The 72089-nt window shown below is 40.6% G+C and overlaps 1 long non-coding RNA gene across 1 annotated transcript; it reads right to left on the minus strand.

Annotated features, from left to right (window-relative positions):
* Positions 1 to 11668: 11668 nt before the first annotated feature.
* LOC148149657 (uncharacterized) lies at positions 11669 to 56027 on the minus strand. Its single transcript, XR_015757542.1, has 6 exons — positions 55909 to 56027; positions 55613 to 55719; positions 34713 to 34813; positions 33385 to 33477; positions 31398 to 31498; positions 11669 to 12756 (listed from the first exon to the last, which is right to left on the minus strand). It is a non-coding gene; the product is annotated as an uncharacterized LOC148149657 (long non-coding RNA).
* Between the last annotated feature and the right edge of the window lie 16062 nt (positions 56028 to 72089).

Genomic DNA, 72089 nt, shown 5'->3' on the forward strand with positions numbered 1-72089 from the left:
TGAGTTGAAGGAGGCAACACTGAGGGCTGAAGATAACAAACCCATCAAAACGTTCTCCATGTTCAGATAAAAAGAAAATGTGGTGCAAATATACCAGAGTGTTTTAATGAAATAGTTGAATACTTTAAATTTTTGAGTATCGCATCAACAATGAAAGTAATCATACATAATGAAACAATAAAACTAAATGGAACAAAAATAGAAATTACTGGAAATGCTCAGCAAGTCTGACATCATTTGTGGAGAGAAATCAGAGTTAACATTTCGGATTGAGTGACCCTTGCTCAGAAAAAACTTGTCAGAAAGCTTCAAGAGCTGAAATAAAAGGTGATCACCAAAGTCAAAGCCTGCAGATTGGATACATTTCATCATGTGATACAGAAGTGAAATTGACAGCTAGGATTTTGCCTGAATCAGGACAATCTTCGCCAAGCAAGGAAATCAGTTCACTGCTTGCCAATTTTACCATTGGAAGTGATCACGCCAACGTTGACAGCAAGTTTAATACCAAAAATGAATCATGAATCTCAAAGAGGAATCTTCATTTTGGCAATATTAAACACATTAGTTTGGCCAATACAAATTCCTACGTCTACCTGGTTACTACTGTGTGTCAGTGGTGAAGGTTGAATGTCTGCCAATTAAGCAGGCTGCTTTGTCCTGGATGGTGTCAAGGTTCTTAAGTATTATTGAAGCTACACCCATCCAGGCAAGTGGAGAGTATTCCATCACATTCTTGACTGATATATCGTAGATGATAGGTATTGGATAGATAGGAAGGTATTCTCTGAGTAAATCCTAGCCTCTGACCTGCCCATGTCGTCAAAGCATTTATATTAGCTGTTCCAGTTCAGTTTCTATTGAAAGGTATTCCCTAGGAGGTTGACAGTGGAGAATTCAGGGATGGTAAATGTAGTTGAACGCATACCATTAAATGTTCCTTGTTTGCAGACACAGAGGCACTGACACTCATTCCATGAGCCTGAAATTCTCAATTACAGGCCTTGGACTGGACAAAATGTAACATGGACTCTTCATTTTCTTTCAAAAGAAACCTGAGACAAATGGCAAGGGAAAATGTCCACAAAGAAGGAGATCACCAACCATTAGACCATCATCCACACCTTGGTCGGCTCTTTCAAAACACCATCACAGTGAAGAAATCCACCACTCTGCTTGTGCATCTCACAGAGGCTGAGATTTTGAACCCTCCTACTGCCGGATCCAGATGCACTGCTCCTAAACCTACTGCTGCTTCTTTTAAAGATATTCACTCTTTTCTTGAAGAAGGCAAAAAGGCGGTAAAGTTGTCTCCTCTGTTTACAGAGTCTATGGAGAAGATGCAATGCGAGGAAGCCAGTTGGATGAGAAAGATCTCTTTGTGTAGAAAGGAATTGGGAACAAAAATATATAATTGTTGAAACACAAATCAAAGTAAATGAAGCTTCAAATAACTTTACTGCTAGCAAAGCCCCCAAGATATCTGAAATGTTTCAATTTATGTAATTAGAAAGAAATATTCAGTCTGTGGGAAAGTGGTCCTACATCATAGCTCTACTGTAAATTCAAGAATATTATAGCAGCAGGCAAAGTGGAGCTCTGTGTTGGTAGAAACTTGTTCTTCGATGTTTTAAGAGTGCAGAGAGCAGCAAACTCATCTTCATAGTAATAAGAAAAGCTTCAAGAAACAGCCCATAAAGAGGAAGTTCAGCAAATGTAAACACTCAAAATCAATCTATCCAGGGAACAGCATATGATATATCCAAAGTGGATCAATCTGGAGCTTCTAGAGCTGAAAATCATCTTGGAACAGCTTAAGTCAAGCTTCAAAAGGAGCTCAAATGTTGATGGCAACAAAGAGTTAGAGAGGTCCAACTACCATAAAGACAATGAACTGCAAGTCACAAAATAAGAGAGTGAAATGCAAAAAAGTAGATTTCTGAAAATCCTCCACAGAGGCAGATAATGTTATTGCACATCTACTGAGAGAAGTATCAAATCTTGAAGGATCACTGATATTAATAACTGAAAGCAATATTCTGCTACAATCAATGTGTGCTGATTTTAAACGTGAAAGAAAAAATCTTAACAGAGAACAAAAGCTTTGGTCACTTTTGCAGAAGACTATCTGACTGCAGGTGGTTTCCAACTTACAAATGTCTGACTTATGAACATTCGTACTTACATGCAAGATCCTATTTTACTATTAATCATAACATAGAACAGAGAACATAGAACATGTCTGCACAGTGCAGGCCCTTTGGCCCTCGATGTTGTGCCGACCTGTGAAACCAATTGAACCTAAACTATTCCATTATGATCCATAGGTTTATCCATTTAAATGCCTTTAAAGTTGGGAAGTCTAATCTATAAGGATCCAACATGTGGACTTCCGATTGTACCTTATGAACCGATAATTTATATTGTACTGTGGTGTGTTCCAACTTGCATACAAATTCATTTCTGAGCATACGCAGGCATGGAGCTTGCTCCTAACAAGGAGACTGTCTGTAATTAAGAACAGGTGCTTGATATGAATGGCGATCACCTGCAAAATGAGGTGACCTTTTGAAAAAATGTTTGGAAATACTTGATAGAGAAGAACAATTTTCCATCCAGTCTACAGACCAACAGGCTATGAAAGATCTTCTTCTAAATCCTGGTCCGGAAGTCTATTATTTCACAGACAATGTTGCACTTCTTCTTTCCAATGGATTTCCAGAAATATTCTTGGGTTAACAATACACTGAGATAACACATAAATTGAGTTCTGCTATTTGAGATTAGTGCCAAACATAATGTTTATTTTTGCATGTGCACAGCATCCCAATTTAACTGACTTTCAGGCCAAGGTTGATAAGAAAACACAGTCCAGATTTTTGTACTAAATGGGAATTATTATTTCTATATCTAATTAGAATTTAGCTACAAGTAAACAGATATTAAGCATTGGCATCTAACATGATTAATTCAAACTTTTATCCCCTAATAAACTCTCCCTTACACAGAACATGCACAAACGATTCAGGAGAATAGATTATTGGTGGAAGTAGAATAACTGGAAAGTTAGTTCAGTCATCTCTGTTTTCTGGTTCTGCTGGTGAGCTGGCTGGCCATGCCCATTGTTATGCAATGCCTTACATTTGATGTAATAAATACAGAGCAGCTGATTCACTTGGAAAATGTCTTTGATTTATCAATTCAGAAGTCACGGATCACAGCAACTGCTGCAGGAAAAGTAATTGGTTTCCGTCAAGTTTAAGCAGAGATTTTTTTAATGCAGAGAACGGGCAGCTTTTGCTGGGCAGAGCAATTATATATATTTTTCTGCATTTCTGTCTGTTTCTGTGTCTGTGGCTCTAACGTATTACCAATTCCAACCTGTTCACTTTGCTAAGAATCAAATCCCTTCACTAATAGAATCATAGAGTCTTAGTGTTTTACAGCATGGAAACAGACGCTTTGGTCCGACTTGTCCATGTCGACTAGATATCCTAAACTGACATACTCCCATATGCCAACTTTAGCCCCATATCCTCCAAACCTTCTTATTCATATACCCATGCAGATGTCTTTTAAATGTGGTAATAGTATCCACTTCCATCAGTTCCTCCATTAGCTCATTCCATATACGCATCACCCTCTGAATGAAAAAGGTGCTCCTCAGGGCCCTTTTAAAACTTTCCCTGCTCACTGTAAACCTATGCTGTTTAGGTTTCATCTCCCCTACCCTTGGAAAAAGACCTTGCCCATTCATCCTATCTGTACCCCTTAAGATTTTATAAACCACTAAACGGTCACTCTTCAACCTCCAATGCTTTTCAGAGAAAACAGCCCAGTCTATTCAGCCTTTCCCTACAGCTTATACCCTCCAATCCCAGCAACATCCTTAGAAATCTTTTCTGAACTCTTTAACAACATCTTTCCTATAGCAGGCAGGCAAGAATTGAACATAATATTCTAAAAGTGACCTCTCCAATGTCCTGTACAGCCACAAGACATACTCAATGCACTGACAAATAAAAGCAAGTATGCCAAATGCCTTCTTCACCTTGTGGGTGGCATTGTGGCACAGTGGTTAGCACTGCTGCCTCACAGTGCCAGAGACCCAGGTTCAATTCCCGCCTCAGGCAACTGTCTGTGTGGAGTTTGCACATTCTCCCCATGTCTGCGTGGGTTTCCTCCGGTTTCCTCCCACAGTCCAAAGATGTGCAGGTTAGGTGAATTGGCCATGCTACATTGCCCATAGTGTAAGGTGAAGGGGTAAATATAGGGGAATGGGTCTGGGTGGATTGCTCTTCGGAGGGTTGTTGTGGACTTGTTGGGCCGAAGGGCCTGTTTCCACACTGTAAGTAATCTAATCACCTGACTGTCCACTTTCAAGGAAATATACATCAATACCCCGAGTCTCTTTGTTGTAAACAATTCCTCAATACTTTATCATTTGTTCACTGCAGGAATTTACAACCACAAAAAGAGGATTCACAACAGGTATTGAGTTTCTTGCAATGAATTTGTGCAGACATCCTGATCAATCTTGATTAATAAAAATCAGAGTTCTATCTCCTTGCAGTCCACAGTTTTAAAATATGCAAACATAAGGTGGCCCAGTTTTTGTATTGCTTAAAGAGATGATTTCATCCCAACCCTTTATTTATTCTCCAAGATAAGGACAAGAGAGCCCATACATCTTTAGATTTGATTTGAGTTATTCAAGTCACAGGTACCTAAGTACAGTGAAAAGCTTTGTTCTGCGAGCAATATAGGCAGATCATAGCAAATAAGGAGACTGAGATCATTGGGTGCTTGGACAGAGTGAGGCACACAAGGTTTGAGCTGCATAGAAGGTGCACAAAGCAAGATCAGCATTAGCAAGGTCAACATTATTTGATGTTAGAGAGTCCACTCATCAGTCTAATAATGGCAGGGAAGAAGCTGTTCTTGAACCTGTTGGTGCGTATGGTCAAACTTCTGCCAATTGGAAGATGCTATAGGAGAACATTATCGGGATGGGATGGGTCATTGATGATGTTGGCAGCCTTTCAACAACAATGAGAAGTGTAAATGGAATCCATGGATGTGAGATTGGCTTCCATGATGGTCTGGGCTGTGCTCATAACCTTCTGTGGCTTCTTACAGTCCTGGGCCCAACAATTGCCATATCAAGCTGTTATGCACCTGGATAATTTGCTTTCTATGGTGCATCTATAAACATTGATGAGGGTCCTTATGTACATATCTAATTTCCTAAGCTGTCTGAGGAAGAAGAGAAATTGTTATGCTTTCTTGATGATCCCATCTACCTGGGTAATCCACAACAGATTGTCAGTAATTGTCCCTCTTTGAAACTTGACGCTGTCAAACGTCTCCACCTCAGCTCTGTTGATATAGATGGGGGTATGTGTCCTTCTTATTTCTTCCTGAAGTCAATGATCAGTTCTTTAGTTTTGCTGACATTGAGAGAGAGATTGTTATCATGGCACCACATCACCGATCCCTCAATACCTTTCCTTTGTTCTGATTCAACATTGTTTGATATCCATACTAACATGGTGGTGTTGTCAGCAAGCTTGTAGATGGCATTCATTTAGAAGTTAGCAACACAGTCATGAGTGTACAGGGAGTACAAGAGGGGGCTAAGAACACATCCTGGGAGGGGGGGGGGGGGGGGGGGGGGGGAGGCTCCAGTGTTGAGTGTTTCGTGGAGGAGGTGCGGTTGTCTATCTTCACTGATCGCAGTCTGTAGGTCAGGAAGCTGAGGATCCAGTTGCAGAAGGTGGAACTGGAGGGGATTATGATGTTGAAGGCAGAGCTGTAGTCGATGAGTAAGAGTTGGACATAGGCATCCTTGGGGTCCATTTGTTCCAGGGACATCGGTTGACAAATTGCAGAGGATCAAGGAAGGCTGGGAGGCTAAAGTTGATGTGGGCCATGACCAACCTCTCAAAGCACTTCATGATTGTGGAGGTCAGAGCCACTGGCCAGTAGTCATTCAGGCATATTGCATGTGTTTTCTTGATGCTGGGATGATGGTGATGTTCTTGAAGCAGTGGGGACCTCGCTTGTAGAAGGGAGAGGTTGAAGGTGTCAGTGAATATCTTCAGCAGCTGGTCCCCACAGGATCTAAGTGTACATCCGGGGACTCCATCTGGGCCTCTCATTTCTTTGGGTTGATACTTAGGAAAACTGATCTGAGGTCTGCAGTGGTGACGGAGGGAGCAGGTACATCTGGGACTGTTCGGTAAGTGACAACATGCCACTGCAATCTGCTCAAACGGAGGATAGGAAGCATTGAATGCATCAGGGAGACATGTAGTTTTGCCCGCTATCTTGCTCTGCTCCATTTTGTATCCTGTTGCGTTGTTTAGGCCTTGCCACAGACAGTGGGTGCCTATAAGGTTGGTTTGAGCCTCGAAGTTGGTCTGCTGCTGTCTCTTGGCATCTCTGATGGCTTTGCGATGGTCATATCTGGATTTTCCGTGCAGGTCTGGGTCGTCCAACTTCAATGCTGCACACCTGGTCTTCGTAGACAGTGGATTTCCTGATTCATTCAAGGTTTCTGGTTGGGGAACATTCAGATTGAATTCTTTGGCTTGCAGTCCTCCACGCACTTGCTAATGAAGTCCATGACAGTGGCGATGCACACATCTTGGTTGTCTGCTTAGTTTTTGAACATGGACTGAGAATGACTCATCAACTACAGCTCTGCCTTCAACAACATAACCCCCTCCAATCTGTTCTCATGACAAATTATTTTTGGCAGCACGTGGAATAAAGAGTTAAATGTTAGTGATTAAATGGAGTGGCATAAAAAAATTAACTTGAGGTAGACGTAGAGCAAGGGGTGTCTTCATTAACATTTTACTCTAAGCATAGCTAGGCACATGTGAAAGGAACAAAGCTAAAGTGAGGATTATAACCCCATAGACCTGTAAGTTTTAAACAACATAAGCTCTCTTGCTATTATTCTGTTTACTTAAGCCGGACCATATACGCTCACAGGAATGCAGACATCACTTTTCTATTAGTGATCACAAACTGGACAGGATCAACCTATGGAGACTGCAGCTAAAACAACAATACTGATGCTGGTAACTCCCTTCTGTCTCCCCTTGCCTATCATCTACAAAGCACAAGTAAGGAATGTGGTGGAATACTTTCCACTTATCTGAATGAGAACTTCAACATTATTCACGAAAAAGGATATGTTTCCTTATCCATAAGTAATCTTGAATGGTAAACTTGAGTTGAATATAAATTGTAAAATTTACTTCTCAGTAAGATAAATTCTGCTGTAAAAAGGGCGTATCACTCACCCAGCATATTCATTTATCTATCCACCTCCCCACCTCGTACAACCTCTCTATCTCACTCTGTCTTATCACCTCATCCACCTCTCTACTTAGCCTCATCATTCATTCAGCCACCTCATTTACTCACCCAGCTATCCATAAGAGTTATAGAGTCAGATAGCACAGAAATAGACCCTTTAGTCTAGCCAGTTCATGCAGAACATAATCCCAAACTGAACTAGTGCCACCTGCCTGCTCCTGGCCCATATCCCTCCAAACCTTCACATGTACTTCTCCAAGTGTCTTTTAAACATTGTAATTGTGCCCACATCCACCATTTCCTCAGGAAGTTCATTCCACATGCGAACAATCTTTTGCATAGAACATTTGCCCCTCTATTCTTCTTTAAGTCTTTCTCTCCTCACCTTTAAAAATGCTGCCTAATCTTGGAATCCCCCATGCCAGGGAAACAACACTTAACATTAACCCTATCTATATGTCTCAAGATTTTATAAACCTCTACAAAGTCTCACTTAACCATTCACTTATTCACCACTCACTTACTTACTTGCTTGCTCACACACTCACTCAAAGACTGGATCTTTAAACTTACATGAATGCAGCACTAGCACTAAATAATGAAAGTGTCTATCTTCTATTCTGCAGACATTATTGCAAACTGGTGGTGTTCCCCAAATTGTGCTGTGCTGCTATTTCTCTGACAGCCAGGATTGGAAGAACCCAAAAGAAATGGGCACATTGGGTTAGGAAAATCTTCAAGGGCAGTGGATAATTCAGGCTAATATGTTTTGTTCAACTTCAGTCAGAGAAATAGTGGTGTGTGATGCGTAAGTAATGCCTTATATTGTTATGCACAGCAATATTTCTCCAGAAACACATACAGAAATATTAGCATGGTGTAGAATCAATAAATTTGAACTTCTTACAGGCTTATCAGGAAAGCTTTTAGCTGTGGGTTGTAGCCATTTCCAATTTTGATTAAAGAAGTGAAACAAATAGAGAAAACATGAATCCCGGATAGATCACTTCATTCGAATGAATGCCTAGCTAAAGCTGCTTATGGAAAAGAGTATAACACATTTGACTATAACTTATTAATATGCAGCAAAGCATACTTTTTGAAGGAATTAAAAATACTAGGTGCAGAAAGGGCAGGAAGGCCTTAGCTAAGCTAGTTTGGACTGACACATTTATCACAAATACATGCCAAAATCTTCAAAATTTAACTGATCTGAATGCTTATTTGGAGACAGTAAGGACTGCCAATGCTGGAATCCAGAGTCAATAGAGTTGAAGCTGGAAAAGCACAGCAGGTCAGACAGCATCCAAGGGCAGGAAAGTCAATATTTTTGGCAGAAACCCTTTGTCAGGCCTATGATGGGGATGGGAGCCCGGAGGTAAATAGAGGGAGGGAATTGGGGCTGGGGGAAGGGTAGCTGGGATGGTGGTATGTAGATGCAGGTAGGGGATTATTATGATTTGTCAGTGGGAAGAGTGGAGCCAATAGGTGAGTAGGAAGATGGTCAGATAAGGTCATGTCATGGAGGTGAGGAGGACGGTGAGGGCTGGACGTGGGATAAGGCTGAATGTGGAAGGATTTTGAAACTGGTGAAATTGATGTTGAAGCCATTGCGCTGTAAGCTCCCCAGGCGGAATATCAGGATATCAACTGGAGGGACAGCGCCTGACATTCCACCTGAGGAACTTACAGCCCAGTGGCTTCAATATTGACTTCAAGAGTTTCAAAACCCCTCCTCCCCCAGTCTTATCCCACTTCCAGCCTTCCCTGCTCCTTGCCTCCCTGATCTGACCTTATCTGTCCACCTTCCTACTCATCTATCTACTCCACCCTTCCCACTGACCAATCACAATAACCCTCTACCTGCATCCACCTATCACCATCCCACTGACCCTTTCCTTAGCCCCACCCCGTCCCTTTTTTAGGCTCCCTCCCCCTCCCCAGTCTTGATGAAGGGTTTTGGCTCAAAATGTTGAATTTCCTATCCCTCTGATGTTGTCTAACCTGTTGTGCTTATTACCCCTCAGTCAAGTCATTGCATTTCACAAAAGATTACAAAAAATTGAAATACAGCTTTAACCACTTTTAAAATTTGTTTTTGTCAAAGAAAATTTGTTAATTTTGAAGTTAATCATTCACTATCACTATCATCGATATTCGATGATTAACTTGTGTATGCATTTTCAGAAGACTATTAAAGATGAGTAGACTGAAGTGAGATATTATTCTAAAAATGCTACTAAAAGTTACATTTTTGATGCTGAGAAAGCTCATTTTAAAAGACTTTTTGCAGGCTTTAAGGGCAAAAGATTTGCATGTTGCATATATCTCTATCTTATGATCTCAAAGATGAAATTCTGGTCCAATATACGACCCAATATCTTGTGAAGTCAGTGAGATAATACCAACTCTATTATTTTATGGAGATCTGTGCAGTACAGTGAGCTAGAACACCATTCATCTCAGGGACCAGAGTTGCAATTCAGCTCGGTGGAGGAGATTAAAGTCTTTTCTCTTTAATGGCTGTTAAGAGGTTTAAATAAAATAAGTTTGGACAACCTCAATCTAATGCAAATTCAATAGGGCAGGTTGAGCAAAGCTATTAAGCATAGATTTTGTAGGAAATGGAAACGTCACAGTAGTACAGAAAACGATTTTCAAAAGAAAAATATTCATGGTTTTTCACTCAAATTTACATGTTCCCATCTCATCAATTGAACCCAATAGCACATAGTTATTTATTTTCAAAAGTTAACACGTAATTGAATCATACACGAATGAGTTTTGATCCACTGTTATGATGGTAAACTGATGTTTTCAAAGTATAAATGGATACCGAACCAGTGTGTTTTTGTGATAGTTACAGATCAAATTGTGTATGACTAATTTGAATATTTACTAATGTATTTCATCTCTGAAGAGTTCATGGGCATTTTGTAGGTTGTATGACCTTGGACTTTAAGAGTTGACTACATTGTTGATATCTTGACTAATGTGTCTGGCAAGACTCAATTTCTTTAAAAGACCAAAGACAAGTATTTATCATATTGTTACCTATATGTTCCTGTCTGATTTAATCCATTAAATACATCTAAGTAATATATATGAAAACTGTAATGCAATATTTTAAACCTCATTTTACCTGAATTGGATTGCCTCCATTGATGCTCAAAGCCATTTAACAGATAATGCAAAGAATTTGACTTTCGGTACATGCAGCCATTTATTCTCAGCAATTCTTGCAGATAAATTATGTCATTTTCTCCTATTAACACCAAATTGCTGTGGTACAATCACTTCTGTTATAAATCACCTTCCAGGATTCAAAGGGAGCATTTCATGAGTCAGTAACTGAAAGCTACTGCTGTTAAGATAATGTTTCACCGCAGTGTCATTTCATTTAAAGGAACAATCACACCCAACTCTCAACGATTCACACAAAAGAGGGAAGCCAGTTTGTTCACTTTATAGATCCCTCCATTTAAAAAAGTTACAATCGCCATCATCCATTCCTCACCCATTACAGTATTCAAATGTCTCTTCAATAACTCCAAAGCTTTATTTAATAGATTAAATAATTCAATAGTTTAATAACATTTATTCAATAACATAACAGGCCAAGTGCAAATCAACTCTGGTTATCACAAACATTAAACCAACAACAGTGATACTGCTACTCTGCAATGACTAACGATAATCAGCACTGTGTCTGCAATTTCTCCCAGACATCCTTCAGTTGCTATTCAAGAAGGTTTAACACCATTCATCAAACAAATGGAGGCATCTTTTGTTTACCCATGAATTCAACTTTTCCTTAACATTTTGAATGTGATCTGAAATAGTTTTCCAAAAAAAGAAAGGAATTTGTGCATTTACATAATACCTTTCATGATCTTCAGATACCACAAGAAGCTTTTATAGTCAACTAATTACTAATATGGTCTCGTTACTGTTGTAACATGGGATTGACAGTGTACAATTAGTTGACAGCAACATTCCTGAAACAACAATAGAACAGTGATCATATAATCTGCTTGGTGAGGGATGGTAGGAACAAGGGAGAGAAAGCCCAATTCAAAATAGAGCCATGCAATTTAGATCCTCCTAATAAGACATTTATTTGATGTCTCATCTGAAAGATTGCAGCTTTTTTTTAATAGATGTTTTTATTGAAGAAAAAGGAATTTTTTAAACATTTTTTTACAAACTTACAAAATAACACAAACAAATATAAACACTAATATACAATTAACTATTAAATAAATAATAACCAAAACACAACAAACACAAAAAAAACTCAACTAAGTATTAAGCTAACCTACAAATAACCAAAGCATATAATAGAAATCTTACATTACTCTAAAAAAACATAGTAATTAAATAATGAAGTACATGCTCAGAATGAATTAACATCAAGTCATAGTAAAACCCGTATTTATATGGGATTCCTCCCCCGGGGGCTCCCGGACCATGCAGAACCACTACCACAACGAGATGAAAGCCCTTGACAATATGGCCGAAATATCTGTATCTATATAGTTCAGAAAGGACTGCCATATTTTATACAATAATTCAATTTTTTGGTGCACCATATTTGTAAGGAAGTCAAGGGGAATACATTCCATGATTAACCTGGGCCAATTAGAAAGTCCTGGAGAGCCCTCAGCTACCCAATCTACTAAAATATTTTTCCTTGCACAAAAGGAGAGAATGGAAAATAATTTCCTGTCATGCACATCCAGGGAGGGCAGTTTCAGAAAGCCCAGGAGAAGAGATACTGGATCTACTCCAATTTCTGCTCCCAAGATTTCAGTCAGCACATTTGCTACTCTGGTCCAGTATTTATGGATCTTATGACATGTCCATAAGCAATGTGTGAGAGTGCCCACTTCTATTTCACATTTAGAACACATTGGAGATGTTCCTGCCCTAAATTTTGCCAGTCGTTCCGGTGCTATATGAGTCCAATGGAGTACCTTTAGTTGAATAGCTTGGGTTCTATTACAAATGGATTGCAGCTTTTACAAGGCAGATGGTGAAATTAAATACAATAAACATCTCAAAATAAAAAAATATAGTTGATCTAGTTCTTTAATAACTTTTCTCAGAAAAAATGTCTTTTCGACTTCTTTTAGACTTTAAAGAGAGAAACAATCATTACCTCAACATTGATCCTTCAGGCATTTCAATCACTTCCCCATCTGTCTGTAATAAGATTAAGTCTGGGTTGTTGATCCTCTTCCCTGAAACAGTACCTCGCATAGAAGTTTACTTTCTTCAACTCATCAACCGCCAGTTCTGACGTGCCACAGCAAGGAACCGTAATGATCTCCTCAGGAGACAGATACAAACTGCAACCGACAGGGGACATTTCGTTGTCCAGTACTTCCAGGAGCAGAAAAACTGTGCCATGTTCTTTGCAGCCTGCAACACATTATCAATGAGGATAAGCACCTCGTCAAGACCTTCCCCAAACCTCCACTGCTCGCCTTTAAACAACAGCCAAACCTCAAACTGATCATTGTTTGTAGCAAACTGCCCAGCTTTCAGGACAACGCCATACAATACTGTCACGGTATGTGCTGCAAGATGTGTCAAGAGTGTGGGCATGGATATCACCATTACAGGTGGGGACACCTCCCACTATGTATGTGGCAGGTACTCATGTGACTCAGCCAACGTTGTCTATCTCATACGCTGCAGGCGAGAATGCCCTGAGGCATGGTACACTGGGGAAACCGAGCAGAGGCTACGGCAACAGATGGATGGGCAACACACAACAATCAACAGACAGCAGTGTTCCCTCCCAGTTGGAGAACACTTCAGCGGTCCAGGATATTCGACCTCGGACCATCGGGTAACCATCCTCCAAGGCGGACTTCGGGAGAGGCAGCAGCGAAAAGTGGCCAAGCAGAGGCTGATAGCTAAGTTCGGTAACCATAGGGAAGGCCTCAACCAGGACCTTGGGGTCATGTCACACTACAGGTGACCACATTGCACTACACACACACACACACTCCAATACAGAGACATGCACACAGACACTCACAAACACTCCTACAGACACACACTCCCACACTCACACATGCACCCTCTCACAGACTTAGACCCCTTTACACTCACACACACGTATACACTCACTCTCACAGACAGTCACAGCCCCCCCCCCCCAGACACACACGAGCGTGCACACAGACACACACATACACATATGTTTGTGGGGTGAATTTGTACTTGCAGAGTTACATTGTACTTTGCTCAAGAACTGCATGAATCCATGTAAGACTCTGTTAACTCACTTTTTAGATTAGAATCAGTCTAAACATTATGGCACAGACAACAGCACACAGGGGGCGAACACCTTCAACATTTTAATTGGACTTACACCAATTGTTAAAGTTAATCTGAGAATGTAACTTTTTAAAAAAGTTTTTGATTTACAAATGAAAGTAGTGAAACTAACATGGTCATTCTAACAGATGAGAGACTTAACAAACAATCAAAAGTATTTTTTCAATGTATAATTTCAGTTACATCACACTGTAAACTTTTCTATAAATTCTGTGTCTTACATTGTGTGCTCCACAACCACCTGATGAAGGAGCAGTGCTCCGAAAGCTAGTGTGCTTCCATTTAGACCTGTTGGACTATAACCTGGTGTTGTGTGATTTTTTAACTTCTTCCACTCTGATGTAGTGGGTCTTGAGATGAGTAAATAGTCCAATACTAGATCCACATACACTGCCTCAGGTGAGGCTGATGCTGTTTTATAAGTCTTGTTGACTTTGCTCTGAGCAGAGTGGTCCCATTTCCTCTTTTTCATACCTTCATTGATACTTAATTTACATCTCTCTAACCTCTTTCAGTTCTGTAGAAATTCAAAACATGAACTCAATTTCTCTCTTCACAGATGCTGCCAGATGTGCTTAAATTTTATATTTTCTATTTTGATTTAGAGTAAAAATGTACCTGTTCACCTCAGCAAAAGCAGACAAAAGACAATTAAAATCCCACATGTAGTTCACACATTGATATCTTGTATCAATTCTTCGAACAAAATGTTTTAAATGATTTTCTTTCAGTCATGAAATATGGGCTTCACTGGCTAAGCCAGCATTTATTGTCTATCCCTAAGTGGCACCCACATTGATGTGGGTCTGTTGAAACATGTCGGCCAGATAAGGATGGGAGATTTTCTTCCTACAATGTTTTTTAAAGAATTAGATCCATTTTAACAAAATCTTTTTCTTTTTATTTTGAGATGCTTATTGAATTTAATTTCACCATCTGCCATTGTGAGGTTCAAAACTACGTCCCCAGAACATTAGCCTGAGATTCTGAATTACTAGTCCAAGAGTCATAAAGACATACAGCACGGTAACAGACACTTCAGTCCAACTAATCTATGCCAACCAGATATGCTCAATAAATCTAGTCCCATTTGTCTGTGTTTGACCCATATCCTTTTAAACCCTTCCTATTCATATAGCTTTTGAGATGCCTTTTAAATGTTGAATTTCATACCAGCCTCCACCACCTCCTCTGGCAGCTCATTCCATACACGTAAAACACTCTGCATGAAAAAGTTGCCTCTTAGGTCCCTTTTATATCTTTCCCCTCTCTTCAACCTATGCCCTCTAACCATAGAATTATAGAGTATTACAGCATGGAAACAGGAACTTCCGCCCAAATTGGTCCATTCTGACCACGGTGCTCACTTAGCTAGTTCCAGTTGCCCACGTTTGGTCCATATCCCTCTGAACCCTTCACATCCATGTACCTATTCATTTTTTTTTAAATGTGGCTATCGTACCTACCTCAACCACTTTCTCAGACAGCCCATTCCAGATACGCATCACTCTCTGTGTGAAGAAGTTGCCCCTCAGGTCCTTCTTAAATCTTTCCCCTCTCATCAAAACCTTATGCCCGCTAGTTTTCAATACCCCATCCCTGGGAAAAAAAGACTCTATGTATTTATCCTATTATGCCTCCCATGATTTTATACATCTCAATAAGGTCACCTCTCATTTTCCTATCCTCCTGAAGTCCTATCATAGCCAACCTCTCCCTTAAACCCAGGCCTACTTATTCTGGCAATATCTTCATAATGGAGAACCAATGGATGTTATTTACCTGGACTTCAAGAAGGCCTTTGACAAGGTGCTGCACAGGAGGTTACTGGTAAGATAAGGGCCCATGGTGTTAGAGGCAAGGTGCTAGCATGGATAGAAATTTGGCAGTCTGGCAGAAAGCAGAGAGTGGGGAATAAAAGGGTTCTTCTCAGGATGGCAGGTGGTGAGAAGTGTTCCGCAAGGCTCAGTGTGGAGACTGCAACTTTTCATTTTATATGTTAATGATCTTGATGGAGGAATTGTGGGCATTCTGGCTAAATTTGCAGATGATATAAAGATAGGTAGAGGGGCAGGTAGCATTGAGGAGACAGGGAGGTTGCTGAGGGATTTGGACGGGTTAGGAGAGTGGGCAAAGAAGTGGCAGATGGAATACAACGTAGGAAATTGTGAGGTTATGCACTTTGGTAGTAAGAATGAACTATTTTCTGAATGGGGAGAAAATTCAAGAATTTGAAGTGCAAAGAGACTTGGGAGTTCTAGTCCAGGATTCTTTCAAGGTAAACTTTTGGTTGAGTCAATATTTTGGAAGGCAATTGCAATTATGGCATTTATTTCAAGAGGACTTGAACATAAAAGCAGGGATGTATTTCTGAGGTGATATAAGACTCTGGTCTGACCACACTTGGAGTATTATATATAATTTTGGGCCCCAAGGTTGGAGGGTTTGAGCTATAGGGAGAGGCTGAACAGGCTGGGGCTGTTTTCCCTGGAGCATTGGAGGCTGAGGGTGACCTTACAGAGGTTTACAAAATTATTAGGGGCATGGATAGGATAAATAGGCAAAGTCTTTTCCCTGGGGTGGGGGAGTCCAGAACGAGAGAGCATAGGTTTAGGGTGAGAGGGGAAAGATATAAAAGAGATCTAAGGGGCAACTTTTTCACGCAGACAGTGGTATGTGTGTGGAATGAGCTGTCAGAGGATATGGTGGAGGCTGGTACAATTGCAACATTTAAGAGGCATTTGGATGGGTATGTGAATAGGAAGGGTTTGGAGGGATATGGGCCGGGTGCTGGCAGGTTGGACTAGATTGGGTTGGGATATCTGGTCGGCATGGACAGGTTGGACCGAAGGGTCTGTTTCCATGCTGTACATCTCTATGATGCTATATCTCAGGAAGTGCACTGGCCCTGGAGCATGTTCTGAGGAAATTCATAAGAATGGTCCCGGGAATGAAAAGCTTAACATATGAGTGACGTGTGAGGATTCTGGATCTGTACTTGACAGAGGTTGGAACGATGAGGGGGGATCTAATCGAAACATACAAAGTACTGAATGGCCTGGACAGGGTAGATATTGGGAAGATGTTTCCATTGATAGGAGAGACTAGGGACCTGAGGGCACAAACTTAGAGTAAAGGGAAGACCTTTTACAATGGAGATAAGGAAAAACCTCTTCTACCAGAGAGTGGTGAATCTATGAAATTCATTGCCACAGAAAATTGTGGATGCCAGGTCATTGAGTATATTTAAGACTATAATAGATAGGTTATTGAGTATCAAGGGGATCAAGGGTTAAAGGGAGAAAGCAGGAGAATGGGTTTGAGAAACCTATCAGCCATGATTGATTAGTGGGGCAGATGCGATGGGCTTAATAGTCTGATTTCTCCTCCCATGTCTTATGGTCTGATAGTGAAGCGTCTTTGCACTCTTACCAGTTTAATTATGTCTTTCCTAAAAACAGGGTGACCAAAAATGTACGCAATACTCCAAGTGTGGTATCATCAACAACTTATACAACTGTAACATTAAGTCTTAAGTCCGATACTCAATGAAGGGTAACATGCTAAATGCCTTCTTCACCACCCTGTGACACCACCATCAAAGAGCTATTTACTTATACTCCTAGCTCCCTCTGTCCCACAACACTCCTCAGGACCTTACCATTTACTGTATAAGTCCTACCTTGGTTTGATTTTCCAAAGTGCAACACCTCACACTTATTGGTATTATATTGCATTGCATTTGCTAGTCCCCAGGACACTTTCTCATCTGATCACAGTCCCGCTGTAATTTTTGATGACATTCCTGGCTATCAATGATACCTCCTAATTTTGTATCATCCACAAACTTACTAATCATGCCTTGTACATTCACATCCATATCATTTGTATAAATAACAAGGAACAAAAGTCCCAACACTGACCCTGTGGCACACCACTAGTCACAGGCCTCCAGTCCGAAAAACAATCTTCAACCATCACATTCTGCTTCCTACCATCGAGCCAATTTTGAATCCAATTAGCTAGCTATCCCTGGATCCCATGCGATCTAACCTTCATGATTACTCTGCCATGCGGGACTTTGTCAAAGGCCTTACTGAACTCCATATAGACAATATCCACTGCCCTTCCCTCTTCTATCATCTTGGTTACCTCATCAAAAAACTCAAAAAGATTTGACAGACATGACTTCCCATTCACAAATCCATGCTAACTACCCCTAATCAGACCCTAACTATCGAAATGTTTGTTGATCTTGTCCCTCAGTATACTCTCCAACAACCAACCACTGATGTCAGGTTCACTGGTCTGGCTTGTCTTTGCTACCTTACATAAACAAAGGAAGAACATTAGCCACCCTCCATTCTTCTGGAGCTTGACCAGTTGCTAAAGATGAAGCAAAAATCTCTGCAAATGCCTAGTTTTGGACTCCTCCACCTCAGGGAAAAAAAATTGCTTATTTATCATATCCATTCCACTCATGATTTTATAACTCTATAAGGTCACCCGAGTCCAGTGACTTTACCAACAAGTCACAATCTACCACCATGAAGAGTGAAGAAGGACAGCAATGCAAAAAGGGGATAAACTTCTAGTGTCATGTGTGTGTTCCAATGGCATAAACTATGGACCTGACCCATAACACAAAAGGACCTCTGCTCTACCCTGGATACTCCCAACACATCCAACTTCCAAACAATCACAAGACCATCATAAAACCCCATCAGGTGGCAGCAACCTTTCCATTGTTTTCTCCACAATGGAAAACTGCAATTTGACATTTTTCCGAGCTGCTGTCCTGAAGGCTTATAGTCAAAAGGACAGGGCAGTGTGGATTTCATTGTGAATGGGGTTTAAACTGTTCCTCATGATTTAATGTGGAAAAGTATTAAACAACAAACATTGTATGATATTCAACAATTAAACTTGAGCTCATGAGCAGGCATATTATGACTGGAAAGGACTCCCTTCGTCGTTGATGCTGCATTATATGGAATTGATGACACTTTGCTGGAAAAATAAGTCTCATGAAGAATAGTAATGGTCAGAAGATTACACATGATGGTTGCTGAGAGATGGAAAATAATTATAAGTAAGCATTTTTGTTGAGTTGGGTTTGGTGAGCTACTAAAAGCCGCTAAAAGACAGTGAAGATCACAGAAACCTTTTAGTTTAATGTTAGAAAAGTAGCCCCAGGCATTCTAAATGGGCTACACAATTTTTCAGTAATCTTAAATGTTAAAAAAAACACTCAAGTCTTACGTACTTCAGCTACTACTGCAAGTATTTTAGTTTGACATTAGACTAAATCTATTTAGAATAGCTGGTTGGCATGAAAGAGTTGGACCGAAGGGTCTATTTCCATGCTGTACAGCTCTATGACTCTCTGACTTTGATCTTCGGGTATCCTCAGTACGTCAAGCTATCCTTGAGCCTCTGTTGAGCAGAAATCCTTTTCTCAGGTCAGTCAAATTTTATTTGGGGTTGTTCCAAGTCTTTTCTGATTTATTAGGAACTTCTCTTCAGGGGGGTGAAAGTAGCTGACATTTCGTTATCAAAGATTGCTGCCTTTGTTCATAGAAGCCTAACAAATAAACAGTTCCTGGGTACACATTTAAACAATTCTGAAGATACTCAATAGCTTATCAGTTTAAATTGATTTAAAAAATCCAGGTAAATTCAGGAGAGACAATGTTCCTTGTGTCCTCACAAGAAGATGCTTGATTATTTGCAAAAAGATTCCTGCATGAGGGATTTTCAAGGTCATTTGACTTCTCCACATTTGTCAGTGTGGTTTCCAGGGAAACAATTTTCTTAAGTACTATTACAAGGCTCTCTTCTGTTTCTGTTTGCCAGGCATTAAGCTGTGGAAGATGGCTTTAGCTTTTATTTAAAAGCTGGCTAATATCCTCCTTTGCTTCATCTACTTTTTTATTAATGCTGAGCTTCATATTTGTGAGCTCTTCAAATTACACTCCTGAGTGAAGCTTATTTAAAATAAAAAGCTTATAATTTCAAACTTGATACTGCAAATTTTCAGGAATGATGAAAAGAATTCTTCATGAATTTAGAATGCTGCAAAAATGAGGCCTATTTTCTTTAAGCCAATGACCAGATGCCCAGATCCATGAACTTTTCACTGTATTGCCATGGCCTAAAACATTATTTCCATTGGCATCAAACACACATTTAAATGTAAAAAGAAGGTACAATTCAAGTGTTAAGTTTAACTTGTTTGTGCTTGAGCCACTGAAGAGGTGAGGCCATATTTTGCTCAACAGATCTTGACAGTCTAATAGCTTAGCTTTTTCATAGTGCTATCAAGTGCATTCCACACAGTTAAACAATTAAAGTCCAACAGTTATATCTGCCTTGCAAAACCAGCAATGTCAAAAAATCACTAGTGATTGCTGTTGACTCTTTACTGGCATGTAATTGTGCAACAGTGCTATATGATATCATTGATAATTACTTTAGAGTGGCATTTTCTTGCTATTTTAATTAAAGAATGAAGAAATACTTAAAATTATGTTGCAGCTTAAGATAATATACAAAGACATTTCTTACGAATGTGTAGACAGAGGCCATTCAGCCCACACCGACCCTCTGAAGAACATTCCCATGCCCCGCCCCATCCCCGTAGCCCCACATTTACCATGGCTAACCCATGTAGCCTGCACACTACAGGGCAATTTAACATTGCCAATTCACCTAACCTGCATATCTTTGGACTGTAGGAGGAAACCAGAGCACTCGGACGAAGCCTACGCAGATGCAGAGAGAACATGCAAATACCACACAGACAGTTACCCAAGGCTGGAATGAACCTGGGTCCCTGGCCCTGTGACGCAATAGTGCAAACAACTGAGTCACCATGCCACTGTTATGTCTGTTCCTGATTTTATGCAGAATCATTTCAAATAATGGGCTAAAAATGCTAAATGTAAATGATCTCTGAGAATTTTCTAATTAGGATTATCTTAATTAGACTTTGTCACACATTAATACTTTTTCCTTGATATGTTTTCTAATAACAAATGATTTTATGCTAATGGTGTTAATTTAGCTGTCATTTTGAAAGCAAAATAAATTAATTGTTTTAACTGGCTGTCATCTACTGTGATGTTCTCATTCTCTCATTTAGGTTATTTGGCTCACCCTTCCATTAATAGCTTGTCAGCTTGCCAGAAACAATTAACATTTATGAACCTAAATATTTTGCAAAAAATGGGATTCTGTATATTTTTATAAAATATCAATAAACAATTGAACATGCTTAACATTTATTACAATTCTTCTCCATTCATAATTGGACAGACAGTTTACTTTCCATTGCAGCAAATTTTGAACAGTCTGTTTTAATGAAACAATTATAGCTCTAAAACATTATAGATCCTTATATTGCATTGTAGTACACTGGTCATGATTTTATTTGATATCCTGTACAATTGGAGGCACTGAGAAGGAGAGATCATGTGGTAAGTTGATTCTTTTGCTTGTTTCAAGAACCGGTGTTCTCTACAGAACAGTAAAACAGGGTAAGATGCTCACTCTCCCTCATTGTCTCTCTCATTTTGGACGACTGGTCTGAGGTATACAAAACAAGTCAGACCAGTGTGCAACATTGACAATTTTTACAAGTTTTTCTTTCCATTTCTTTTTTTGTGTGCAAGCTTTAAATGTGTGTTTACAAAATTGATATATATTCTATGTAGGAGAAAGTGAGGACTGCAGATGCTGGAGATCAGAGCTGAAAATGTGTTGCTGGAAAAGCGCAACAGGTAAAGCAGCATCCAAGGGGCAGGGGAATCGACGTTTCAGGCATGTGCCCTTCTTCAGGAATGAGGAAGGTGTGCCAAGCAGGCTAAGATAAAAGGTAGGGAGGAGGGACTTGGGGGAGTGGCGTTGGAAATGCGATAGGTGGAAGGAGGTTAAGGTGAGGGTAATAAGGTGAGGGTGATAGGCCGAAGTGGGGATGGGGGCGGAGAGATCAGGAAGTAAATTGCAGGTTAGGAAGGTGGTGCTGAGTTCGAGGATTGGGACTGAGACAAGGTGGAGGGAGGGGAAATGAGGAAACTGGAGAAATCTGAGTTCATCCCTTGTGGTTGGAGAGTTCCTAGGCGGAAGATGAGGCGCTCTTCCTCCAGCCGTCGTGTTGCTATGGTCTGGCGATGGAGGAGTCCAAGGACCTGCATGTCCTTGGTGGAGTGGGAGGGGGAGTTGAAGTGTTGAGCCACGGGGTGGTTGGGTGTCCCAGAGGTGTTCTCTGAAACGTTCCGCAAGTATATATTCTATGTAGACTAGATTAAGTACAAGAATCTTCTTTTCCATGTTAAAACTCAACAAACTCTGTCTGATTTATTGTGTCTTTTATGATCACGATGTGTTACATGTTGTGCACTCAGAGTCAGCAGTGTATTCTTCTCAAAAAAACCTTTTGCAGCTGAACAAGGACTATCAAAAGAAGAGTTCAATTTGACTCCTTCTCAGCTGATTGTAACATCTCTATCTAATTATCTGAAATGCCCCCGCCACACGTTTTGGGAAAGAATAGCAATACCATTTAACAGATCCTGCACAATGGACTTTGACAGGGAGCCTGACCTCACTCAACACTATACTGAACATCGTCTTTATATACTTACTCAGTACAGGTGGAAGGTTTTATTCCTTAAAGGACATTAGTGAATATGTTACAATGTCGCACCAGTACAATGGCTTCACAATTTTTAATAATTGCGGGATTTTTTTTATTTTCCAAGTTATTTTATAAGAAAATGGTTTTACATTATCACATCGCCATGGCAGAAATCACTGCAACATTGTTCACCCTGGATGCCACACTGCCATGCCCTTGGGAATCTGCGATGATGATAAGATTGAGCAGTCTCAATATCTGACCCTAAATGAGTTCTACATTAGCAATCTCACTTTGACAGGGTGGAAAGTATGGAAAATAAGCTGTTGCAATTGATACATGGTTAGATGGTGTTCCAAGGATTGAGTTGGAACACATTAGAGAACAGTATTGGTCTCCTTATACAAGGAAGGATGCAAATGTATTGGAAGCAATTCAGAGAAGGTTTGAAATCCAAAACGTCTATTCTTCTGCTCCTCAGATGTTGCCTCACCTGCTGTGCTTTTCCTTTGCCACACGTTTAGACACTGACATCCAGCATCTGCAGTCCTACTTTCCTCTTACTAACCTATGCCTGAAATAGTTAGGGTATCTCGTGAAGCAATGTTAGACAAGTCCAGCCAGAATCCACTGGAGTTTAGAAGGGTAAAAAGAAACTTAATTGAAACATATAAGGTCCTGTTGGGGCTTGACAGGTCAGATGTGGAGAGAATGTTTATCTTGTAAAAGAACCCAGAATAAGGGGGACACTGTTTAATAATAATGGGCTACTCATTCAAGACAGATGAGCCTTTTTTTACTTTTGGAAGATTGTAAGATTTGGAATTCACTTCATCAAAAGGTTAGCAGAGTCTCGAATTATTTTTAAGACCAAGGTGTATTGGCTCTTCATAAGCAATGCTGTGAATGGTTATAGAGATGGACGGGAATGTGATTTTAAGGTGTTGGCTAGAACAGGATTTCTCTCAGACCTTGCAGACTCCTTAATCAGTGAACAGTATACTAATTTACCCAGGCATCTTAGCATGTATCAAAAAAGGACTACACTGACGAGTTTGTAGTCAGTGAACCAGCTATGAGTTAAAGTTTACACTTTCGATGACTATTTTGGGACAGTAGTTCAGTGGTTAGCACTGCTGCCTCACAGCACCAGGGACCCAGGTTTGATTCCAACTTTGTCTGTGTGGAGTTTGCGCATTCTCCCCATGTCTGCGTGGGTTTCCTCCTGCAGTCCAAAGATGTGCAGATCAGGTGAATTGGCCATGGCAAATTGCCCATAGTGTTAGGTGCATTAGTCAGAGGGAAAGGGTGTGGGTGGGTTACTCTTCGGAGGGCCAGTGTGGACTGGTTGGGCCGAAGGGCCTGTTTCCACACTGTAGGGAATCTAATCTATCTGAGTAGAGTCATAGAGTCAGAGAGATGTACAGCATGGAAACAGACCCTTCGGTCCAACCCGACCAGATATCTCAACCCAATCTCGTCCCACTTGCCAGCACCCGGTCCATATCCCTCCAACCCCTTCCTATTCATATACCCATCCAAATGCCTCTTAAATTTTGCAATTGTAGCAGCCTCCACCACTTCCTCTGGCAGCTCATTCCACCCTCTGTGGAAAAACGTTGCCTCTTAGGTCTCTTTTATATCTTTCCCCGCTCACCCTAAACCTATGCCTTCTAGTTCTAGACTCCCTGACCCCAGGGAAAAGACTTTGCCTATTTATCCTATCCATGCCCCTCATAATTTTGTAAACCTCTATAAGGTCACCCCTCAGCCTCAGACACTCCAGGGAAACCAGCCCCAGCCTGTTCAGCCTCTCCCTGTAGCTCAAATCCTCCAACCCTGGCAACATCCTTGTATATCTTTTCTGAACCCTTTCAAGTTACACAACGTCTTTCCGATAGGAAGGAGACCAGAATTGCATGCAATATTCCAACAGTGGCCTAACCAATGTCCTGTACAGCCACAACTTGACCTCCCATCTCCTGTACTCAATAGTCTGACTAATAAAGGAAAGCATACCAACCGCCTTCTTCACTTTCCTATCTACCTGCGACTCCACTTTCAAGGAGCTATGAACCTGCACTCCAAGGTCTCTTTGTTCAGCAACGCTTTCTAGGACCTCACCATTGAGTGTATGAGTCCTGCTAAGATTTGCTTTCCCAAAATGCAGCACCCCGCATTTATCTGAATTAAACTCCATCTGCCACCTCTCAGCCCATTGGCCCATCTGGTCAAGATCCTGTTGTAATCTGAGGTAACCCTCTTCACTGTCCACTACACCTCCAATTTTGGTGTCATCTGTAAACTTACTAACTGTACCTCTTATGCTCGCATCCAAATCATTTTCTTTGGCATGTTAAAATCCTTCCCAGATACTCGTAACTTTTGTTGAATTGTTCAGTCTGTTCCTCTCTTCATGGATTTATTCTCGCTCTGGTTGGAGGGTGAGCTGCTCTGGTCACTGCTGTATCCTGACATACGTCTTGACTGGAAAGTTGGGTACCCCGAGTCCTGTTGGGCTGGGTTCTTATACCCTCCTGGCTATCCTCTAGAACTTGCCAAGGACTTGACCAATCAGAGGTATCAATTTAATTGGTTTTATCACCTTGAAGTCCTGTTACTGACTCTCAATAGCTTGCTTAACAATGTGATGTGTCTGCTTTTTGATCTGGAAGTCTGATTTCATCCCAGAATCTTGTCTTTTGTCTTACTGAGACATGTCTACTCCATACATCTAGTGTTGTCTTTTTGTCAGGAAGAGTTGAATTGCCCTTTCACATTTCCTAATGTGTTGTGATGCCTCTCTGGTTTTCAATTGTCAGGGCTTCGATCTGCTAGGATTTGTCCCTCGGCAGAATTGTCTTGTGTCTGTTTTGGCTCAGGCATTTGCAGTATACTTTGCTTTTTGACCAATTTTAATGCCCTGATTATTTCAGTTGCCATCCTGTATGTCTGGCCTCTCTTCTTAACAATTTTTATTTCACTTGAGCAGTCACAGACTGCTACAGAGGTTACAATTAGATCAGCATAATCTTATCATGAAAAGCACGTAATGTCTTGGCATCCATCTGGCGGAGAATTTCACCTGGTCCCTCAACACCAGCTCCATAGCTAAGAAAGCCCAGCAGCATCTTGACTTTCTGTGTAGGTTGAGGAAAGCTCATCTCCCATCCCCCATCCTCACCATATTCTACAGAGGGTTCATTGATAGTACCCCGAGCAGCTGCATTACTGCCTGGTTCGGGAATTGCACCATTTCAGATCGTAAGACCCTATAAAGGATAATGAGGACAGTGGAGAAGATCATCTGGGTCTCTCTTCCCTCCATTACAGATATTTACATGACATGCTACATTCGCAAGGCTAACAGCATTGTGGACAATCCCACACATTCTTCATTCAAATTCTTCTCCCTCCTGCCAACTGGCAGAAGATACTGCAGCATTCAGTCTCTCATGGTGCAATAGTTTCTTCCCCCAAGCAGTCAGGCTCCTTTATACTGTATGATCACACTCTATTCCATTTGCAATTCTTGGATGATTTTTTGAATTGCTGCTAAAATAATGTTTTATTAATGATCATTCACTGTTACAGTGTAATTTGTCCACCACTGTGCCTATTGTCTTGTCTTGTCAGGAATTACTGTGCTGTCTTGAGTGTTTTGCACTTCTCTATGCACTTTATGCTGCCCTGTATATGACTGTACTCTCGTGTAGTCTGTATGTTCATGTAGCACCTTGATCCTGGAGGATCGTTGTCTCATTTTTATTGTACCAGCTGTATATGGTAGAAACAACAAATAAAAGTACTCTACCCTATTCTACTCTACTTTATTCTACTCTATTAAATGGCGAAGCAGGCACAAGGGATCAAATGGCCTCCTAACTCATATGTTGGTATGTTTTGTCTAACTACGTTCTGCCTCAACAAGAAGCTTGCAGTTAACACTGAGTGCCTGAAATGAAAATGTTCTTCACTCGGACTGATCTTGTTGAGTTCATAAACTAATCCAAATCTATTAAGGAATAGTTAATAACATTTTACAGGCTGCAATAAATGGCTTAACCTTTTGTTCACTTGTGTGATCCACAGTTAAATGCATATCACACTCACTTTTATTTTGTCGATGTTACAAATAATACATCCACACATTTATTGTGGTTGTTAAGGTGTCCAAATAATTGCTCAGAAGTTGTCTTATACAGCATGACTGGTATTTGGAGCAAACATTTCGAACAAATCGGGTTACAAAATTAAAAATTGTCTATGGGTTAATTATTGTCTTGCTAAATTGAGGCTAAATTGGAAGCCTGCTCAAGCATAATTCAGCTTTTGGTTTGTTAATCGGAATCTCAGTTTAATAAAACAGAGGGCACATAATTGTTTCAATCTCGGTCCTGTCAATCTCTTAATGTTTTTGAGCATAAATTGTCCTGGAGATTTGCCTCCACAACATTGGCAACGTAACTAAGAATTGATCGCAGCTGTGTTAACACTAATGAACATCTGTTTCAGCTTCAGTAAATAATTTTTCATCAATTGTAACACATCTTGCACATCAATAAACAACCATTAGAATTTATTTGAAGACACTTCAGCCTGGATGAAAAATAACTATTAACTCAGACCTGATGTACGATGGCAAGCGTATGCTTGTCTTTGAACACTTTTGCAATATGTGTATCAAAGCAGAATGGCAAATATATTAGGTCAAGATGTATCGATGATGAAGAAACGCAAATGGATGCAACAATTCATATAAATTGTTGCTCAAGTTTATCATACAAATGGTGCATATTTCCTGAGCATAACCTTATGGAACATATGCAGCTTATAGAACATGTGTTATTGTGATGCAGCCTGTCTGGTTTAGCCCTTCACTTCTTATTCTTAACAACAACAAAAAACTTTATGACACTGTGAACAGAAAACTGAGAAAAAGATTTGGTTCCAGGGATTAGGTGTTGAAAATAAAACACAGCTTGGAAAAGTTAGACAATCCTACCACTAAATGTGACACAATAATCCAAAAGCATTTAAATATTGAATAGAGTTAAAAATCATGGAACGCCAGGTTATAGTCCAACAGGTTTATTTGGAAGCATTAGCTTTCGGAGCACTGCTCCTTCATCAGGTGGTTGTGGAGTATAAGATCATAAGACACAGAATTTATAGCAACTGTTTACTGTGTCATGTAACTGAAATCAGATATTGAAAAAGACCTGGATTGTTTGTTAAGTCTCTCATCTTTAGATTGAACATGTTGGTTTCAGTTCTTTCATATGTAAATTGCAGAACTTTATAAATGTTACATTCTCAAGTGAACTTTAACAATTGGTGTCATGTTGGCCCGGATAATGCATTGAAGGTGTGAGGTACCCTGTGTGAGACTGTCTGTCACAATGTTCAGACTGATTCGAAGCTAAAAAATGGGTTTACAGAATCTTACATGGATTCATGCAGTTTTTGAGCAAACTAAAATGTAATTCTGCAAGTACAAATTCACCCCACAAACTTGTGTGTGTTATGTGTGTTATGTGTGTGTGTGCGCGTGCGTACATGTGCACATGTATGAGTGTCTGTGAGAGTGTGTGCATGTGCATGAGTGTGAGTGTAAAGGGGTATAAGTCTGTGAGAGGGTGTGTGCGTGCGTGTGAGTGTGGGAGTGTATGGGTGAGCATATGAGAGAGAGCTTGTGCATGAGAAAGAGTCTGTGTGAGTGTATGGGTCTGTAGGAGTGTGTGTGTCTGTAGGACTGTGCGTGTGTCTGTGTCTGTGTCTGTGTGTGTGTCTGTTTGTCTGTCTGTGTGTGAGTCTGTCTGTGTGCATTTGTCTGTGTGCGTGCTTCTGTGCCTGTGTGTCTGTGTCTGTGTGTATGTAGTGCAGTGGGGTCACCTGTAGTGTGACATGAACCCAAGGCCCTGTTTGAGGCCATCTCCATGGGTACCAAACTTGGCTATCAGCCTCTGCTCAACCACTTTGCACTGTTGCCTGTCCCGAAGTCTGCTTTGGAGGATGGTTACCTGAAGGTCTGAGGTCGAATGCCCCAGACCGCTGAAGTGTTCTCCGATTGGGAGGAAACACTCCTGGGAGGGGACATTCAACTTCGGACCCTCAGGTGACCATCCTCCAAGGTGGACTTCGGGACAGGCAACAACGCTAAGTGGCCCAGCAGAGGCTGATTGCCAAGTTCGGTACCCATGGGGATGGCCTCAATTGAGACCTTGGGTTCATGTCACACTACAAGTGACCCCACTGCATTACGCACACACACATATACAGACAAACATACACAGGCACATGCACACAGACAAACGCACGCACACACACAGCCAAACGCACAGACACAGACGCACACACACAGACACACACATACAGACTGACAAACACACACATACAGGCACAGATACACAAACACCTCTACACACACACACTCCTACAGAAACACACACTCCAACAGACCCATACACTCACTCAGACCTTCTCTCATACACAAGCTCTCTCTCATATACTCACACATAGACTCCCACATTCACACGCACACACGCACCCTCACAAACCTATACCTCTTTACACTCACACTCACACATAGACACACACTGTCTCAGACTCATAACCCCTCCCCACCTCCACCCCAACATGCATGTGCACACACACACACACACACGCACACACATAACACACACACACACACACATAAGTTGTGGGGTGAACTTGTACTTGAAGAATTACATTTTATTTAGCTCAAAAACTGCATGAATCCTTATAAGGTTCTATAAATTTGTTTTTTTAAGATTAGAATTAGTCTGTAAATTGTGCACAGACAGTCTCACACAGGGCACTTCCCACCTTCAATGCATTATCTGGGCCGAAATGACACCAATTGTTAAAGTTCTCTTGAGAATGTAACTTTAAAAAAATTCTGCAATTTACATGTGAAAGAACTGAAACCAACATGTTCAATCTAAAGATTAGAGACTTAACAAACAATCCAGGTCTTTTTCAATATATGATTTCAGTTACATGACACTGTAAACGTTTGCTATAAATTCTGTGTCTTATGATCGTATACTCCACAACCACCTGATGAAGGATCAGCGCTCACAAAGCTAGTGTTTCCAAATAAGCCTGTTGGACTATAACCTGGTGTTCTGTGATTTTTAACTTTGTATACCCCAGTTCCAACACCAACATCTCCAAATATTGACTAGTGTACAGAAAAGTTCAGAGTTGGAGACCTATTAGGTTTGCTCCCTCAATCAGGATTAATTTGAAACTTACCAACTGCAGCCAGTTAACGGACTGTTTTTTTGTAAAACTTTAACAGAATTTTCTGATTGTGCTTCCATGATTTATATGGCTCTAACTTTAAGACAGCTCACTCAGTATAATCAGAGTTGGTGTGTGGTTAATATAGCTGTCTGAGGATCCATCACGGAAATGTTATTGCACCTCTCTGGAGCAGGTGGGACTTTAACACAAGAGTCCTGGTTCAGAGGTGGAGACTTTATAATGAGAGCCTCAAGCTAATTTTAGTTCCTGGGTTTCAGGCACAAGAAGGTCCCTGCAGGCTAATCAGAATTACATACATATTAAATTGTCCAGGTCCAGGTGATTTGATGATTCAATGTCTCAGAGTCTCCTGTAACAGTCAGCAAAAAGGCCAGAAAAGGCCTTGTAAGTGGCATATTGAATATTTTTTTGGAAGATTTGAAGCCTTGGAATTTTCTAACCCAAGTTTTGTGCCAAACTATTCTGACCATTGTCCCACCACAGCTTGACAAATGGACAACATGCCCTTTAGTCCCCAGCAGAATATGACTCCTACCCTAATTTCCATTTGTGTTTGTCAGCCATAGCATCACCTGTAGAACAACAAGAACAAAATAATCTCATTAAATTAGGCCATCTCTTAAAATAACTCCATCCTCACGGCAAGGAGATCATTGGGATTTTCCAACCTGTGCTTCTTGTGCCTCATCTCTGTTCTGTATGGAATGCGAATTAACATTACAACTATTATTTCTAAAAAAAGTGATCAATGACTAATATTCTGTGGCATTAGAAATCTCTGCTTCTCAAACACCTATTCTTATAATATTACGTTGTGTTCATGCAGGAATCTCCTCAAGATCTTTCACTGTATTAGCAAGTATAATATTCAATCGACAAGTGATTACTTGATGTAGTGTTAAGTGGTTCTCTTCATATGCAGCCCCATTAAAAGTTAATATCATTCTGACGTTTGTTTTTTGTTTATATGCGTCCACATTTCAATAAAACATTCAAGCATCATGCTTTCTCTATGGGTGATTATGAACTGATAGAGCCACTTATTATCAAGCAAATTAAAATTTAGATAGGGTATGAGCTGTGTAATGATACAATTAACTATTGATCAGTTACATCTAATTCTGTCCATAATTTAATTAAGTATATAATTTAATTATATAAATTACAAGGCATTTAGTATTGTCTTTTACATAAGTACCTTGCTTTATTAGCTCATAAGTTTTCAAATATATTGTTGTCATCTGACCATCTTGTGAGATTGTCCAATTATTTCAGCACTGAGTAATTTGTTTATTGAGATGTTTGTCAAAATTACCATATGATGATGAGGATGATGAGTAATCTCTTATGATTCACACCGAAGTGTAATATGTGACATTAAACGTTATAAATTAGAAGCAAACTACAAATTCCAGATTAGTTTGATCAAGGTTAATGAGCTGTTAAACTCCCAGAGTAAGTACATATATCTTTTGAACTGACGAATTTCAGTAGGGATTAACAATCACTCAATGTGTTCTGATTTGATGTAGTCTAATGTCATGCAACTTAAAATGACAGTTATTACCAAGTAAACTTTGATGTTTACAGACCACAGAACTATAAATATGCCTACGGCTTTAACTTTAGTATAGATAGACAGAATATCCTCAATATCAATTGCTGATCTCTTTTGTTCATTTGTCAAGTCACAAAATACAAGTATTTCTACTCTCATGTTATCTTCAAAGTATGTAAGTTCTTTAAGGGCTTACATGGTCCACTATGTGTGAGGGGTACCCACCTTCTGATCCAGTAGGTAAGTCTTGAGAGATAAACAAGGTGTATTTTCATACACAAACAAAAATAGAAGTTGCTGGGAAAGCTCAACAGGTCTGGCAGCGTCTGTGAAGATAAATCAACATTAACATTTCAGGTCCGGTGACCCTTTCTCAGAAGGGTAACTTCATACATCTCTGCAACTGTTCACCAATTATAAGAATAGACTCTACATTACCATGAAAATGTTTGGAGCAGCCTAGCTTTAGGTTTGTCTGAAATAAGATTCTACTTTCCTCTCCCATCAAGTTCTCATACCATTTTCAAAATGGGTTATGCTTATTATCCTGAAGCATTAATCCTTTCAGATCTATATGCAAGTACACCATTTACTTCTAATGACACTGTTCCTGTCATACTACAGGTAGTTCTTCTCTGACACAATGGTTGCATTCTTGTGCAACCCAATATTATAGAAAAATTGCACTTTAGAAAAGGCACTTAAAGTATTGGCAATGTAATTGTGTTACATGTTTTAAAGGTTCGTGCTTTTGAAATAGTGTCCCCAGTTTGTCAACCGCGTTACAGCAAATTTGCATTCATGAAACATGTGTTATAGTAGATCAACCTGTATAACTATCATGCTATTTTGCTGTATTATTTCTATCTATTGATTTTATTCGACTCCATAGTTGGCCTGTATCATTCAGGATGCCAGTATCTAATGAGATCTGAGACATTATGATCTATCCCCTATTTAAGTTGTGCAATTAAAAACATCAACCTTTAATATCAGTCTTTGAGCTCAGATCGAATATCCCATCTCTTGCAATTTTGTTTTGAAAGGGGTGCTCCAGTTACTTAAGACTTTTGGGCTGCCATCATTTTACTGTAATATGATCGGCTTTATGGCTAATCATTCCCATTGTCTTCAATACACTTTATCATGATTCACTGAGGTAGTGCATTGGAAATCAAACCCCTCTATTCCCAGAATAATCATAAAAGTTATAACTTTTAACAAGAAATATTTAAAATCCCCAAATTAGATATGTTTCAAGCATAGGTTATCAGAAAGAATAGATTAGGTTTATCAGATGTATTAACAAGATTCTAGTTCTAGTCAGACTGCAATTAGAATATTATGAGCAATTTTGGGCCACATATCTAAGGAACAATGTGCTGGAATTGGAGGACATCCAGAAGAGGTTTACAAGAATAAACCAAGGGTTTTTATATAGAGAGCTTTTATTATGAGATGTGGTTGATGATTTTGTGTCTGTATTCAATAAAGTTTAGAAGGACAGGCAGAATCTGATTGAAACTTACATAACACTGAGAGGCCTAGATATGGTGGATGTGGAGAAGATGTTTCCACTACTAATAGAGACTAAAACCTGAGAACATAGCATCAGAGTGAAGGGTCAACCCTTCAAGATGAGGAGAAATTTCTTCAGCCAAAGGGCGGTGAAACTGTGGAACTCTGCCGCAGAAGACTGTCTATGTCAAGACATTGACTGATTTAAAATAGCAATAGGTAAGTCCTTGATTAGTAAGTGAATCAAGAGTTATGGAGAAAAGGCAGGAGAATAAGGGTGAGAAACATATGAGCCATGATCTAATGATGAATCAGAGTCAATGGGCTGAATGGCTTAATTCCATTCCTTTTTCATTCATTCATAGGACATGGGCATCATTGACCAGACCAGTATTAATTGACCATTCTTAATTCCCAGAGGGAAAAATGAGAGTCAACTATAATGCTGTAAGTCTAGAATCAAATCTAGGTTAGACAGTAAATAATGGCAGTTTTGTTCCTTGAAGAACATTAGTGAACGAGGACTTTTCTTGACCATTAATAGCTTTGTTGTAGGGTATTTACACTGAGTCTTCAGTGAAATGCATAGCTCTCAAACTAAATGTAGTGATCATCATTAGATTCTTAATCACAGATTTTGATTGAATTCAAATTTGATCATTTGGGATTTGAAACTGGATCCCCAGCACATTACCTGCGTGTCTTCTAGCTAACACCATTAGACCATCATCTTTCCTGGTGATCTTACGGAGCAACAGATGCTTGCTTTGCCACCGACACCCGTATCCTGTGAACAAAAAATTGAAAATGTTCCAAGGTTTCTATAGAAAAGGTCCTTACTAGCATAAGACCATGTATATCCCCTGAGACTAATCATCTATTTATTGTCCATTAAATTTAGTTTGAGAGCAATGCATTTCACTGAAGACTCTGTGTAGGTACCTACAAAAAAGTTCACACAGTAATTGTTGCTCATTTAGGTTATATTATCAGAGAAGTTTCAATGTAAAGCTGCAATGAATGGGGGTTATGTAAGTGCAACACTTTCATTCTGCAACTTGGCTGACTACTGCCTATAGAAATTATTTCTGGAAATTATTTGTTTCAACTGAAATTTCTAATGAACTAAATAAGGGATAAATCAAAAAGTCAGAATTTACATTGTTGCAATCACATGATTAATGGTATGGTTTGAATTGTCTTTTAATATCTTCATTAACATTTTTATTAAAAGGCTTCAGCTTCTCCCACAAGCCTCAGTTTTGACTGAAAATTTTTACTACACAATTAAGGCAAGGTTTTCAACCATGTATGTCCTTTCTGAGCACGCACAGTTTTTAAAACATCTCAGCATGCAATCACTAAATCAAGAATGAAAAGATAGGTAGATATTAATAAAAATTTTAAGACTTTATTTATATTTTACAAACATTTTGTAATTTTAGTTGTTTGAATTCTGAAAACAATAATTTCTAGCAGTTGATGATTTATGTACTACATAAAACATATTGTGCAATTCTAGCTTGTAAAGCAAAAGGAGATGAGTGAAAGAGGATATATTTGCAAACAAGAAGATAAAAGCAATTGCAGTTTAAAGTTCCTTGAGTCTGAGTTTTGAAAATGACCTGACTTCTCACTGTTTAGCTGTTAAACATTTTTCAGTGGTGCCAGAGTTTGTAGAATCATTAAGTTCAATGGTGAATGGTTATTATTTCAAGTTGCTTTCTATCACTTGGCAATGAATTTTGATTTTTAGGAGATTGATGGGTGGTAATCGGAGGTTAGCCTCCGTATAGTGTTGAGGCATACATCCTGTCAATTTAATCACATATCACTACTGCCCTTTAAGGTGATGGAGAGGAGCCGGTGTTGGACAAAGTTAACAATCTCACAACACCAGGTTGTACCACTGGCTTTCGGAGTGCTGCCCCTTCATCAGGTAACTGTGGAACAGGACCATAATACACAATTTAAAGCAAAAGATTACAGCGTCAGGCAACAGAAATGATATATTGAACAAACCTGGATTGCTGTTAAGTCTTTCATCTTTTAAAATGGTTGCAGGTTTCAGTTCATTAATATGTAAATCCCAGAACTTCTTTTAAGTCACATTCTTGAAATAACTAAAGATTTCGTAAAAAAAGACATCTCAGTTCAGACAATGCATTAAAGGTGTGAGATTACAGTATGTCTGTAATCCAATCTTGAGTCTGTCTGGTCCTATTTCCAATGTAGGAGTTTAAAAAATGTCATATGGATTGACTGCCTGCATTGACTGCCTGCAGATTGTGTGCTTTTTGTGCAAAATAACATGTATCTGCAAATATAATTTTACAAATTAGATTCTTCACAGGATAAGTTCTTCACAGGAGCAATGTCCATTTTATGCAGCAGGGAGCTTTATATTCCAGCCAGTCAACACAGACCAAACCTTTTTTACAAGTTACTGAGAGAAGGTTCACAGTGTGCAAGATAGTTTGATCAATGGGGTGGATAAGGGCATGGGGTGGTAGGCGAATGAAGTGTTCAGGAAGTAGGCGGGTGGACAAGAAGGAGAATAGTGTTGAGGGTATGAGGGTGCACGTAGAGAAAGGGATATGCTACAAGGTTGTGAGGGAGTATGGTGGCTGGTGAGTGGGTCAGCAGATAAGATTGATCAGAAGACAGTGTGGCAGGTAATTCGGTGAAAGAATAGGGTGGCAGATTGGCAAGGGTTTAGGGTGCTAAGGGTTAGGGCTAAGGAGGCTTTGAAGTGATTCAGGATGTAAAGTGGCAGGTAATGGGTGAGGGAATAGGATAGCAGGTGATACATTGGGAGGTAACTGAAGGAGTGGGGGAATGGTGGCACCATGGGCAGCACGGTGGCAGAATGGTTAGCACTGCTGCCTCACAATGCCAGAGACCTGGGTTCAATTCCCGCCTCAGGCAACTCTCTGTGTGGAGTTTGCACATTCTCCCCGTGTCTGCGTGTGTTTCCTCCAGGTGCTCCGGTTTCCTCCCACAATCCAAAAATATGCAGGTTAGGTGAATTGGCCATGCTAAATTGCCCGTAGTGTTAGGTGAAGGGGTAAATGTAAGAGAATGGGTCTGGGTGGGTTACGCTTCGGCGGGTCAGTGTGGACTTGTTGGGCTGAAGGGCCTGTTTCCACACTGTAAGTAATCTAATCATAAGTGGGTGACAGGTTAGGATAGGTCAAATGTGTCTGCTTTCAGTTCTGTAATTCTCCAGAACAGGTTTTAATTCCTCTCAATTACCCTGGGTATATATTCAGGTCCTCCAAGGCCTCCAATTTTAACTCAGAGTTGGAAATCTTTTCAGAGATTGGAAGTGTAAACTTGCCAGGAATTTAATGCATAGACAGTGCTTTAGGACTTCTAAGGAGTGCCATTGTTTATCTGTTATGGTATATCCAACTAAGACCTGAGCTCAAGTATTTAGTCACCGATTCTAATATCTTTAGTTTGAGATTCAAAATCTTTTTATGTTATTGTGCAATGCCTTGGAACATTTTTATACATTAGAGATGGTATATAATTAAGTTGCCTTATGATTATCTTTAATTTCTGCATTCTTGTTATTGTGCAATATAAATCTCAGTTCTTGCTGGTGTTGCTTTGTCCATTACTGCAAAATCTATAGAGACTTAGTTCTTCATGATGTTTAATTCCCTCTCAGTCCACTTGACCTTATTGCAACATATGGAAACAACTTCAAACATAATTTCTCGCCTTCAATTTCTAATCCATTATTCATATCCAAACATTATAATGTCATCACAGGAGGAAAGAATGTAACATGTCTGGTGCTCAAAACCCTGGCAGCCCACAGTATTTAATGGAAGCATGGTTACACAGTTGGGAGAGGCAAGATATTGCCTGAACCAGGCTTCATTAAAAGAAAGCCATATTTGCTGTTTTATGATAGCTGTTATAATCTCAGGACATCCTAAATCGCTTGAAATACAATTTGAACTGTAGCCCCTGTTGTAATATAGGTAAAGTAGTCTAATTTAGCTGTTTATTTCCTTTGGTTCCTCTAAAAATGTATCTCTGCTGCTTGCTGGCTATAATTTTTTGCCCAGTAATTGCACTCTAAGTGTTCCCTCAGTTGAATATGCTGTGATTTTAAACAGTTTGCTAGTCTGTTGATGGTGTTCCTTAATCTAACAAACCACAGCAAAAATGGCATTGTACTAGCCCACTGCCTTTGTCTGTTAATGGCTCAATTTCATTTCAGTATCATTATTTTAAATAGTTCCCTGAGGTTTCCAGTCCAACTGGCTTTGCTGTTCAACAATTAAAAATGGAGCCCTGCTGATAATGATTTTTATTATATCATGTCAGAACTTTTAGTCTGCTGCTGTCTTGACAATATCATGCCATTGTTTCTTACGCTGTATCTAGATCAAACTTATTAAACTGACATGCCTCTCCACTCAGAAGACAGTCAAGAATGTAAAACCTCAAATATGTTCTGCAAACTTAAAAAGTATTCAAGATGGTTCAAAGAATCAAACTGCACAAATACTTTAGAAAATTTGGTGAAAATATGATTTTAATGCAGAAAGATAGTAAAACACACAGTGTGGGGCAGAAAAAGGCAGAACTGGCTACATATTTAAGATAATGGAAAACTACAACATATTTGTTTTTAAGATTTCTTTGATGGATTGCAGAGCCTTTTCCAAATCTGTGTATGCACCAAAGGCTATGTAGGTTGTATGATTTAGTATCCATCATTGAGGATTTTTTAAAAATTCATTCAGAAGACATGGGTGCTGTTGCCTAGGTCAGCATTTATTGCTGATGCCCACTTGTCCTTGACAAGGTGGTGGAGAGCTGCCTCCTTGAACTGCTGCAGCCCATACGTTGTAAGTAGATCCATAGTGCCATACATGGACTGCAGTGATTCAAGAAGGCAGCTCACCATTACCTCTCACAGACAACTAGGGACAGGCAATAAATACTGGCCAGTAGCAAAGCCTATATCTGATCAGCAATTTTTTTTAAGAAGTCCTCAATGCTTGGCTTACAGCAAAATTGTAATTTTTGTTGCCTTTATCAAATTCAGTCAGCCAAATATTAACCTTCTTATTTCTAATTTGTGCACATTTTTCAAATGAACTGTAAATTTACAGAATTATACAAACGTTACTCAAGATCACTGATGGAAAAACAAGTGAAGGAGCTAACACTGAACCTTTGGATACTTCCGTTTAGTTCACTGAAAGACTAAAATGGTCTTACTTGCAGAGTGCCTGTAGCCATTATCAGCATTGCATTACAACAAGCTAATTTTCCAAATTAAAGTTCTGACAGTAATTCTTTCTCCGAGATTTAGGGCCTCTCTTCCCGTCTTCACATTTATCCATGTTAAGTGTTGCTGATAATTTGCTGGCATTCAGATTAGTGTCAACTTTACATTAAAGCGTTTAGGAATCATGTTTTCCAATACTACTTAGAATTGCAAACAAATTCTGTTAGGTGATTAAGGACTGATTAAAACACTGATTGTCAAATAAATTTAGATTTAATTGTGGAGTAACACCATGTGATCAGTGCAATAAACCATCTAGTAATGAGCCTCTATATCTATTTCTGACCACAGTTTTAGTAGAAATCGACTGTGGCTGTGTGTATTTAACATTGCATTATTTGAATAGCACATTTATCTACATGAGGTCATCAGTTCTTTGCAATAATCAAGTCCTCGTGACTAGGGTGCCATCTTGTGAGATCTAAGTGGAATTTGCAATCTTTTGTAGCTTGAAGACATTTCTCAGAAAGACAGATTATGAATAATGTTATCCTAACATTTCATGCTTTCATGCTTGCAAGACACAAAGCTGTACATGAGAGATAAGAATGATGTTCTAGAACACCGGATAAAGATTTCACTTCAAAACTCAAAAACATAATTTAAAATAAAATGAAATAATTCCTTAAGACAACAAAGAATTACATCTGATCTGATATGATCAAGTTGACTAAAAATGAATAGCTTTTCTGGTTATTGTCACATGTAGCATCCTGCTGTGGGGTAATTGTAACCCCATTTTCTACTTTACAACCTTGGCCATATTTTTCCATGATACAGTGGACATCCTAAAATGTGATAGCTCCAAAAGGAAGGCAGGTCTTTTTTTTCCTCCCTTTTTTATTATTGATATATAAGCATTTTAATTTTACTTTTGAGCAATTCAAATGGATAATAACTTCAATTAAATGCTGTAATAACACAGAAATTGCTAGATTTGTTTTGAATTTGGATTTCATTTCAAATTTTACATAATTTCTCTTAATCAAATGCTCCATTTTCTATTGCCTTTTTATTGTAATATTTATTTCTTTTCTCCCAAATGGGTTTAATCCTAACTGGCATTATTATGTTACCAGTCAACTTTTCCACCAACCTGGACTCATGGTCTTGTCATAGGAGTTCATGTCTCAATACAATGGGAAATGTTTGGGAAGTTTAACTCGAATAATCAAGAGCAAAAATGCAGACCTAGATTATGCTGATCGACTCAGAAACCCTTGAGAAATGGTGGATGGATCCCAATTCTAGGTTTCCCATACTTTTGCTATTTATGGCATGTGTAAGGATGCAAGGACCCTGCATGTCTCTGGGTTAAAGATGGCTCGGAAGTTTTACTGGATGTAGTAAGAGCGCAATATTTATTATGTGCGGGGAATTTCAACATTCAGTTCCAAGATGACTTTGTAGCTCAAGCGGCTATAGAGACGTTATTGCACGTGGTGAGAGAAACAACATGAGAAAACAAAAACTACTTGACCTTACGCACATCAATTTATCAGCCTCCAATGTTCTAACCATAAGACTATTGGTGGAAGCAGCTGCCACAAAATTCTTGTGTGAAGACCCAACTTCACAATGAAAGCACCCCCTGGCATTTTTTCAGCCACTGCTGCCATTCAAGGTGGGATAGTTTGAGAACACATCTGGCAATTCAAAACTGGGCATTCATGATGCCTCTATGGGGTAACATTGATGTGATGTTGCCTCAAGCTGGGTATTTTTCCTGCAAGAGTAATACTTATGCTAACCCTTGCAAAACAAACTGGGTTTTGAAGAATACAGCGTCTGTACAGGACATTAGTTAAGGCTTTATTGGAATATTGTGTGCAATTCTGGTCTCCCTGCTATTGGAAGGATTTCTGAAACTTGAAAGGGTTCAGAAAAGATTTACAAGGATGCTGCCAGGGTTGAAGGGTTTGGGCAGTGGGGAGAGGCTGAATAGACCGGGGCAGTTTTCACTGGAATGTCAGAGGCTGAGGGGCGACCCTATAGAGGTTTATAAAATCAAGAGGGGCATGGATAGGGTGAATGGTCAAAGTCTTTTTCCCCGAGGTGGGTGAGTCCAAAACTATGGAGCATAAATTTAAGGTAAGAGGGAAAAGATATAAAAGGGCCCTAAGGGGCAACCTTTACATGCAGAGAGTGGTGTGTGTGTCGAATGAGCTGCCAGAGGATGTGGTGCAAGCTGGTATAATTACAACATTTAAAAAGCATCTGGATGAATCGGAAGGGTTTAGAGGGATAAGGGCCAAATGCAGGCAAATGGGACGAGACTAATTTAAGATATTTGGTTGGCATGGACGAGTTGGATTTAAGGGTCTGTTTCCACGCTGTACAGCTCTATGACTTTACGATATTTACTACAGCTAACTATTTTAAACAAAACTAAATTACACGAGAGCTTCAGTGCAGCATGTCACACTTCAGTGATTCAAGTTAAGGTGGAGTATACACTCATACACTTATTATATCACATGTTATGATACAGTGATGATATCATGAGTATTGCTCATAAAGGTGTACTGACATATTGATTATGGGTCATAACACAGCAATCACCAGCAGCAGAATGGCATACAGTACTGATCTACAAATGCATTGCTCAGGAAAGGACAAAACAGAAGATTCTGACTGGTAAGCAGATGATTCATTTGAATATCTTCTTCTTTCGAGGATGGATGATCCAATTAAACATCTGAATAGAGTGAACAACAAAGGCATCAATGTGGACTTCATCAGTTTCCTCATTTCCCCTTCCCCCACCTCACCCTAGTTCCAAACTTCCAGTTCAGTACTGTCCCCATGACTTGTCCTACCCGCCTATCTTCTTTTCCACCGATCCACTCCACCCTCCTCCTTGACCTATCACCTTCATCCCCTCCCCCAGTCACCTATGCTACTTTCTCCCCACCCTCACCCTCCTCTAGCTTATCTCTCCACGCTTCAGGCTCTTTGCCTTTATTCCTGATGAAGGGCTTTTGCCCGAAACGTCAATTTTACTGCTCCTCGGATGCTGTCTAAACTGCTGTGCTCTTCCAGCACCACTAATCCAAAATCTGGTTTCCAGCATCTGCAGTCATTGTTTTTACTTAGCAAACGTCCTTTCGCTAGGGTAGGAGAATTCAAAACCAGAGGGTGTGGTTTTAAGGTGAGTGGGGGAGATTTAAAAGAGAACTTGAAGGGCAACCTTTTCACACAGAGGGTAGTGCATCTATGGAATGAACTGCCAAAGGAAGTGGTAGACACAGGTACAAAGACATTTGGACAGGTACATCAATAGGAAAGGTTTAGAGGGATATGGGCCCTAGAGAGGCAAATGGCACTAGTTTTAGTTTGGAAAACCTGGTCGGCATAGATATGTTGGACCATGGGGCCTGCTTCCTTGCTGTCTGACTCCATGACTCTTCTTGAGGTGTCCTTCATCATAAAGCCAGTCTTTTGTCAATTCAATTCAGTTCATACAATATCAAAGATTGAGCTAACACATGGGCTTTGATATCCTGTTGTAGCTCCAATGACTAATACTTCAGAATGAGCCATGCATCTGGCTAAGTTGTTCAAGCACAGGAAACACTGACAGTTACTGGAGAAAGTGGAAAATTACCAAGGTCTATCAATTCAGAAAAGAAAAGACCAATCCAAATTAGCCAGTGGCCAACTCATCATTCTACTCTCAATCATCAATAAATTGATAGAATTTGGAGAAGAATTCCTATAACTGGACCAAGCACAAAATAAAGTAATTGCTATTGTTTGATGTCAGTCATCTCAGTTTCAGAACTTTGTTGCAGGGTGTGTCCCAAAACTAACCATTTTCAGCTCTTTCACAGAATCCCTACAGTACAGATAAAGGCCATTCAGCCCACCGAGCCTGCCCATACTCTATCCCCATATCCCTGCATTCACCAAAGCTAGCCCACCTGGCTTGAGCAAGCCGGGATATTACTGGACAATTTAGCATGGCTAATCCAGCGAACCAGTATATCTTTGGACTGCAGGAGGAAACTGGCGCATCCAGATTAAACCCATGCAGACAAAGGGAGGATATGAAAACTCCACTGACAGTCATCCAAGGCTGGAATGAAACCCAAGTCCCTGGCATGGTTAGGCAGCAGTGCTAACCACTGAGCGACCAGCCCACCCTCCATCAATGACCTTCCCTCCATCAGAAGGTCAGAAGTGGAGATGTCTGCTAATGGTTGCAGGTGTTAAACTGATAAAACAATGTTTTTTTAACTTGCAGACAGCAAGACCTGGACAACAGTTAGACTTGGGCTGCTAAGTGGAAAATAATATGTGCTCAATGCAAAATACAAGAGCATCTTGAATAAGAGTGGGACCAACCTTCACCTATTAATATTACACAGCTTTACCATTCCTAAATCCCCCATTTATTTATTTTTTTATTCACAGGATGTGTGTATCACTGACTAGGACAGAATTATGGCCCATCATTATCTGCTCTTAAGAATGTGGTGGTTAGATGCCTTCTTGAATCACTGCAGTCTTTAGAGTGTAGATACACCCATAATGTTATTTGGAAGGAACAGTGCTGTCATTCCACCAAAAGTGTGTTCAACTTGGAGGGAACTTTGCAGAGACTATTATTCCTGTGAATCTACTGCTGTTGCCATTCTTGGTTATGGTAATTAAAGGTGCTGTCAAAAGAGACTTTTTGAGTTATTGAAGTGCTGTAGATGGAACACACCCCTACCACTATGCATCGGTGATGGAGGTATTGCAAGTTGAAGATGGTAAATGGAGTTTGGGGGAGGGGGATCAATTAAACATATTGCCTGGTCTTGGATGGTGCTCAGCTTTTTAGGTTCTGTTGAAGGTGATTCCATTCAGCCAAGAGGAGAGTATTTTATTCTATTAGACTCCTGAATTGCTTTTACAGGTATCATATGAGGTAATGGCTTTGAAAGAGTTAATGTTAAAGACTGCATTAAGCTCCACCCAATCTGAGATTTGTGTGAGCATAAAGCAGAAGACATTAAGAATTAGTGTTATGCTTGGCAGAGCAGAAGGAGAAGGAAATATGGATTTATGAAAAGAGAACTTGAAAGGTTTCTTTTTCTGCCTCTTTCCCCACTGTGATTTTTTCTCTCAATCTCTGATGCAAAAACAACTTCAGAAGTGACCATTCATTGAGAATTCCAGAATTCCACAAGTTTCACTATTGTGGATGAAACAAAACAACAGCTAATCAGCTTTGGAATCAGGTTTTACTCACACAATTTAAGGATTCTAAGAACTTGTAATGTGCAATGTCTCACAAACTTGATTGAGTTTTTTGAAGTAACAAGGCTCGACAAGGTTCCCCGTGGGAGACTGATTAGCAAAATTAGATCTCATGGAATACAAGGGGAACTAGCCATTTGGATACAGAACTGGCTCAAAGGTAGAAGACAGAGGGTTGTGGTGGAGGGTTGTTTTTCAGACTGGAGGCCTGTGACCAGTGGAGTGCCAAAAGGATCGGTGCTGGCTCTTCTACTTTTCGTCATTTACATAAATGATTTGGATGCGAGCATAAGAGGTAGAGTTAGTAAGTTTGCAGATGACACCAAAATTGGAGGTAGTGGACAGCGAAGAGGGTTACCCCAGATTACAACAGGATCCGGACCAGATGGGCCAATGGGCTGAGAAGTGGCAGATGGAGTTTAATTCAGATAAATGCAAGGTGCTGCATTTTGGGAAAGCAAATCTTAGCAGGACTTATACATTTAATGGTAAGGTCCGAGGGAGTGTTGCTGAACAAAGAGACCTTGGAGTGCAGGTAGATAGGATAGTGAAGAAGGCATGCTTTCCTTTATTGGTCAGAGTATTGAGTACAGGAGTTGGGAGGTCATGTTGCGGCTGTACAGGACATTGGTTAGGCCACTGTTGGAATATTGCGTGCGATTCTGGTCTCCTTCCTATTGGAAGGATGTTGTGAAACTTGAAAGGGTTCAGAAAAGATTTACAAGGATGCTGCCAGGGTTGGAGGATTTGAGTTATAAGGAGAGGCTGAACAGGCTGGGGCTGTTTTCCCTGGAGCGTCGGAGGCTGAGGGGTGACTTGATAGAGGTTTACAAAATTATGAGGGGCATGGATAGGATAAATAGATAGTCTTTTCCCTGGGGTTGGGGAATCCAGAACTAGAGGGCATAGGTTTAGGGTGAGAGGGGAAAGATATAAAAGAGACCTTAGAGGCAACGTTTTCATGCAGAGGGTGGTACATGTATGGAATGAGCTGCCAGAGGATGTAGTGGAGGCTGGTAGAATTGCAACATTTAAGAGGCATTTGGATGGGTGTATGAATAGGAAGGGTTTGGAGGGATATGGGCCGCGTGCTGGCAGGTGGGACTAGATTGGGTTGGGATATCTGGTCGGCATGGATGGGTTGGACCGAAGGGTCTGTTTCCATCTCTATGACTCTATGACTCTATGTTTGCTTCTTTCTTACTGTTTGAATTAGATGTCTACCCACGGCATTCCATTATATTTATGATCTTTATTTGTGTGCCTATTTGATGCCCCATTTTATTAATTTCTCACAGGGTCAGCAGGCAATAAAATTCCTCTCTGTTTTATTCAAGAAAACATTGTTAATTGGCTGTCATATTTCTGAGTGAACTACATTTCATTTAAAATAAGATAGCTGCATGCTAAAAAGACATGAAAATATTTTTTGTAACAGTCTGATTGAGAACTAAAAAGTGAAGCTAATGGGTCCTTCTCACCTGGTATAATGCCATACAGATTCATCAGGAGATAGAGAATATAGGTTTCCATGCTTAAGATGAATACTAGCTGCTTACAACTCCAAGGAATTCAGGTACAAAGAGGATGACGCAATCATGGCTGACTAGTTAAGGCAGGGACAGCATAAAAGCAAAAGAGAGACAGCATATAATGTGGGGAAGGGCAGTGGGAAACTCGAGGATTGGGAAGCTTACCAATAGAGGGCAACAAAAAAAAAGAAATATGGAGGGAGAAAATTAAATATGAGGGTAAGCTATCCAATAATATAAAGGAAGACAGTAGGAGTTTCTTTAGATATCTAAAGGGTAAAAAAGAAGCAAAAAAGTAAATATCGAACCACTAGAAAATGACACAGCATAGATAATAGTGGGGAGCAAGGAAATGGCTGAAGAACTGAATAATTACTCTGCATTGGTTTTCACAGTGGAAGGCACAAGTAATATCCCAAAAATTCAAGAGAGTCAGGGGCAGAGCTGAGTATGGTGGCCCTCACCATGGAGAAGGTGCTAGAAAAACTGAAAGGTCTGAAAGTCGGTAAATCACCTGGACTAGATGGATTACATCCCAGAGTTCTCAAGGGGATAACTGAAGAGATCGTGTAAGCATTAGTGGTGAACTTTCAGGAATAGTTAGAGTCAGGGAGGGCCCCAGAGAACTGGAAAATTGCTAACATGACACCCCTGTTTAAAAAGGGAGTAAGGCAAAAGATGAAAAATTACAGGCCATATAGCCTAACCTCGGTCATGGCTAAGATTTTGGACTCCATTCTACAGGATGAGATTTTTGAATATTTGGAAGTGTATGGGGAAAGTCAGCATAGTTTCATCAAAGGGAGAGCATGCCTGACAAATTTGCTAGAATTTTTTGAGAAAGTAACAAGCAGGTTAGAGCAAGGAGAGTCAATGGATGTTATCTACCTGGACTTCAAGAAAGCCTTTGACAAGGTGCCACACAGGACGCTGCTGAGTTAGATAAGGGTTTATGATGTTAGAGGCATAGACAGAAGCTTGGCTGTCTGTTAAAAAGCAGAGTGGGGATAAAAGGGTTTTTTTTCTCAGGATGGCAGCTGGTAATAAGTGGTGTTCTGCAAGGCTCAGTTTTGGGACCACAACTTTTCACTTTATACATTAAAGATCTGGATGAAGGAATTGAGGGCATTCTGGCTATGTTTGTAGATGATACAAAGATAGGTAGAGCAATAGGTAGTATTGAGGAGGCGGGGAGGCTGCAGAAGGATTTGGACAGGGTAGGAGAGTGGGCAAAGAAGTGGCAGGTGGAGTACAACATGGTACTTTGGTAAGAAGAATAGAGGCATTGATTATTTTCTATTTGAGGAGAAAATTCATAAGTCTGAAGTGCAAAGAGACTTGAGAGTTCTAATCCAGGATTCTCTCAAGTAAACTTACAAGTTGAGTCAGTAGTTGGAAATGCAATGTTGCCATTTGTTTTGAAAGGACTTGAATATAAAAGCAGGGATGTACTTCTGAAGCTCTGTAAGGTTCTTGTCAGACCACACTTGGAGTATTATTTGCAGTCCCACATCTCAGGAAGGATATACTAGCCCTGGAGCAGGTTCAGAGAATATTCGTGAGAATATTCTCACGAGTGAAATATTCTCAGGAGTGAAAAGCTTAACATAAGGAAAGTTAGAGGACTCTGGGTCTATACTCGATGGAGTTTAGAAGGATGAAGGGAGAATCTAATTGAAGGTTAGAATATTGAATGGCCTGGACAGTGTAGATGTAGATGTTGAGAAGATGTTTCCATTGCTAGGCTAGACTAGGACCTGAGGGCACAGCCTGAGATCAAAGGGAAGATCTTTTAGAATCGAAATAAGGAAATAAGGAAAAACTTATTCTTCAGCTAGAGAGTGGCACATCTGTGGAATTTATTGTCACAGAGTGCTGTGGAGGCCAGGTTATTGAGTATATTTAAGATGGAGCTATTTAGATTCTTGATTATCAAGGGGTCAAGGGGAGAAAGCAGAAGAAGGAGGTTGAGAAACTTTTTTCGATTAAATTCTATACAGTGTGGAAACAGGCCCTTCGGCCCAACTAATCCACACCGACCCTCCAAAGAGTAAGCCACCCAGACCCATTCCCCCTAACTAATGCACCTAACTCTGCAGGCAATTTAGCATGACCAATTTACCTAACCTGCATATCTTTGGATTGTGGGAGGAAACCAGAGCACCTGGACGAAACCCACTCAGACATGGGGAGAACGTGCAATCTCCACACAGATAGTTGCCGGAGGCCAGAATCGACCCTGGCCCTTGGCACTGTGAGGCAGCACTACTAACCATTGAGCCACTGTGCCACCCTAATTGAATAGTGGAACAGCCTCGATGGGCTGAATGGCCTAACTTGTGCTTCTCTGTCTTCTCGCTTATGGACATAGTCCAGGGGAAAAAAGTTACCTGAAGTTTAGAAATCCAGGATGCTAAGGAAGAAGAACATAATTGTTTCCACAAAGCAGGCAACATTCATGATAAGAAATTCAGAAGATTAAAGGTCCCTCAGATGTTATTAGCCAATACCTGATTCAACAGGAAGGAATTCCACTACAAAAGTCATTCAGAAGATTATGAGTACATAAAGTAATGGACAAAACACTTGGGTTAACAGCCACTGCTTTTGTAGCCACAATACTTACGTAACTGTTCCTGTTTAGCTTTTGGTCAATGGTAACCCCCAGGAAATTAATACTGGGGCGTTCTATATGGGTAATTGTATCACATGTCAAAGGGAGATAATTAAGCTCTTTCTGGTTTGAGATGATCATTGCATCATACTTGTCTGGTGCTAGTTTTAACAGCCGAAGCCTGGATATTGTCCAGGTCTTGCTGCATATGAATACAGCTTGCTTCAGCATCTGAAGAGTCATAATTAGTGTTGAACATTGTTCAGTCATCAGCAAATATACCCACCTCTAACCTTATGACCATGGTAGGTGGGTCATTGATCAATCGCAGAACTCAACAGAATTGTTCTGGTGTGGAGGAAGACCATTGTGCCTTTCCCTAATTTTTGACTGAGCGTTATGACTCAAAGCCATTCTTTTGCCTTTTCTCCATAATCCTGAAAATTGTTGCAGTTTAGATAGTCAGCTGATAGAGAAGCAGCATAAGGTGATTAGGGTAACATACCACCCTTAGGAACTCATGCAGTGATACTATGGAGCTGAGAAGGTTGACCTCCAACAACTACAAACGTCTTCCTTTGTGTTAGCTATAACTCCAACAAGTGGAAATTCTGTCCCCATCAACACCCCCCACCACTGCCCCCACCCCCCCAACACTCCCAATTTCAATTGGTTCCAACTTTGCTCTTACGCCTCAAAAACATACTCAATCACTTTTTGCCTTCATGTCAAAGGTGGTTACTCTCACCTCCCCTCTGGAGTTCAGCTCTTTTGTTATGTTTTGTTTCAGTCTATAATGAGATAGGAGCTATTTGGCCCAGGTGAAAACTAAACTGAGCATCAATGAGCAGGTCATTATGGACCAAGCTGTTTGATAACACAGTCAATGATTCCTTCTACCACTTTACTAAAGATCAACTGTAAACTGATAGGGCAGTAAATTGGTTGGGTTTAATTTGCTCTGCTTTTGCTGAACAGGACATGCCTGGTCAATTTTCAATATTGTCAGATGGATGCCACTATTATAGATAAACTGCAATTGATTTTCTACATGTTATGGGACACAAGTCTTTGTATTACTGACATAATGATGTCAAGTCCCATGGCCTTTGCCATATACAGTGCCTCCAATTATTTCAGAGTCTGGAATGGACAGGAAGTCTGGTCAAGCTAGGTTTGTACCTGCTGGAATTTAGAAAAGTGAGAGATGACTTGATTTCAACATGTAAGAACCTAAGGTGTCTTGACAGGGTTGATTTGGAAAGGATGCCTACTCTTGCTATTCAAAACTATCCCATATAGCAGTGTGGTAGTGCCTCACACGCAATCAAGAATACCCTCAAAGTATGACTCAGCTTTTTCTCTCTAAGAAATATGAAGTAATCGCTCCTACAATTTCATCATGGACAAATGTATTTGTGACAGGCAAATTGAGAATGATGTCATAGATTTTTTTCCTCTTGTTGCATTCCTTCACTAACTGCTCTAAACTCATTCCAGTGGCTGTGCTATTTAAAACCTGCTGAGTTAGCTCCATGTTGTTACTATGAGCCACTCTTGGAAGTAAACATCGAAGTGCCCCACTCAGAATGCATTCTGTGCCCTTGCCACTCTGAATGCTTCCTCCATTTGAAGGATTTATCAAATGATGTGGGAATGGTGCTTGGTAATTAGCAAGAGCTTTCTTTGCCCACATACGAGCTGATGTCAAGAGACTTTCTTGGATCTAGAGTTAATGTTGCTGATTCCTGGGGCAAATACTTTCCTATGCCCCAACGCCATGATATCAAGTCAGTTATTTTTTGCCGATGGGACAGGAAAACTTAGGGTTGGTGATGGTAGTGCCTGGGATACTTTCATGACTTTGACAGTATGATTATGTCAAGCTTTTGTTTAACTAGTCTGTGGAAAAGCTCTCAACATTTTGGCACAGCCCTCCAGATACTAGTAAGGAAGGCTTTGCTGTATGAACAAACTTCAGTTTGCCATTGTCATTTCATGTGTCTAGGTCATTGCTCAGTGTGCTATCTGATTTCAATCCTTTGTTTAGACTTTGTAGAAGAATAGATGATTTGCTGGGCTTTTTGAGGGAGCATCTTAGCATCAAGATGTCTGTTATGAGGAGCAGGAGAATTGACGTATGAGGTTTCATTCCTGATGAAGGGCTCTGGCCCGAAACGTCATTTCTCCTGCTCCTCGGATGCTGCCTGATCTGCTTTGCTTTTCCAACAATACACTCTCATATCTGATCTCCAGCATCTGCTGACCTCACATTCTCCTAGTTGATTTCAACCTGGCTGTGAAGCCTCTTCCAAGGATGCCTACCTTGAAGATGTTCTCCTCCTCTCTCTCCAGGCCTCATTCCTGACGAAGGACTCTGGCCTGAAATGTCGATTCTCCTGCTCCTCAGATGCTGCCTGACCTGCTGTGCTTTTCCAAAAACATACTCTCGACAATGGTTAGTTAAATGTCTACTTTCACCGTCACTAGGATATTACCAGCAATAGGAGGTTTCCTATGTTATCACCAGGTGGCTTTTTTTTGTGGATTTAGGGCACAGCCCTCCTGCTCAGACACTTGGTGTCCATTGGAAGTCCCTACTATCTCTCCCTGGCTTTTAGTGATCACCCCATCATGAACACCTCTTCAGAAGCACCATCCACACATCTACAATCTAGAGACATAACAGCAACCAACACATGAGAACATTATTCTCATCATTACCCTGTCAAGTCACATACAATGCTGTTTTGAAATGCATTATTGTTTCTTCATAATAGTTGGATAAAACTCATTAAAACATTGTCGGAGTACCTGTGCCACATTGATGATTATGGTTCAAGAAAATAACTCATCATTATCTTCCCAAGGGCAGCTAGGAATGGACATTGTCATTGGCAAGGTTAGCAGTTATTCACATCCAGTGAATGCATCCATAAAAATAAGCAACAGTTTCATGCATGTTACATCATATCAAGCTATCACAGTCCTAAAATATGAAGATCAAAAGTTTATTAGCACTCTCAGAATATATTCTACAATTAAATAATATTCCATATCATTTAAGCAATATAACCAAAGACCCCTATAATATATTGTGAGTTACATGGAACAAATGAGCACATTCTTTTGATCTACCATAAACAATGTGTGCTGACTTTATTCATTTTTAATCAACCTGCTCAGAGTTGCTATTCTACCTCTGGTGTGGGTGGGACCTGAATCCAGGGAGTACAGACATTATGGCTGTGCATCAAGAGGGCCCTGCTGTACATATACCTATAGGCACACATACAACTAATAGGTATGCAAGGTTGATCACTTTCAAAAATCTAGTTAAGCTTTGGATTAAACATTTAAATCTACTTTAAACTGACTTGCAGTTTTGTCAATGGTAAAGAAATTGCCTGTTATGTTTGCTGTTTGGATGGTAATTATGTGGGTGTGGGGGGGGGGGGGAGGCAGGGGAAGCGCAGGAGAATGATTGAGTAATATTGTCACTGGACTAATTGAATCAAAGATTCAGATAATGTTCTGGGAAGCTGGATTCAAGCCCTGATATGGAAGATAATGAAATTTTATTTCAATAAAAATCTGGAATGAAAAGCCTAATTATGTCCATAAAACCATTGTTTAAAAAAACAGTCACTAATATCCTTTAAGGAACAAAATCTGTCATCCTTACTTGGTTTAGCCTACATGTGGCCCCACACTAACAACAATGTGGTAGTTGACTCAAATTGCCCTCTGAAATGGCCCAGCAAGCCACACAGTTAAATCAACTGATAAAAAGTCTAAACAAAGGAATGGAACTGGACCATCTGATAATGACTAAAGGACTGGAAATGCCTTACAACAATAAACAGTTATATCCAACTCTGTAAAGTCCTCCTTAGTTACACCGTTTAGTGCCAAAATTGACAGGGAATTGTCTCACAGACTAGCCAAGCATCAGCCTAATATAGTTCAATAAACAATGTCCAAGACAACACAATCACCATCTCATTCTATGTCCTATCCCACCGATAGAACCGACTCAGCAGGGGCGTCAATAGGGAAGAGTTGCCCTGCGAGTTCTCAATATTCAGTTGGACCCCATGAAATATCAAGACACCAGGTAAGAATGAGTAAGGAAAGCATCCTTCTGATTACCACATTATACATCAGCCCCCCTCCCCTTCCCTTCCCGAAGCTGATGATTCAATACTTATCCATGTTGAATTTCATTTGAAGGAAGCTCTGAAGGAGGCAGGGGCAATGTTTTTACTCAGGGTGGTGAACGTCAATGTTCATCACCAAGAGTGGGTCAGGAGTACCATGACTAATCAACCTGCTTGAATCCTAAAAAGCATTGCCACTAAACTGAGTCTGCAGCAAGATGTGAGGGAACCAACAAGAGGGTGAACTCTACTTGACCTCATTCTCACCAATCTGCCTGTCACAGATGCATCTATCTATGACAGCAATGGTAAGAGTGATCATTCCACAATACTTGTGAAGGTGAAGTTCTGTCTTCACATTGAAAATATTTTCATCATGTTGTTTGGCACTAACACTGTGCCTATTGGGCTAGACTTTGAACTTATCGAGCAAAGCAACCCATACAACCCAAGGATCAATATGCATTATCAGCAAGAAACAAATATACTTCAGCATAATCTGTAGCCTCTTCGCCCACCATAACCATAAATATACCATTACCCTCAAACCAACCCTGATTTAATGCATGACAAGTTAATTCGACAAATGTTTTCTGTATCAGTCTACTCTCAATCATCACTCAAGTGATGGAAGGTATTACCAACAGTGCTATCAAGCATCAGTTAATTATCAATAACCTACTCTCTGATACTTATTTTGGGTTCCACTAGGGCCACTGAGCTCCAAACCTTAGTTCAAAAATGTATTAAAGAAATGAATTCCATAGCTGAAGTGAGAGTGTCTACATTTGACTGAAGGCCAACTTTGACTAAGTATGGCATCAAGTAGGTCAAGAAACACTGGGAATTAGAGGAAAACTCTCTATTGTTCAGAGGCATATCTGCCACAAGGGAGATGGTTGTAATTGTTGGAGGTCAGTCAGCTCAACTCCAGGACATCACTACAGCAGTTAATTCAGTTGGATGGACAGCTGGTTTGTGATGCTAGCAACACAGGTTCAATTCCCATACTGGCTGAGATGACTGAAAAGGCTTCATCTCTTGACATTACCCTTTGCCTGAAGCATGGTAATCCTCAGGTTAAATCACCACCAGTCATCTCTCCCCTCTCTCTCTCTCTCTCTCTCTCTAATGGCGACTTTATCGTTTACCACCAAGAAGTCAAAGGCAACAGTTGCAAGGAACAGCCTTCACCCATAAATTCCCCTTCAACCAGATACCACCCTGACACAGGAATATTTTCCCACTCATTCATTGTCACTGAATTAAAATCCTGAAAAGCCTTTTGAGAACAGGTGTCTTTACACCACATAGACTGCAGCAGTTCAAGTAGGCACCATTCAAAGACAAAACTGGATGGACAGCAAATGCTGGTATTTCCAACAATGCACATCTCAAGACAGAATGGAAAAAAATAGGTTGATGAGTTATTTCTCTCTAAATTAAGAAAGAACTTTAAACTTGGAGCAGGATGGTATAATTACCCTAGTAAATTGATAGATTAATTAATTTCTTTGAAATAACTACATATAATAGTTAAATATAAACTTTGAATGAATAAAATAAATTATTTAAGACATTGCATAGCAGGTTGTGCATCTGACAATGAAATGTGAAGTGATATCTTTATCTTAGTTCACTTTGTCTCAAAAGTATTGGGCCAGTGGAGAAACTGGAGACACTCCAACATGTGGGAAGGATAAGAATGTTTGGATAGTTTTTTTTTGCAGAAAACATTTATACCCCAGAAGAAAATATAATTCAGGAAAGAGAAAAATGTAATTGATGGGAAGCTCCATGACATGGATTTAAGAGAGGTTGAGAAGAAAGTCCCTCGGATAGTCATCCTGGGTAACAGGTGGTATGTACTTGTTGCATGCTTGTGGGAACAAAGAGAAATATTGCAGGGTGAACAGCTGCTATGTGGACCATGGGACTGTTGGACAAAAAGCTGTCTTAGAAGAGCAAGTTGAAATATGGCAGTCATTTGGGACATTACATTGGAGAGAGATCATCCTCCATGATCAACAACAAATATTCTGAAGGGTACATTACCATGCCACTTCCAAGTGAACAAATATTTTACAGCAGTTAGAAAAGCACTTAGAAAGTAAACAGTTTTATGCTCTAGTAATGGCTATGCTGAATTGAATGACAAACATAAGAAATTCTACTGAAATAGTGTCAGGTGTTACATTCAAAATTAAAAGACAAGACCTGAAGGTTAAGAATCTCTGACTTTTGCTTGAACCAAATATAAATTGGAATATGAGCAAACAGATGGGAGAATAACATGTGGTTCAAAAGATGGTATTGGAAAAGGGAATCTTTTTCATTGGGCACCAGCCTTAGTGCTTGAAAAGGAAACAACTGTTCTGATGGCAGTCTCCACTCCAATTGGAAGGGACCTATATGTTTGTGGCAATTATAAATAGAGAGATGGAAAAGGCTTTAAGCTAACAAAAGGATAGGAACCATCTGTAAAGAATGTATGTAGTCTACATATAATCAAAAATAGGAAAGAATAAATTAAAACACAGTCTTGATGGAAATGGAGTAAATCACCAACCTGACTTGAATCTAAAGGAAAAGTGTGGGGTAGACCATTTTGCCCAAACAACAGTTCTAACATTGAACAAGGCTTGAATCTGGCCTTCCCTCCAGTTTCCTGCCTGGATACCTAAAACCTTTGGCAGTCTTTTCAAGTTAAAAAAAACATCTGACTCAACATTAAATTGTTCAATGCTTCTCTGGGGCAGTGTAATCCAAAGACTAATGACCTTTAAGGAGACAAAATTAATCCTCATCTCCATCTTTCTCTGAGACTCCTTACTTTGGAACGGTTTTCTCAATTGTTATATTCACCAATGAGAGGGGACATCTCTCAGTATGTACCTTGTCAAACCTCCTTAGGATCTTACATATTTCAAAAAGATTGGCATGTCAACCTTCTAAAGTCCCTTCAGTGCAAGTCAAACCTACTGAATCTTTCCTCCTCACACAACTGTTCAAACTAACGTTGTTACTAGCATGGTTGGATAATTTGCCTCATTATATCTGGTCTATGGGAATCTGGGAATCTACTCATAACAATTTGGAGGCTGCTGGCTCCTTATTCTAATAAAATTCACCACTCCATTACTGTAACACTCTTTATTTACATGGAGACATTATAGATTGTGGGGTGCAGCTCTTAATGGCAATTTTCTGCCATGAAGAACTAGGATCATTTCTTTTTCTCTCAGCAAGACATTATGCCATATTTTTCATCACACGCTAACACTTGATCAAAGGAATGGGACCAGAATTCCCAACGTCTTCCAATCTCTATATTTATTGAGCTTCCAACACATTACAAACACAGCTAAGATACAATTGAATGCAGATGTGTTAACACTAATGAACATCTGTTTGAGGTTTACCAAATAATCCTTCATCAATAGTTTCACATGTCGCACTTCAATAAACAACTATTAGACATTGCATGCAATTTCAACAGGCTGGATGAAAGATAAAAAGGAATTTGTTGGTGAGTATGTGTTGTTTTTCGAATATCTTTATAATGTGGGCTGCATGCAGCATAAGTTGCATATCCATCAACGCAGGGCAGTAAGTATTTGAGAGTAGGTCAAGATGTATAGGTGATGGAATAGTTTTCTTTCCAACAGCTCAAGTGGATGCAGCAAATCCTATAAATAATGCACGCACATCAGATTAACGTTTCCTGCCCAAATTCCATATGGTATGCATGTGATACATATTGTAGATTAAGTGTTTTGCTGCATCATCTGTACACTTTGACACTTTAGCTCTACTAGAATAAGTACAACATTTTGGCAAGCAAACTGTGAAAAGTGTCACTCTCCCCTATGAAAAATGTAACTTTAAGAATATTTTCAAAAAGAAAATTTAGAAGTGTAATTTAATTCAGCAACTTTTCTAACTTGGTTAAGTTGTAATTGTTCCATCATGAAAGATTAAATAAAATAATTAAAATGTTTTGGAATGAATTCTGTATTCCTCCTGCTATAAATTAAAACTTGTAGGCTTACCTTGCAATCTTTGAAGTGTTCTTGTGGCACAGTGGTAATGTCCCTACTTCTGAGCCAGGAGACCTGAGTTCAAGTCCAATCTACTCCAGATGTATGTAATGACATCTCTGTAAAGATTGATTAGAAAATGTCTAAGCCTTCTTTCATAATCCTGCCCCTTCAGTATTTACATTGCTATTGTAATTAATTATTTTCAGATTAATCTGTGTTTAGCAACCACGACTTGAATGTAGGTTCTTAATACTTAAATGTGCCCAACTGCTAACAGAAAATTAATTTGCAGGAAGATACTGAACTGTTCAACCACTGAATGCAAGTTTTTCATCACACAATGTCATTTGAGCAAAGTTCCGACTTTACTGATTACGCGTTCAGATGAGCTCCTGATCAGAAAAATCATGAAAATATAGCAAGCCTTTTCTAGCCAACATCAGTGCACTGGAATACTAATATGATATGATGGAGTACTGGGACACAAGTTCAGTCCTTAACTCTAATGAGTTTCTGATTACAGAACCGCTTCTATGAGAAAGCATTGAACAGAAGCAAGCTGTTTCCCCACAGGGAGGGAGGACATTAGCTGATAATTGACCTAATTCATCTCAAAAGAGACATACTAATAAGAAAACAGAAAAATATTAGAAATGTTCATTACTTCTGCAGCCTTTGATGTGGCAGATTCAATTGTTAAATGGTAATAAAAAGTGCAAAAATGGAACACAATCTCCTGGTCAATTTACTGCAGCAAAGTGTAACCTTCAAGTCAAAACCAGTTAGAAAATAATTAGTGCAGCACTGAAGCAGATCAGTAAGGGTAGCAGACAAGAATATGGCACAAAATCTTGGGGCGGTACAGTGGCTCAGTGGTTAGCACTGCTGCCTCAGCGCCAGAGACCCGGGTTCAATCCCAGTCTTGGGTGACTGTCTGTGTGGAGTTTGCACATTCTCCCCGTGTCTGCGTGGGTTTCCTCCAAGTGCTCCGGTTTCCTCCCACAGTCCAAAGATGTGCAGGTTAGGTGAATTGGCCATGCTAAATTGCCCGTAGTGTTAGGTGCATTTGTCAGAGGGAAATGGATCTGGGTATGGATGGGTTACTCTTCGGTGTGGACTTGCTGGGATGGAAGAGCTGTTTCCACACTGTAGGGAATCTAATCTTAAAAAAAAGGGAAGAGGGAGCTGGGGTGGAGGGTGACGGTAGAGGAGCATAAATAGTTTACGGAAGAAGAGCTTTAAATCTGCAAGTGGACAGTTGAGAAAAATGATTCCATTGTATAGTAGTGTGGGATTAGATATTAGAAAGAAGCAACTAGGCGAAAGTGAGGACTGCAAATGCTGGAGATTAGAGTGGTGCTGGAAAAACACAGCAGGTCAGACAGCATCTGAGGAAGCATCCTGATGAAGGGCTCATGGCTGGAAATCAATTTTCCTCTCATCGGATGCTGCCTGATCTGCTGTGCTTTTCCAGCACCACTCTAATCTTGATTAAAAAGAAGCAGTCTTATTGTTGTAGAAACAAAATCTCAACAACTCAGCATCCCTGTACCCTATTCCAGCAGGATAGTCATGGATAAATATTGGAGGGTGAGAAAGCAATTACAGCTGTAGGAAGGGTTTACATATTAAATGAGACATCAAATGCATTCATATGGGTTGAGCACCGAACTAAAAGAGGGGCAGCAAAATTGCTTGGAGTATACTTTGGATCCCTAAATTGTGAGAGAGAAAGGTAGAAAAACAAATATGTCACAATTTTTGAGAGCAAAAGCGATAGTGCAACAGTTGAGGATTTCAAATAACTTCCTATCAATTGGTAATCATAGTATGAAAGGCACAAGGGATTGAAAATTCTTGAACTGCATTCAAGAGAGCTTTTTTTATGCCAGTATTGAACGATCCCAATGAGAGTGATCATAGTTCTCAATTTAGTGTTAAAATAGGAAGCGGGGCAAATGGATAAGTAACAGCAGGTAAAAACCAGGACTGCAGATGTTAGAAACCAGAGTCTAGATTAGAGTGGTGCTGGAAAAGCACAGCAGGTCAGGCAGCATCCAAGGAGCAGGAAAATTGACATTTCGGGCAAAAGCCCTTCATCAGGAATAGAGGCATGGTGCCTGCAGAGTGGAGAGATAAATGAGAGAGGGGTGGGGTGGGGAGAAAGTAATAGGTGAATGAGGGTGGGGATGGAGGTGATAGGTCAGAGAGGAGGGTGGAGTGGATAGGTGGAAAGGAAGATAGGCAGGTAGGACAGGTCATGAGGGCGGTGCTGAGCTGGAAGGTTGGAGCTTGGGTAAGGTGGGGAAGGGGAAATGAGGAAACTGGTGAAATCCACACTGATGGTGACATTTTTGAGATAGTGACCATTACATCATTATGCAAAAGGACAAGGGTAGAACAGAAGTGGAAGATCTAAACTGGATGACAAAAGTTTTGAAAGTAATAGGTGACCTGGCAAAAGTGGACTGGATACAGTTACTTAAAGGAAAATCACTCCCAGTTCGGTCATTTCAAAGCAGGATTCTATAGACATAGTATGGAAACGTCTTCTCAAAGACGGAAGTCTGAGACTGCCAAATCTAGCACCCTCTGATTATCTAGAAACATACAAGGTAAGATGAATCAGAAAAATATATCTTTTAACAATCACAAGAACTCTAGAAAGCCTAAGAAGTATAGAAAATACAGAAGAGATGTTATACAAGGAAATTTTGAAAGCAAAACAAGAATATGGGAAATATTGGCAGGTAAACATAGAACATAAAAACATAAGAACAGTACAGCACAGCTCAGGCCCTTCAGCCCTTGATGTTGTACCAATATTTTATCCTACTCTAAGATCAGACTAATTTACGTACCCTTCATTGTACTATCTTCCATGTGCCTATCCAAGAGTTGCTTCAATATCCCTAATGTATCTGACTCTACTACCACCACGAGCAGTGTATTCTACGCACCCACCACTCCCTGGGTAAAGAAGTGACCTCTAACATCGCCCCTAAACATTCGTCCAATCACTTTAAAGTTCTGCTGCTTGTGATAGCCATTTCCGTCCCTGAGAAGAAAGTCTCTGGCTATCCATTCTATCTATTCCTCTCATCATCTTGTACACCTCTATCAAGTCACCTCTCATCCTTCTTCACTCCAATGAGAAAAGCCCTAGCTCCCTCAACCTTACTTCATAAAACATGGCCTCCAGTCCAAGCAGCATCCTGGTAAACCTCCTCTGCACTCCCTCAGAAGCTTTCACATCCTTCCCATAATAAGGCAACCAGACCTAAGTACAATATTCCAAGTGTGGTCTAACCAAGGTTCTATAGAGCTGCAGCATTATATCGTGGCTCTTAAACTCAATCCTCCTGCTAATAAAAGACAACACACCATATGCCTTCTTAACAACTCCATCAACTTGAATGGCAACTTTGAAGAATCTATGGACATGGACCCCAAGACTCCTCCACACTACCAAGAATCCTGCTCTTTAACCCTGTATTCAAATTCGACCTTCCAAAATGAATCACGTCACACTTTTCCAAGTTGAACTCCATCTTCCTCTTATCAGCCCAGCTCTGTATCCTGTCAATGTCCCGTTGCAAACTACAACAGCCCTCCACACTATCCACCACTCAACAAACCTTCATGTCATTGGCAAACTTACTAACACACCCTTCCACTTCCTCATCCAAGTTATGTATAAAAATCAAAAAGAACAGAGCTCCCAGAACCAATCCCTGCAGAACACCACTAGCCACCAAGCTCTAGGCTGAATACATTCCATCTACTACCACTTTCTGTCTTCTATGGGCCAGCCAATTCTGTATCTAGACAGCCAGAACTCCTTGTATCCTTTGCTTCCTTACCTTCTGAATGAGCCTACCATGGGGAACCTTATCAAATGCCTTGTTAAAATCCATGTACATCACATCCACTGCTCTACCTTCATCAATGTATTTTGTCACATCCTCAAAGAATTCAATAAGATTTGTGAGGAAGGACCTGTCCCTCACAAGGCCACGCTGACTATCTCTAATCAAGCTATGGTTTCCCAAGTGATCATAAATCTTGTCTCTCAAAATCCGATCCAATATAAGTCTGATTGGTCTGTAGTTCCCTAGATTATTCTTGTTCCCTTTCTTGAACAAGGGAATTACATTTGCTGCCCTCCAATCAAGATGTACTACTTCAGTGGAGAGTGAGGATGCAAAGATCTTCACCAAATACATTAAGGACAAAATGGTAACTAGGGAGAGAATAGGGCCCGAAAATGTGTTGCTGGAAAAGCACAGCAGGTCGGGCAGCATCCAAGGAACAGGAGAATCGACGTTTCAGGCATAAGCCCTTCTTCAGGAATGAGGGTTGGTTGGTCCGGGTTTCCTAGAGGTGTTCTCTGAAACATCCCAGAGAATACCTCTGGGATACCCGGACCAACCAACCCAACCACCCCGTAGCCCAACACTTTAACTCCCCCTCCCACTCCACCAAGGACATGCAGGTCCTTGGACTCCTCCATCGCCAGACCATGGCAACACGACGGTTGGAGGAAGAGCGCCTCATCTTCTGCCTGGGAACCCTCCAACCACAAGGGATGAACTCAGATTTTTCCAGTTTCCTCATTTCCCCTCCCCCCACCTTGTCTCAGGCAAATCCCTCGAACTCAGCACCGCCTTCCTAACCTGCAATCTTCTTCCTGACCTCTCCGCCCCCACCCCATTCCGGCCTATCACCGTCACCTTGACCTCCCTCCATCTATCGCATTTCCAATGTCCCTCCCCCAAGCCCCTCCTCCCTACCTTTTATCTTAGCCTGCTGGACACACTTTCCTCATTCCTGAAGAAGGGCTTATGCCCGAAACGTCGATTCTCCTGTTCCTTGAATGCTGCCTGACCTGCTGCGCTTTTCCAGCAACACATTTTCAGCTCTGATCTCCAGCATCTGCAGCCCTCACTTTCTCCTCAGAGAATAGGGCCCCTCAAAGATCAGCAAGGTGGCCTTTGTGTGGAGCCACAGTAAATGGGGGAGATACTAAATGAATATTTTGCATCAGTATTTACTGTGGAAAAGGATATGGAAGATATAGACTGTAGGGAAATGGATGGTGACATTTTGCAAAATGTCCAGATTATAGAGGAGGAAGTGCTGGATGTCTTGAAATGGTTAAAGGTGAATAAATCCCCAGGACCTGATCAACTGTACCCAAGAGCTCTGTGGGAAGCTGGAGAAGTGATTGCTGGACCTCTTGCTGAGATATTTGTATCATCGATAGTCACAGGTGAGGTGCCGGAAGACTGGAGCCACTGTTTAAGAAGGGTGGTAAAGACAAGCCAGGGAACTATAGACCGGTGAGCCTGACATCGGTGGCAGGCAAGTTGTTGGAGGGAATCCTGAGGGACAGGATGTACATGTATTTGGAAAGGCAAGGACTGATTAGGGATAGTCAATATGGCTTTGTGCATGAGAAATCATGTCTCACAAACTTGACTGAGTTTTTTGAAGAAGTAACAAAGAAGATTGATGAGGGCAGAGTAGTAGATGTGATCTATGTGGACTTCAGTAAGGCATTTGACAAGGTTCCCCATGGGAGACTGATTGGCAAGGTTAGATCTCACGGAATATAGGGAGAACTAGCCATTTGGATACAGAACTGGCTCAAAGATAGAAGACAGAGGGTAGTAGTGGAGGGTTGTTTTTCAGACTGGAGGCTTGTGACCAGTAGAGTGCCACAAGGATCAGTGCTGGGTCCTTTACTTTTCATCATTTACATAAATGATATGGATGTGAGCATAAGAGGTGCAGTTAGTAAGTTTGCAGATTACACCAAAATTGGAGGTGTAGTGGACAGCGAAGAGGGTTACCTCAGATTACAACAGGATCTTGACCAGATGGGCCAATGGGCTGAGAAGTGGCAGATGGAGTTTAATTCAGATAAATGCGAGGTGCTGCATTTTGGGAAAGCAAATCTTAGCCGGATGTATACACTTAATGGTAAGGTCCTGGGGAGTGTTGCTGATCAAAGAAACCTTAGAGTGCAGGTTCATAGCTCCTTGAAAGTGGAGTCGCAGGTAGATAGGATTGTGAAGAAGGCATTTGGTATGCTTTCCTTTATTGGTCAGAATATTGAGTACAGGAGTTGGGAGGTCATGTTGCGGTTGTACTAGACATTGGTTAGGCTACTGCAATTCTGGTCTCCTTCCTATCGGAAAGATGTTGTGAAACTTGAAAGGGTTCAGAAAAGATTTACAAGGATGTTGCCAGGGTTGGAGGATTTAAGCTATAAGGAGAGGCTGAACAGGCTGGAGCTGTTTTCCCTGGAGTGTCGGAGGCTGAGGGGTGACCTTATAGAGGGGCATGGACAGGATAAATAGACAAAGTCTTTTCCCTGGGGTTAGGGAGTCCAGAACTAGAGGGTATAGGTTTAGGGTGAGAGGAGAAAGATATAAAAGAGACCTAAGGGGCAACTTTTTCACACAGAGGGTGGTACATGTATGGAATGAGCTGCCAGAGGATGTGATGGAGGCTGGTACAATTGCAACATTTAAGAGGCACTTGGGTGGGTATATGAATAGGAACAAGAGATCAGACACCTGGCATGGTTCGTTGCCAAGCACCAAACGCAATATAGCCTCCCCTCCAGTTGGCCTATCTGCCTATTGAGTCAGGAAGCCTTCCTGGACACACCTGACAAAAACAGCTCCATCCAAGCTATTTGAACTAAGGAGGTTCCAATTAATATTAATGGAGTTAACGTCATCCATGACAACAACCCTGCTACTTCTACACCTTTCCAAAATCTGCCTCCCAATGTGCTCTGCCATGTCTCTGTTGCTTTTGAGGGGTCTGTAGAAAACTCCCAATAAAGTGACTGCTCCATTTCTGTTTCTTGCCTTGTACACATATTGACTCTGTAGACAAACCCTCCTTAATAGCTTCCCTTTCTGCAGTTGTGATACTATCCCTGATTAGCAATGCCATTCTTTCACCTCTTTTACCTCCCCTCCCCCATCCCCCATTCCTTTTGAAACATCTAAACCCTGGAACATCCATGGTAAATTCAATAAACTCCCAAAGATATTTTATCAGTATGCTAAGATTAAGAGGATATATAATAAAATGTTTGAGTCATTCAGAATTACACTTAGAGTCATAGAGATGTACAGCGCACAAACAGACCCTTCAGTCCAACTCATCCATGCCAACCAGATATCCTAATCTATACCGTTCCCATTTGCCAGCAATTGGACCATATACTTCTAAACCCTTCCTATTCATATCCAGATGCTTTTTGAATGTTATGATGTGAAGGTGTCGGTGTTGGATTGGGGTGTACAAAGTTAAAAATCACGGAACTCCAGTTATAGTCCAACAGGTTTATTTGGAAGCACTAGCTTTCGGAGCTCTGCTCCTTCAGCAGGTGGTTATGGAGTATAAAATCGTAAGACACTGAATTTATAGCAAAAGTTTGATGCAACTGAAATTAGACACTAAAAAAGACCTGGATTGTTTGTTAAGTCTCTCATTTTTTTAGAATGACCATGTTGGGTTTAGTTCTTTCACACCAGATGGGCTAATGGGGTGAGAAGTGGCAGATGGAGTTTAATTTAGATAAATGCGAGGTGCTGCATTTTGCGAAAACAAATCTTAGCAGGTTGTATACACTTAATGGTAAGGTCCTAGGGAGTGTTGCTGAACAAACAGATCTTGGAGTGCAGGTTCACAGCTCCTTGAAAGTAGAGTCACAGGTAGATTGAATAGTGAAGAAGGCGTTTGGTATGCTTTCCTTTACTGGTCAGAGTATTGAGTACAGGAGTTGGGAGGTCATGTTGTGGCTGTACAGGACATTGGTTAGGCCACTTTTGGAATATTGCATGCAATTCTGGTCTCCTTCCTTTCAAAAGGATGTTGTGAAACTTGAAAGGGTTCAGAAAAGATATACAAGGATGTTGCCAGTGTTGGAGGATTTGAGCTATAGGGAGAGATTGAATAGTCTGGGGCTGTTTTCGCTGGGGTGTTGGAGGCTGAGGGGCGACCTTATAGATGTTTATAAAATCATGAGGGGCATGGATAGGGTAAGTAGACAAGGTCTTTTCCTGCGGTGGGGGAGTCCAGAACTAGAGGGCATAGGTTTAGAGTGAGAGGGGAAAGATATAAAAGAGACCTAAGGGGAAACTTTTTCACAAAGAAGTTGGTGCGTGAGTGGAATGGGCTGCCAGAGGAAGTAGTGGAGGCTGGTACAATTGCAACATTTAAGAGGCATCTGGATGGGTAGATGAGCAGGAAGGGTTTGAAGGGATATGGGCCAGTTGCTGGTAGGTGGGACTAGATTGGGTAGCGATATCTGGTCGGCATGGATGAGTTGGACCAAAGAGTCTGTTTCCATGCTGTACATCTCTTTGACTCCATGACTCTCAGTCTGAAGTCCAAAGAGACTTTAAAGCTCTAGTCCAGGATTCTCTCAAGTTAAACTTAGAGGTTAAGTCAGTAGTTAGGAAGGCAAATGCAGTGATGGCAATGAAGGGGTGGAGGCTAGTACAATTGCAACATTTAAAAGGCATCTGGATGGGTATATGAATAGAAGGGTTTGGTGGGATATGGGCTGGGTGCTGGCAGATGGGAATAGATTGGGTTGGGATATCTGGTCAGCATGGACAAGTTGGACCAAAGAGTCTGCTTCCGTACTGTACATCTCTATGACTCCATATGTAAATTCCAGAACTTCTTTAAAGTTACATTCTCAGGTGAACTTTAACAATTGGTGTCATGTCGGCTCAGATAATGCACTAAATGTGTGAGGTACCGTGTGAGGCTGTTTGTGCTGCAGGGTTCAGACTGATTCTATTTCTAAAAAAAGGGATTTACAGAATCTTGCATGAATTCATGCAATTTTTGAGCAAAATAAAATGTAACTCTGTGTGTACAAATTCACCTCACAAATATATATGTGGGGGTGTGTGTGTAAGCACCTGCATATATGTGTGAGAGAGTGTGTAGTGCAATGGGTCACCGGAACATTCAACCACAGACCTTCTAGTGACCATCCTCCAAGGTGGACTTTGGCACAGTGGCCGAGCAGAGGCTGATAGCCATGTTCATTCCCAATGGGGATGGCCTCAACTGGGACCTTGGGTTCATGTCACACTACAAGTGACTCCACTGCACTACACACTCTCTGAAACACACACATATACAAAATCATGCAGACCCATACACTCATGCAGACCCTCTCTCATACACGAGCTCTCTCTCATATGCTCACACATCTACTCCCACACTCACATACATACTCTCTCACAGACTTATATCCCTTTACACTCACACTCACACACATACATGTACAGACACTCTCTCACAGACATTCACATCACCACACACACACACACACACAATTGTGGGGTGATTTTTTTACCTGAGAATTACATTTTATTTAGCTCAAAAATTGAATGAATCAATGTAAGGCTCCATAAATCCAATTTTTAGAAATAAAATCAGTCTGAACATTGTAGCACAGACAACCTCACACAGGGTAGCCCACACATTCAATGCATTATCTGAGCTTACATGCATCTATTGTTAAAGTTCACTTGAGCATGTAACTTTAAAAGAAAGTTATGCAATTTACATATAAAAGCACAGAAACAAACATGGTCTTTCTAAAAGATGAGAGACTTACCAAACAATCCAGGTCTTTTTAAATATATAATTTGCATCAGACTGTAAACCTTTGCTGTAAATTCTGTGTCTTACAGTCTTATCCTCCACAACCACCTGATGAAGGAGCAGCGCTCCGAAAACTAGTGCTTCCAAATAAACATGTTGGACTATAACCTGGTGTTGTGTGTTTTTTAACTTTTAAATGTTGTAATTATACCAGCCTCCATTACTTCCTCTGGCAGCTCATTTCATACACGTACCACTCAAAGTGTGAAAAAATTGCTCTCTAGGTCTCTTTTAAATTTTGCCCCTCTCACCCTAAACCTATGCCTTCTAGTTCTGAACTCCAACACCCCATGGAAAAGACCTTGTCTATTTGCCCTATCCATGCCCCTTGTGCTTTCATAAACCTCTACAAAGTAATCCCTCAGCCTCCGACACTCCAGGGAAAACAGCCCCAGCCTATTGAGCCTTTCCCTATAGCTCAAATCCTATGGGTACAGAAGATTGAGCAGAGTTCTCAATGAGTACGTTTGTCTCTGTCTTGACAAATAAGAGGGATGATACAGCCATTCTCGACAAAGAGGAGGCATTTGGAATATTAGATAGAACAGCTATAATACAAGAGGAATCAACATCTGTTACAACCTCAGCTGACGGTATTATTGAACAAGTCAGATCGCAGAATGAAATCAGGCTTGATTGATCTGTTTTAGTTTTGGCTAACATAATGGTCAATTCCTAAAACATAGTTACAGGAGGCTGCAGAGGTAGTTTAACAACAGAATTCTATTACAATAAAGACAGTAAATCCAAAACCAAATCTATCTTGACATTAAAGACATTTTAGCAAAACCTTAAAATGCACAGCTAAATAAAGTTCTTAAAATCGATACTTACAAAACTAAGAGGTTTGACTTTCTTGATTTTGAATAAGCGATAGATTTTCAAGCAAATGCTTTTAGTCTGGAAGATACAGAACCTAAACATTTTTACTAAGGTAATGGTATTTTCCCTGAAATACTCTTGAAAAGTATTTTCTAGGAGAAACACGGAACTTGCACTTGACCCCAGACAGATCTCCTCTAAATTATCAGAAAAGCTTTCACTCTCTGGACGTTTAAAATAAAATTAATATTCAACTGTTCTGCATTGAAAAAGGTCTTAATAGCCTTAATTGAATTGAATTGAATTGAATCTGTTGTCACATGTACCAAGGCTAAGTGAAAAGCTTTGTCTTACGAGCAATACAGACAGATCACAGAGTTAAGGAGCATAGATAAGTAAATAATAGATAAACAATGGCAAAAACAAAAACACAGGTGCAGGCGAATGTTAAGAATTTGTGAGTCCATTCAGTATTCTAACATACTCTTGTAGAGTAGAAACTGATTTGAAACCGGCTGGTGCGTGTGTTCAGGCTTCCGTACTTTTTGCCCAATGGTAGAGATTGTCGAAAAACATTGCAAGGGTGGGATGGAACTTTGAGAATGCTGGCGGCCTTTCCTTGACACCGGGCTTGATAAATTGATTCTACAGATGGGAGGTCGGCCTTTGTGATTGTCTGGGCCAAGTTCACCACTCTCTGTAACCGTCTCCGATCTTGAATGGTACAGTTGCCATACCAGGTCATGATACATCCAGACAGAATGCTCTCGATGGTGCACCTATAAAAGTTGGCAAGGGTATTCACCATCATGCCAAATTTCCTCAGCTGCCTGAGAAAGAAGAGATGTTGTTGAGCCTTGGTAACCAGTGCTTCCATGTGAAGAGTCCAAGAAAGCTTGTTGTGGATGACCACTCCCAGGAGCTTGACACTCTCCACTTATTCCACCTCTGTGCTGTTAATGTGTAGGGGAGGACATGAGTAACATACTGTTGAAAGTCAATAATGAGTTCCTTGGTTTTGCCAGCATTGAGAACTAGGTTGTTCTCAGTGCACCATTTTTCAAGGTCTTCCACCTCTCCTCTGTAGCCTGTTTCGTCACTATCTGAGATTCGACTGACTGTGGTGGAGTCATCAGCGAACTTGTAAATGGCATTAGTCTGGTATTTGGTGACGCAGTCATGGGTATACAGTGAGTACAGTGAATGAATTTTATTGTCCTCCTCTCCCATCCATATCAGATAGGAGTTTCAATTAAACAACCACAGCATATAAAAATAATCCATTCCCACCTCAGACAACTGTCTGTGTGGAGTTTGCACATTCTCCCCGTGTCTGCATGGGTTTCCTCTGGGTGCTCCGGTTTCCTCCCACAGTCCAAAAAATGTGCAGGTTAGGAGAATTGGCCAAGCTAAATTGCCCATAGTGTTAGGTGAAGAGGTAAATGTAGGGGAATGGGCCTGGGGGGGTTGCTCTTCAGAGGGTCGGTGTAGACTTGTTGGGCCGAAGGGCCTGTTTCCACACTGTAAGTAATCTAAAAAAAAATCTAAAAAAATACTAACACATCACAAGGATATGTAGTCATTTGCTTTCTGATCAAGGTTGGATTAGATCAGTGTTGCAGAAAGTCATCTCTGACATTTTGTTATTCAAAAAAATGCTTCATCTAAATAACTCACCAATACACCACTGAAGTATACTGAAGAAGAGTCCAAGTAGTTGACTCAAAACTTTAACCCTCTTTCTCTCTTTACAAATTCTGCCAGATTACTGTTTCAAAAGGTTTTTGAGGCATCAGTCAAATGATTACAAACTAGTCAGTCTAACTTGAGTGGTGTATGAAGTATTTGAATCAATTGTAAGAGATAGAAAAAGCTGTTGCTTTGAAAGACACAGATTAAACAGTGAGAATAGCATGGTTTAGCAAAAGGAATATCATTGGTTACTAACGTAGTTAGAAGCTTTTGAAGAAGTAAGAAGCAATGAAGGTAGTGTAGTTGATGTTGTCTAAATGGAATCTTATATGTAGTATGACAAGGCTAGTTAGGAAAGTAAAGCTCATGGAACAGAGGGGAATGTGATGCGTTGGATTCAAAGTCGCAACAGGAAACAAGGAGTCATAGTTGATGGATGTTTTTGTGACTGGAAAGTAGTTTTTAGTGGGCTCAGTGCTGGTTAAGATATATGAATAGGTCAGAATTAAAGGTGGCAGATCTGATTGAGCCAGATGACACAAAAATGTGCTAAGAAGTTGATGGTGGAGAGGATAGCTGTTGAGTCAAGAATAAGTTTGGTTAAGTGGGTGGAATTTAGAAGAATGAGGGGGGATCTTATAGAAACATATAAAATTGTGAAATGAATAAATAGGATAGAAGCAGGGAGATTGTCTCTAATGGCAGGTGGAACTAGAACTAGGGAGCATTGTCTTAAAATAAGGAGGATTAGATTTAGGACTGAATTGAGAAGAAACTTCTTCACCTAAATAGTTGTGAATCTGTGGAATTCCCTGCCCAGTGAAGCAGTTGAGGCTACTTCGTTGAATGTTTTTAAGACAAAAATCAAAAGATTTTTGAACAGTAATGGAATTAAGGGTTATAGTGAATGGGTGGGTAAGCAGAGTTGAATCTACAAAAAGGTCAGCCATGATCTTATTGAATGATGGAGCAGGCTTGATAGACAAGATAGCCAACTCCTGCTCCTATTTCTTATGTTCTTATGTAAAAATGGCAAATGGACATCAAGCTGGAGAAGTGTGAGGTCATATTTTGGGAGAGTGAACAAAGCTAAAGAATATATAATGAACATAGGGATATTTAGAGAAATAAAGGAAATGAGAGATATTGGAGTCTACACATCCTAGAAGGTGGCAGGACAGATAGATAAAGCAACAAAAAGAGCATATGGAAGGAATAGGGCAGCTCATTGGCTCATGGTTAACACTGCCACCTCACAATGGCTGGGATCCAGGTTTCATTCCACGGATTGTCTGTGTGAAATTTGCATATTCTCCACATGTCTGCGTGTGTTTCCTCCAGGTGCTCTGGTTTCCTCCCACAGTCCAAAAATACGCAGGTTTGGCAAATTAACTGTGCTTAATTGCCCATATTGTCCAGGGATATGCCTGCTAGATGGATTGACTGTGGGAAATGCAAGGTTTGGATAAGGGGATGGGTCAGGGTGAGATACTTTTCGGAACATCAATGTGAACTAGGTGGGCCATATGGCCTATTTCCACATTGTAGGCTTTCTATAATTTCCTTAATTGTCAAGGTATAAAAACAAAAGTTAAGATGGAATGCTAGAACTGTATGAAATGTTAGTTAAGCCACAGCTTACAGCCCTGGTCACCACATTACAGCTAGGATGTAATTGCTCAGGAGACAGTATACTGGAGAACGATAAGAATATTGACAAGGCTTGATAATTACAACTATGAGGAAGGATAGGATATGCTAGGCTTATTTTCATTAGGAGAAAGGAGTTTGAAATGTACAAAATTTTTAAAGATCAAGACAGATCTTTACAGGAAAGCCTTGTTTCCTGTTGCAAAGAAGTACATTTCCAGGAGGTACAGATTTAAAGTGATGGACAGAAGGATTAGAGGGGATATGAGGAAAAACTTACATTGTGAGTGAAATGGATACCTGGAATTTGCTACCAAAAGAGAAAATGCTGGAAAATCTCAGCAGATCTGGCAGCATCTGAGAAAATGAGCTGACGTTTCGAGTCTAACTGACCCTTTGTCAAAGCTCCGGGATGAGTTGAAGGAGAGGTTGTTGAGAGAGAGAACAAGTTCAGCCAGGCAGAGGAGAGTGGTGGTGGATGGAGATTGTTCAGGCCTCTTTTTGAGAAAGAAGTGAAGAGCTTTCAAGCCATCTTGGTGTGGGATGGAGGTGTAAAGAGATTGCACATCCATGGTGAATAGAAGGTGTTTAGGGCCTACGAATTTAAAGATGTCAATGTGTCGCAGGGCATTAGAGGAATCCCAGATGTAGGTGGGGAGGGAGTGAACCAGAGGATTAAGGATGGATTCAAGGTAGGAGGAAATAAGTTCAGTGGGGCAGGAGCATGCTGACACAATAGGCCTGCCGGGACAGTCCTTCTTGTGGATTTTGGGGAGTAGGTAGAAACTGGCTGTCCGGGGTTGGGAGACCATGAGTTTGGAAGATGTGGGGGGGAGGCATCCAGAGGAAATGATGTCAATCACGGTGTTAGAGACAATGGCTTGATGCTCAGTGGTGTGGTCATGCTCCAGGGGGAGATAGGAGGAGGAATCTGAGAGTTGGTGCTCAGCCTCTGTGAGGTAGAGGTCAGTACGCCAGATGACAACAGCACCCCCTTTGTCAGCAGGTTTGATGACTAGGTTGGGGTTGGATCTAAGGGAGCGAAGGGCAGAAAGATCGGATGGAGAGAGGTTGGAATGGGTAAGAGGGGCAGAGAAATTAAGGCGGCCAATGTCCTGTCGACAATTGTCAATGAAAAGATCGAGGGCAGGAAATTGTCCTGGCGGGGGTGGAATGTTGGAAGGATGTGAAAGGATCTGTGGAGCGGGAGGAGGACTCTTGCCCAAAGAAGTGAGCACGAAGGCAGAGGCGACGGAAGAAGAGCTCAGCATCATGTCGAGCCCAGAATTCATTGAGGTGGGGACGTAAGGGTACAAAGCTGAGTCCTTTGCTGAGAACAGCATGCTCAGCCTCAGAGAGGGGAAGGTCAGAGGGTATGGTGAACACATGGCAAGGGCTGGGGTTGGAAGAGCTTTGCCAAAGGGTCAGTTAGACTCGAAACGTCAGCTCTTTTCTCTCCTTACAGATGCAGCCAGACCTGCTGAGATTTTCCAGCATTTTCTCTTTTGGTTTCAGATTCCAGCATCCACAGTAATTTGCTTTTAACCTGGAATTTGTTGTCTTTTGATGGTGGCATCATAAACGTATTAATTAAAAAAAATTTGGATCTACAATTAAATTGTTGCAACCTGTAAGGCTACAGAGCAGGTGCTAAAATGTGGGCTGAGAATGGATCGCTCGTTTTTCTTTTCAGCTGATGCAAAGGCCACTGTTGGAATATTGTGTGCAATTCTGGTCTCTTTCCCACAGAAAGATGTGAAACTTGAAAGGTTCAGAAAAGATTTACAAGGATTTTGCCAGGGTTGGAGGATTTGAGCTATAGGGAGAGGTTGAATAGGCCTGGGGCTGTTTTCACCAGAACTTTGGAGGCTGAGGGGTGACCTTAGAGAGGTTTATAAAATCATGAGGGGCATGGATAGGATAAATAGACAAAATATTTTCTCTAGGGTGGGGGAGTGCAGAACTAGAGGGCATAGGTTTAGGGTGAGAGGAGAAAGATATAAAAGAGACCTAAGGGGCAACATTTTCACGCAGAGGGTGGTACGTGTATGGAATGAGCTGCCAGAGGAAGTGGTGGAGGCTGGTACAATTGCAACATTTAAAAGGATCTGGATGGGCATATGAATTGGAAGGGTTTGGAGAGATATGAGCCGGGTGCTGGCAGGTGGGAATAGATTGGTTTGGGATATCTAGTCGGCGTGGACAAGTTGGACTGAAGGGTCTGTTTCCATGCTGTACATCTTTCTGACTCTATGACCAGGGTCTGTTTCCGTGCTTACATCTCTATGACTCTATGACCAGGGTCTGTTTCCGTGCTTACATTTCTATGACTCTATGACTCTATGACCAGGTGGTCTCTTTCTGTGCTGTACTGTTTCGATGGTGTTATGTTTCTGATGACTTACAGAATTGGATGAAGTGGTGTAATTATCAAGGAAAAAACAAGTGAAGTTCAAATGAATAAGGGATAGAGAAAAAAAAAGAGGTGGGGTGAGAGGCGTCTGGGAACAGAGAGAAGGGAGGAAGAGGATGAAGAGATGGCACTGTGAAGGGAACAGCAAATTGGAAGTGAGAAGATGAGGGGTGATTCAGGAGAGGTGGAAGATAA

The sequence above is a fragment of the Chiloscyllium plagiosum genome, unplaced genomic scaffold (assembly GCF_037043375.1).
Source record: "Chiloscyllium plagiosum isolate Xiang-an unplaced genomic scaffold, Cpla_swu_hap1 HiC_scaffold_7, whole genome shotgun sequence".
In the NCBI taxonomy this organism is placed as follows: Eukaryota; Metazoa; Chordata; class Chondrichthyes; order Orectolobiformes; family Hemiscylliidae; genus Chiloscyllium; species Chiloscyllium plagiosum.